The 72,089-nt window shown below is 40.5% G+C and overlaps 2 protein-coding genes across 2 annotated transcripts; one reads left to right on the top strand and one right to left on the bottom strand.

The window, feature by feature from the left end:
• Positions 1 to 7,405: 7,405 nt before the first annotated feature.
• On the top strand, positions 7,406 to 24,773 carry LOC119734425 (phosphatidylinositol 4,5-bisphosphate 5-phosphatase A-like). Its single transcript, XM_038207925.1, has 13 exons — positions 7,406 to 7,563; positions 8,187 to 9,959; positions 10,255 to 10,378; positions 13,557 to 13,654; positions 17,929 to 18,053; positions 18,576 to 18,628; positions 19,007 to 19,073; positions 19,973 to 20,080; positions 20,269 to 20,439; positions 21,058 to 21,173; positions 22,264 to 22,400; positions 22,906 to 22,952; positions 23,686 to 24,773. The coding sequence occupies exons 1-13, from the start codon at positions 7,406 to 7,408 to the stop codon at positions 23,766 to 23,768; spliced, it is 3,060 nt and encodes a 1,019-aa protein (XP_038063853.1). The 3' UTR covers positions 23,769 to 24,773.
• Positions 24,774 to 33,803: 9,030 nt separating this feature from the next.
• Positions 33,804 to 69,807, bottom strand: LOC119734524 (von Willebrand factor A domain-containing protein 7-like). Its single transcript, XM_038208058.1, is given in 20 exon segments — positions 33,804 to 34,071; positions 34,593 to 34,719; positions 35,908 to 36,161; positions 37,629 to 37,725; positions 38,373 to 38,616; positions 39,861 to 39,981; positions 40,388 to 40,560; positions 41,362 to 41,613; positions 42,875 to 43,013; positions 43,959 to 44,092; positions 45,589 to 45,746; positions 48,108 to 48,237; positions 49,098 to 49,310; positions 49,701 to 49,811; positions 49,814 to 49,888; positions 55,358 to 55,449; positions 56,759 to 56,837; positions 60,599 to 60,817; positions 61,650 to 61,772; positions 69,430 to 69,807. Coding segments are annotated over 20 exon segments (3,246 nt in total). The 5' UTR covers positions 69,698 to 69,807; the 3' UTR covers positions 33,804 to 33,834.
• Between the last annotated feature and the right edge of the window lie 2,282 nt (positions 69,808 to 72,089).

Below are 72,089 nucleotides of genomic sequence, written 5' to 3'. Positions count from 1 at the left end.
CGTGTACACTGCACATAACGTGCATAGGCCTACTTGGACAAAAAAAACCTAGGTGGGTAAAACGCGGAACTCTCATTTTAAAAGATCTTCCCGGGTGAATTTCCGAAAGAAAAAAATCACAGGAGTTGTTGAGAATATAATACATTCATCCAGATTAAAATTAACAGATTGTGACGATTTTTAATGTTGGTTCTGCAGCGCTAAAGATGCCCCCTCCTACGGCATCGGAGCCAGTACGCGTATACTGCACATACCATGCATAGGCCTATTTGCACAAAAAAACCTAGGTGGGTAAAACGCGGAACTCTCATTTTAAAATGTCTTCCCGGGTGAATTTCCGAAAGATAAAAATCACAGGAGTTGTTGAGAATATAATACATTTATCCAGATTAAAATTAAAACATTGTGACGATTTTTAATGTTGGTTCTGCAGCGATAAAGATGCCCCCTCCTACGGCATCGGAGCCAGTACGCGTATACTGCACATACCGTGCAACAGGCCTATTTGCACAAAAATCCTAGGTGGGTAAAACGCGGAACTCTCATTTTAAAAGGTCTTCCCGGGTGAATTTCGGAAAGAAAAAAATCACAGGAGTTGTTGAGAATATAATACATTCATCCAGATTAAAATTAAAAGATTGTGACGATTTTTAATGTTGGTTCTGCAGCGCTAAAGATGCCCCCTCCCACAGCATCGGAGCCAGTACGTGTACACTGCACATAACGTGCATAGGCCTACTTGGACAAAAAAACCTAGGTGGGTAAAACGCGGAACTCTCATTTTAAAAGATCTTCCCGGGTGAATTTCCGAAAGATAAAAATCAGAGGAGTTGTTGAGAATATAATACATTTATCCAGATTAAAATTAAAAGATTGTGACGATTTTTAATGTTGGTTCTGCAGCGCTAAAGATGCCCCCTCCTACGGCATCGGAGCCGGTACGCGTATACTGCACATACCGTGCATAGGCCTATTTGGACAAAAAAACCTAGGTGGGTAAAACGCGGAACTCTCATTTTAAAATGTCTTCCCGGGTGAATTTCCGAAAGATAAAAATCACAGGAGTTGTTGAGAATATAATACATTTATCCAGATTAAAATTAAAACATTGTGACGATTTTTAATGTTGGTTCTGCAGCGATAAAGATGCCCCCTCCTACGGCATCGGAGCCAGTACGCGTATACTGCACATACCGTGCATAGGCCTATTTGCACAAAAAAACCTAGGTGGGTAAAACGCGGAACTCTCATTTTAAAAGGTCTTCCCAGGTGAATTTCGGGAAGAAAAAAATCACAGGAGTTGTTGAGAATATAATACACTTATACAGATTAAAATTAAAACATTGTGACGATTTTTATTGTTGGTTCTGCAGCGATAAAGATGCCCCCTCCTACGGCATCGGAGCCAGTACGCTTATGCTGCACATACCGTGCATAGGCCTATTTGCACAAAAAAACCTAGGTGGGTAAAACGCGGAACTCTCATTTTAAAAGGTCTTCCCGGGTGAATTTCGGAAAGAAAAAAATCACAGGAGTTGTTGAGAATATAATACATTCATCCAGATGAAAATTAAAACATTGTGACGATTTTTAATGTTGCTTCTGCAGCGCTAAAGATGCCCCCTCCTACGGCATCGGAGCCAGTATCGCGTATACTGCATATACCGTGCAATTGGGCCTATTTGCACAAAAATCCTAGGTGGGTAAAACGCGGAACTCTCATTTTAAAAGGTCTTCCCGGGTGATTTTGCGAAAGAAAAAAATCACAGGAGTTGTTGAGAATATAATACATTTATCCACATTAAAATTAAAACATTGTGACGATATTTAATGTTGGTTCTGCAGCGCTAAAGATGCCCCCTCCTACGGCATCGGAGCCAGTACGCGTATACTGCACATACCGTGCATAGGCCTATTTGCACAAAAAACCTAGGTGGGTAAAACGCGGAACTCTCATTTTAAACGGTCTTCCCGGGTGAATTTCCGAAAAAAAAAAATCACAGGAGTTGTTGAGAATATAATACACTTATCCAGATTAAAATTAAAACATTCTAATGATTTTTAATGTTGGTTCTGCAGCGCTAAAGATGCCCCCTCCTACGGCATCGGAGCCAGTATTGCGTATACTGCACATACCGTGCATAGGCCTATTTGCAGAAAAAAACCTAGGTGGGTAAAACGCGGAACTCTCATTTTAAAAGGTCTTCCCGGGTGATTTTGCGAAAGAAAAAAATCACAGGAGTTGTTGAGAATATAATACATTTATCCAGATTAAAATTAAAACATTGTGACGATTTTTAATGTTGGTTCTGCAGCGCTAAATATGCCCCCTCCTACGGCATCGGAGCAAGTACGCGTATACTGTACATACCGTGCATAGGCCTATTTGGACAAAAAAACCTAGGTGGGTAAAACGCGGAACTCTCATTTTAAAAGGTCTTCCCGGGTGAATTTCCGAAAGAAAAAAATCACAGGAGTTGTTGAGAATATAATACATTTATCCAGATTAAAATTAAAAGATTGTGACGATTTTTAATGTTGGTTCTGCAGCGATAAATATGCCCCCTCCCACAGCATCGGAGCCAGTACGCGTATACTGCACATACCGTGCATAGGCCTATTTGCACAAAAAAACCTAGGTGGGTAAAACGCGGAACTCTCATTTTAAAAGGTCTTCCCGGGTAAATTTCGGAAAGAAAAAAATCACAGGAGTTGTTGAGAATATAATACATTCATCCAGATGAAAATTAAAACATTGTGACGATTTTTAATGTTGCTTCTGCAGCGCTAAAGATGCCCCCTCCTACGGCATCGGAGCCAGTATCGCGTATACTGCATATACCGTGCAATTGGGCCTATTTGCACAAAAATCCTAGGTGGGTAAAACGCGGAACTCTCATTTTAAAAGGTCTTCCCGGGTGATTTTGCGAAAGAAAAAAATCACAGGAGTTGTTGAGAATATAATACATTTATCCACATTAAAATTAAAACATTGTGACGATATTTAATGTTGGTTCTGCAGCGCTAAAGATGCCCCCTCCTACGGCATCGGAGCCAGTACGCGTATACTGCACATACCGTGCATAGGCCTATTTGCACAAAAAACCTAGGTGGGTAAAACGCGGAACTCTCATTTTAAACGGTCTTCCCGGGTGAATTTCCGAAAAAAAAAAATCACAGGAGTTGTTGAGAATATAATACACTTATCCAGATTAAAATTAAAACATTCTAATGATTTTTAATGTTGGTTCTGCAGCGCTAAAGATGCCCCCTCCTACGGCATCGGAGCCAGTATTGCGTATGCTGCACATACCGTGCATAGGCCTATTTGCAGAAAAAAACCTAGGTGGGTAAAACGCGGAACTCTCATTTTAAAAGGTCTTCCCGGGTGATTTTGCGAAAGAAAAAAATCACAGGAGTTGTTGAGAATATAATATATTTATCCAGATTAAAATTAAAACATTGTGACGATTTTTAATGTTGGTTCTGCAGCGCTAAATATGCCCCCTCCTACGGCATCGGAGCAAGTACGCGTATACTGTACATACCGTGCATAGGCCTATTTGGACAAAAAAACCTAGGTGGGTAAAACGCGGAACTCTCATTTTAAAAGGTCTTCCCGGGTGAATTTCCGAAAGAAAAAAATCACAGGAGTTGTTGAGAATATAATACATTTATCCAGATTAAAATTAAAAGATTGTGACGATTTTTAATGTTGGTTCTGCAGCGATAAATATGCCCCCTCCCACAGCATCGGAGCCAGTACGCGTATACTGCACATACCGTGCAACAGGCCTATTTGCACAAAAAACCTAGGTGGGTAAAACGCGGAACTCTCATTTTAAAAGGTCTTCCCGGGTGAATTTCGGAAAGAAAAAAATAACAGGAGTTGTTGAGAATATAATACATTCATCCAGATTAAAATTAAAACATTGTGACGATTTTTAATGTTGGTTCTGCATCGATAAAGATGCCCCCTCCTACGGCGTCGGAGCCAGTACGCGTATACTGCACATACCGTGCAATAGGCCTATTTGCACAAAAAAACCTAGGTGGGTAAAACGCGGAACTCTCATTTTAAAAGGTCTTCTCGGGTGAATTTCGGAAAGAAAAAAATCAGAGGAGTTGTTGAGAATATAATACACTTATCCAGATTAAAATTAAAACATTGTGATGATTTTTAATTTTGATTCTGCCTGTGTAAAACGCGAAACTCTCGGAGGCCCATACCCATTGATTGCGTTGCCTGGGTAAAACATGGAACTATTGATACAGAAGGCCTTCCCATAAACATGTGGAGGATATAAGACAATTGTTGACATTGCAAATAAAACATTACGATTATTCCATAATGTTACTTCGGCAGAATTCGTTCTGCAGCGGTACATTATCCCCCTATTACGGTGGCCCACAACTGTCACGGCAAAAGCAAAAGCGCCACGGCAAGCGCAAAAGCGCCGCGGCAAGCGCAACAGCGCCGCGGCAAGCGCAACAGCGCCACGGCAAGCGCAAAAGCGCCACGGCAAAAGAAAAAGCGCCACGGCAAAACAAAAAGCGCCGCGGCAAAAGAAAAAGCGCCACGGCAAAACAAAAAGCGCCACGGCAAAAGAAAAAGCGCCACGGCAAAACAAAAAGCGCCGCGGCAAGCGCAAAAGCGCCACGGCAAGCGCAAAAGCGCCACGGCAAGCGCAAAAGCGCCACGGCGAAAGCAAAAGCGCCGCGGCGAAGGCAAAAGTGCCACGGGTTTATTGGGAAGGGGCGTAATCATACATGCCGCTACTACATCAAAAAATAAAATGGGAAGGAGAATGGCCGCCACCAGGAATTCTTATTAAGCACAGAATTTAATTCTTTGAGAAGTGATTTTATGGCTGAGAAAATAGCAAGGCCAAGGAAAACCGGTCAGGAAATAAATCGTCGATATTAATTTGTTGTAGGATAATTATTATTCCAAGAGAGTTGCTGCCGTGAATCAGAGTTTATCAAGGAGTGGGACTCGCTATCAGCACCATCAGGGCCGTTCCTCATTTCTTTACATTTCTTGGGATGCAAACAATTACGAGGACGGGAGGCTCTGTGAGCTGATGCATTTTTTTGAAGAGTTTTTTCCTTCCGACTAGCATGCAGAGAAGAGTTCCGTTAATTTGAGACTTAGTTCACCCATGGGCGTCGCGAGGGGGGCAAGGGGGCGCTCCCCCCCCCCCCCCTGGAATAGCACACAAAAAAGGAAGGGGAAAAAACTGAGAGAAAAAAAGAAAAGAAAAAGAGGCGCGAAGTCATAGTGGTGTAAATTGAATGAGTTGGGGGGGGGGGGCAAAATGTCCCTGCCCCCGTCTAAAACTGAGAAATCGAGAATTTGTTCAGAAATACAAGATTTTTTTGGGAAAAATATGTTTTGCCCCCTTTAGAAAAAATTCTGGCGACGCCCATGAGTTCACCGGTGTGTATACCAGTGTAGGCACACAATTGAGCTGCCCAGAGTTTGGATATAGAATAAGAAAGAAAGAAATTAACTCAGAACCTAGAACTCATTGGCCCACCCACCCCCGGCTCAAGAAACCAACAAGCCGAACAAGACCTCATGATGCTTAGCGATAGCGATGATGAGTTGCCCTGTGGACAGTCTTCCACATCATCGCAGCCCTGCAGGAGAGCCTTAATCGACTTCCTATAGATGTGTATGATCTACTGAAAAAGAAAAAAAAATAACTCATACACTCTGGGCAGCTCACTTTCGTGCCTACACTGGTATACACACCTGTGAAAAAAGGCTCAAATTAACGGAACTCTTCTCTGCATGCTAGTCGGAAGGGGAAAAAAATGTTTTCAAAAATGCATCAGCTCACAGAGCCTCCCGTCCTTGTAATTGTTTGCATCCCACGAAATGTAAAGAAATGAGGAACGGCCCTGATGGTGCTGATAGCGAGTCCCACTCCTTGATAAACTCTGATTCACGGCAGCAACTCTCTTGGAATAATAATTATCCTACAACAAATTAATATCGACGATTTATTTCCTGACCGGTTTTCCTTGGCCTTGCTATTTTCTCAGCCATAAAATCACTTCTCAAAGAATTAAATTCTGTGCTTAATAAGAATTCCTGGTGGCGGCCATTCTCCTTCCCATTTTATTTTTTGATGTAGTAGCGGCATGTATGATTACGCCCCTTCCCAATAAACCCGTGGCACTTTTGCCTTCGCCGTGGCGCTTTTGCTTTCGCCGTGGCGCTTTTGCGCTTGCCGTGGCGCTTTTGCGCTTGCCGCGGCGCTTTTGCGCTTGCCGCGGCGCTTTTTGTTTTGCCGTGGCGCTTTTTCTTTTGCCGTGGCGCTTTTTGTTTTGCCGTGGCGCTTTTTCTTTTGCCGCGGCGCTTTTTGTTTTGCCGTGGCGCTTTTTCTTTTGCCGTGGCGCTTTTGCGCTTGCCGTGGCGCTGTTGCGCTTGCCGCGGCGCTGTTACGCTTGCCGCGGCGCTTTTGCGCTTGCCGTGGCGCTTTTGCTTTTGCCGTGACAGTTGTGGGCCACCGTACCCTATCAACTGTTTAAAACACGTGCTTCACAGAGCACTGGGTCAAAGCTGCACCCTTGGTTTGTAAACGGCATGTATCCCTGTACAGCATGTGTTCTGCACTGTTCTGCAAATACTACACACAATTATTATACGACGGCACAAACAGGTGGGAAATCTTTTATTTTCAATTTATTTAAGGGTAGAATGTGACGATTTTGGGACTTAATAATGAGATTTGTCGCTTGTTGTACTTTTAAAGCCAGTATTTCATCTTAATTTAGTGTTTTATTAACAATTTTGCAGAGTTCCGCAGAGTTCTGCACGTTCTGCAAGTTCCGCAAAATACCCACACCCAAAGAAAAGATGTTTGGCATCATGGACATGGTGGCAGCGCAATCAAACGACACTATAGCGTCACGATTGACCAATAGCGTCATGGTCGACCGATTGTGTACATCAACCGATCGCACACAACATTTCAATTCAATTCAATTTGCTAGACATTTATTCAACGTTGTTCATTAATACACAAAATTAATGTTATAATTCCATTATTATAACTAGATATAAATTGAATTCAAACCAACATTTATCATAAATCAACAACATACATACATTTATTTATCATAAATCAACAACATACATACATTACCATTCACCAGCACCTTGTCTCCAGTTGTTTTCATCCGTTTATTGTTTGTAAATATTGTAAATAGGACTAGTAGTAGTATTGATATGTTACCATTCAGCACTCCAGGCTCAAGAACCAGTGAGTTTCAAGAACATAGGTCTGGGAGCTAGATAAGCCAATGTTAAAAAAATTCCCGATGTTCGCGCTAACCTATATTATTTATTATTACTATTAAGTATTTGTTCTTATCCACCATTTTGCTTTCAGAAATGGCCATGGACAGTTTGGTTGGTTTAGACTCCATCTCCAGTCTGGATCCAGATAACATGCTGTCTGCAAGGTCCACCAGCTCGTTAAGTTCTACGGATGATGTCTTATCCGGCAATCCATCACGCAAGAAGAAAGCCAACACACTCTCTCGCTTGAGGTATGCGGATGTTGGGCGCAATCAGTGTATTTGCGTTACTACTGGATCGCGCAGAAACGCGATGGCGTGATTGGTCAATCCTGTACGAAATTTTAGACTTTGTTTCCTTTTTTAAAACAATCCTCTGGTGTCGTTTATAAGAAAGAAAAGGGGATCGACTGACGGCAGCACGATTGACCAATGGCGACACTCTCGACCAGTATCGTAACGGAATCGACCAATCACGTTAACGCATTTCTGCATGATCGAGCACTAAGTGCAGATCCACTTATTGTGTAATTTGATCATTCTGTGTACAATTGGACCTCTTTAAGTTCAAAAAGGACCAAAAAGTTGTCAACAGTTCACTTGGTTTAATGAAATTTTACTCTAAAATCACATCTGCCATGCTGTCATTTCAGAGAAAAACACTTCCTTATAATTGGGGAATTATTAAAATATTTGTAGGAGATCGTATTTGAATACTGCACCCAACCTACATGTAGTATGGAACTACTATTTTCAACATTTTCAGTGGTCTTAAGAAAGAAAATGGTTTTAACAGTTTTTACACTGTATAGGAGTCAATCTTTTCTTGAATGTTTTTGTAATTTTTTATTTGTATTTTCTGAATTACAATGTAGGAAACTTAAAAAGCCAGGATCTGCCATTCTTCAAGGGAAGGTAGATGGACTGGCGTCCTCCTCACCCATCAGTGACATCAAGGATTTAGCAGGGAACCAGCTGGATAAACACATCAATGGAAATATTACAGACGTGTCGGAAAGCGTGCATGAAACCAAAGAGAGTGCCGACAGCAGAATTCAAGACGGAAGGGAAGAAATCTCATCATTTTCGTCTAGAGCGAGGGACTCGCTTAAGTTGAAACCGTCACCTTCTCCCCGCATCAAGCCTCGCCGCATCAGGCCACTAGATGGCACTCTCGATAGCTCAGAGGACAAACTGGACAGTGGTAGTGCAAGACGTAACACTAGTGAGCTAGACAGTTTGATCGGTCCACTGCCGCTTGCAAGACCGACAAGGGTCACCCCGCTTGACGGAGAGGTGGAACCCATCACCGTGAAAAATGGCACAAGTACAGACTTCACAGATATGAAAAAAGACACAAACAGCAATAGTTTATTGAGTATCGAACCTAAACCCTCTCCCCGAGTCAAGCCCCGCCGATTTGCAAATCTGGGAACGGACTCGAGTGATATTGCAGCAAAACCTAAGGAACGGACGGAAAAACGTTCTGTGTTTTCAGAAGAATGGTCTACTGTTCAAGACGAGCAGAAGACGAAAGAGGCCCAGCTCAGTAATGGCATTTTCAAACCAGTTTCATCAAGTCTGGACCGTGTTTCGATGCTGCCCCCTCTTGAAATTACTAAGACAACACTCAATGAAAACACTGTTGAAGACTTGCCTGAATCACTGCAATCGGACAAGAAACCTGTTGAGGAAAATATTGTCCCAGTGGCAGTTGCGACAGAAGAAGCAATACTGCCCCAGTCGTCTGAAATAGTCCAAAGTGGCCCGGCACATTTGGAAAACTTGACAAAATCAAATGCGACATCCGAAGCAGTGTTGGAAGAAGCTTCCACACTCGATGATGCTGTGAACTTTGATGAGGATTCAGATGCTGAAGATTTAATAGTCGTTCCGGATAATAGCCCTACGAAAACCAGTCTGGTGACAACAGAAAACATCATGAACGAGTCAATAAGGCGAAGTTCAGGAGATGGGGAAAGTGACCCTGTAGACAACATCAAAGGTAGTCGGACTTCTCTCCGAAGTAGTTCCGATTTCCTGCTTCCTGTAAAGACCTCCACACCTTCGAAAACTGAGTTGAAACAGGAAACCTCGTCGCAAAATACTGACGATGAAGAGGATCTTATTGTGAGTACTTTTGCAGACAAGGCCAACGGAGGAATTGAGGAAACGATCACCGCTACCCAAAATCAAGGGGAGGAGTCAGTAATGAAGCGTGTGACTCCTGAAGAATTGGCGGCAGAGCTGAACAATTTGAGCGAGGACGAAACATTGAGGGCGCCCTCTGAGTCCGTCCGAACTGACTCAACTCTCAGAGAAGGTGGTGATATCGACGATGAGAGTGGGGAACAGACTGTTATCCAACCAACTGTGAATCACACCAGTATAGAGTCCGGTGCCCATACTGAATATGCAGAGATCCCCAGGAGTGATCGCCCCTCCCCCCTTATTGGCGAGGCCCCGCCCTCGCTTCCTGTCTCCTCTGCAGACTTTGCCTCATTCAAACCCGACGACATTGACAATTCTGTAGCCATGTCGGAGCCGATCTTAGGAACTGCGAGCTGCTCGCATCTCTCAGACACTAGCCGTTCCTTCATGTCCACTGGAGCACTGTCCACGATTACCACAAGAACTGCCAGAAACAAGTAAGAACATGTGGAGATTTTGCTTTTTGCCATTCACAACTTCTCGTAAGATGTCCCTTGAAAAGTCCCGTTTTAATAATTTTAATAGTTGTCCCTTTACCTTTATACCCAACTGGACTAAATGACTGACTGACTTATGCGCCTATCAATTATTCCCCCCCCCCCCCCCATGAGACTGAAAATGATTGAGTATCGATCACCAAGTGATTCACATTGTGTCTTCATGCGTCATCCTCACTACTGATCAATTTCCTTCGATAAGTGATCAATTAATCGATTATGCTCTGTCGTACAGGACCTACCTAACTGGCGGGGCGAGTACGTCAGGATCATTACTCAGCAAAGAAGAGCTGGAGCGATTTTTCCCCGATCGGAAGGTCAAGATCTTCATCGCCACTTGGAACATGTGTGAAGGAAAGGTAACATTTGTAAAAATCGCAATACTGACAACCATTTATTTTGGTGTGGTAACTGCAAATGTCGCAGTGAAATTACAGTTGATCTCATAAAATGTTGGGACCTAATTAAGCATCTTAGGCCTAGAGGATAAAGCTAACAAAATAATGTTGTGTTTCTGGTTATTGCCCCCCAAAAAAGGATATTTACACAACACGTATGTATACGGAGGACAACTGGACAAATAGACATACATAATGTACTTGATTTCATGCTAACATCCCAGGCTTGTATTTGGGGTATTTTTCACAAAACACAGCATTTTTGTATTATGGTCCTAAGCAAGAAATAAGTGCATGAAACTGTCATTAATTACATTTTCCTTCAATTTAGCACGGAATAGTAGATAGTTTCCCCCAAAGTATCTGCCTTTTTCTTTTGTTCCCATACATTTTGCTTACATACCAGGATGTTTAGAACATTTTTGCCATGTGAACAGTAGCATAGTGCAAGAACCTTATAAGTACGAGGCTACCATTGTTTATAATGCGAACAATTTCTTGTAAACTCTGCGTTTTATAGGTCTTGGTTTGTTTTCTCAAATGTTAACAAGACATTGCCAAGGCAACAACGGTTCTGCGAACACTTTTCTCGCAATCAATCATTAATTTTCTAGATTGACATTCCACATTGACGAGATGTTTATCTTTCACAAAATCTAAGTTATAATTGACGTTCAAGAACATACACGAACTAACATATATCTGTATTTGCTGGGTTGAGTGGGAACATGTTTAAAGGTGAAGTCTGCACAAATGTTGCATATTATTTACATAACATTATTTTATTGTAAGCATTCAGTTATTACCAAAGTAGAACCTTCTTCCAAAATGTCATGAATTTCCTACCATGTTAATACACAGAAGAATTCTCTAAGGCCAGAAACAAATTATCAGAATTTGAAACGAAAGTCAGTTAATACATGTAGGCCTGTAATTTCTTTGGAATTCTCCAAACAACATTTTTTACCCAACCAAATATCTCAACAGTAGTATATGTCATAACAGCCTTCAAATGTTAAATTTTAAATTTTTCTAGAAAAAGTACACGTTGTAAAACTGAATCAATGCAAATTGAATTTGGAAAGATTTCTCGGAGAAACTTGCGAGATATGTAAGAAGTAATCATAATAACAGCGTGATCAAATTGGCAATTTCTCAATGTCTTCAGATGTACAAATGTACATGTGGTACTGTATAATGTACAGCTTGCTTATGTGACGGTCTGCATATAAGATCCATTGAGTGCAGACCAGTAAACTAGGCCCAAAATTGCCTGTGCCGGCCAAATCATCATTTAGTTTCTCTATAAAAGCTATAACTAGACACCATTTGTCATAATTTCATGAAATGGGCTGTTAATTTATAGCAGACATCGTTACACTAAGCTGTTCAATTTTTTTGTGTCCGTCGTTGCTGGAAAAACATGAGAAAACAATGTTCGTTTTCAACCGTCAAATTGCAGCTCATGGAATTGGTCATGCATAGAACCCATAGGTCACAGGGAGTGACTGAGTGCCGGATCGGTTGTGGGAAACTAATTAGCGGTACATGTACATACATACCTACTGTACCCGAGCATATGTACGAAGTCAACAGCTGCCTCGCGGCCGTTAACAGATGAAGTATTTGAGAAAAACCTTTGTTCTCAGTGATGATTAGGTCCTAACCAAGTACCGATACAAAACTCTTCTTGTGAGAATGACAGCATGCTAGGCTCAACGATTTCACAGGATGCTTCATTCTATTATTTACTTTAGCGAAGTAGGCTATTAACGAAGTAATATTTTGGCAGTTTAATTAGTGAGGGTTTGCAGATGCAATGTCCATTACCCTAGAAATGAAGGGTCCCAGCTTTGAGCCGGTCTTTGGATTTGTATTTCTGAGAAATTTGGGAGAAACCTGGATCTGACAGCTCCCTTTTACAATGGAGTGGAGACATCATTTTTCAAAATGGCGATGGGTTTCAGCTCTACATTTAAGGATGATCATCTTTGGAGGGAAAAATCACCCAAAATTCATCCATTAACCTCCCAAAAATTGAACAAAAACTAAAAAAAGGATGAATGGAGCTTTAATTTGATGTATGTCTTCATCAACTGTGAGACTTCAGAGTATTTTTCCTGAATTTTTGAAGTGGGTATTTTTCATCGATGTCTGTGGGAATTTATTTACTGGTCTGCACCAGTAGTTAAATGTACATCATATGGAAAGCAATAGTCATTATAATGCATTATTAGATAGAGAGGGATCTTTTCATGCAGTGATTGCTGATGAACGATCCTCATTACTGCTGCTGAGGGGTTTTCTCCCGATGCTTGTTCATGCTTTGTCCTCTGATGCGTTGACAGGAAATGACTTACAGAAAGCGTCTCTCCGATGTAAAGTCATTCAAGCTGAAATTGCATTTTTATATAATACCCTTGTTTTTTATGTAGTCCCAAGAATATCCAATGAGCAGCATCACGCACAGGGCATTCTGAGGTTTACATATATTCTCCACGTGCTATTTTAAGTTTCAGCCTGAAAAAAATAAAGATTTTGTTTTAAATTTTTGTTTTGTTAGTAATACCAAATTATTAACTTTTGAATGAGACATCGAGCAAAATAGTCCGCCCACATTTGGTGATGGAATGTTAGTTTACCAATTTCTAATTATTTGCGATGTATCTTTTTGTGCCTTATTGGTGCAAAAGCATCCGTAATAAAAGCCTATTATCAGAGGGTTGAAAATGTTTAAAACAGAAAAGAATAGGTTTTTTTAAAAATGCATTAGGAGAAAAAAATTGAATATGTCGAAGAACACAAATAGAGTATCTTCAAATTTTTATTTATATTTTGGCAAAGATCTGCAAACTTGATGTATGTTGAATAATCTGCCTGTTTTAAAGTATTGAAAATATCGACTCAAAAAAATGCATTTATTCAAAATTGAAGTAAATTTAAATTTCCGCATGGATGACACAAATGATTGTTGCATGTCAAAAAATAACCAATATGAAATTATAAAATTAAATTGACTTAAAATATTAATTAAAAATTCACTATTTTAATTTGATAAAAATAACTTAGTTATTTCCAAATGTTAGTTAAAACAGTTTATAAAAATTCATTCCATGTGTACTTTTTGGGTCTTGGTCAGGTATTACCGGATAATCTTGAGGAGTTATTGCTTCCAGAAGATTGCGTCTTGGTTCAGGATCTCTATGTCATCGGAACACAAGAATCAACATCAGATGGGTAAGATGCGAACTCAGTAGAATAAACCTTCTTTTTTGTTTACTTTCAAATTCTTTCTTCTTTTTTTTTGAAAGCTTGATTTGCCTTCGCAATGCAAAATGAATAGTCGGTGCTGTCTAGGAACTTGTGAGAATTGCAGTCGACTCTCGTTAATACAAACACTGTTAATACAAATTCTGGTTATAACAAACAAAAAGCTTTGGTCCCGACTGAATTTATGTGCTCAATTAATGTGACCATCGGTCCTCTTAATACAAAATTCTGATATAACAAACATTCTGGCTAGGTCCAGTTGAGTTTGTATTAATGGGAGTCGACTGTATCCGCTCCGTTCACAAGTACTCCCTCAACAGCAATGAAAGTACAGTTGGGGGTGACCGACCGACGCCATCTTGCCTGACTCCAATTTTGCCGTGACTCGCAGCGGTACCACTGCCTGTACATAGAACAAATCCCCTGGTGTACGTGCGTCACACACAAGGAATGGTGCGCGTCAACCAGCTAAATGTCCCACCCATGGGACGTTGTTGCTAGATAAAAGGGCGCCCTCTTTCGTTGGCGCACGGAGCCCATACACCTAGGTCCTTAGGGATATTTTTTCAATCCTCACCACATTGGGAAGTACCGGGGCGTTCGGCTGTTCGCGTATTTGAAAGTTGTCTATCAGTGTCATGAAGAAACTATACATGTCATTTAGAAGGCACTATGAACGCTCTAGTTTACATCAAAGTTGAGCACTTGGTGCTTATGTAACACTTTATACCAAAGTCCCCCAAAAAATTCAGAATTATTACCCCCGTTCGTCAGGCCTTGAGACCAGTTTGTGCAGTGCAGCTTGAGATCAGCGCAATGGTGGAGAAAAGCAATTTTAGTAAAGTGTCTTGCCCAAGAACACAAGCACTGTTTTTTTTTCCCGTCGGGTTTTGAACCCATGTACCATCACACATGAGTGGAATACCATAACGATTGGACCACGGCACCTTTTGCTTATGTTTCGCAATTTCAAATGGCTCATTTTCAACTGAATAAGAGGGTTGAAAATGTCCAAAAATAGAGAAGAGTAGGTTTTCTGTTTAAAAAAACATACAAATTGAAAACTCATTATGAGAAACTTGTTTTGTTATAAATATAAATTGTCTATGGGTCATTATCATCAAAATGATTTATTGAAAAATATTTAATTGAAATGCAGTCTTGAAGTACCATTTTTGAACGGCGTTCTTCATTCGATGAAAAATGTTTTAAATAAATAAACCAACCAGCCATATATTTTTAACACTCACAATGGCAAAGTGTGTTGCCAAGCAACTGTTGCCTAGCAATGTTGGTGTGGGCAGCTGTTGTGATCTCTAATATTTATCGTTTGAATGCTTAATAGGGGAGAATGGAATAATTAAGATAAAGAGGTTTTTGTATGTGCTTGTGGATATGACGTGCGTGTCATTTAAAAGTCCTTGAAATTCTATTTGTGAATGAAGTGGTTTGTCTATACACAATTCAGAGGCTGCATTAGATCGAGTCACTCGAGTAAACATGAGTATGGTCCTGAGCACACGAACCGCAAGAGTATGACCCGTGGGCATTGGCGTCAATTGGGGGGGGGGGGACATATCCCACCTACTTTTAAAGATGGGAGGACATCATATCTTTGGCTCCCCCCCCCCCCCCCATGTTTGTAGCCAAAATGTGATTCTAAGGCCAAAAAAAAAAGTCTCCGGTATGCGCGCGCGTCGCCGTAGCCATGCGCGTTGGCAAAATGAAAAAGGTTTTTTTTTCAATGAAAGATGATGTCTCAAAACCGCCAAACTCACTGGTTTGACTGGAATCCTGCTGCTGCACAATTTTAACATGTTTTTAGATTGGGTTATGGTCGAGAATAAGCTTTATGTGGCCTCTCTGGACTCCCATATATTTGCACTAAGTTTAGTCGGGCACCATTTGCAGTCATCAGCCGACATTTGAAGCAAAAAAATCAGGTAAATAAAAAAAGCCGCGTCGCCGCACCACTTTTTGGGCAAGCTCCATACCAGAAACCGGAGACTTTTTTTTTTTGGCCTAAAGCTCAGACTGGCTGATTCAATGACTCCAAACTAGAAAATGATGTTTAAATGTTGATCTTTTGCTAAAAAATTTTTTTTTAAAGTGGTCAGAAATTGCCTCAGATCGCACCACAGAGCGTCTCGAATCCAACATTTTCTGGGGCCTTTACGCTGTTAGGGGTTTGCACTTCGTGCTTGCATTAGTTCTGATCAAGGTACCCGATATGTCTTCCCCCCCCCCCCCCCCTCCCCCTTTACTTTTGAGAAGTGTATGGTGCCCTTGCCCATGGGTTACAGGACAGTACAGTCCTGTGGGAGTATCTGCTCCGTTCACAAGTACCCCCACACCGGCAAAGAGAGTACAGTTGGGAGTGACCAACCGACGCCATCTTGCCTGACTGCAATTCATTTGTTGCGAAGCGCGGCCACTGCGTGTACATTTTCAAATCCCCTGGTGTACGTGCGTCACACACAAGGAACAGTGTGCGTCAACCAGCGAAATGTCCCACCCATGAGACGTCGTTGCTAGGTAAAAGGGCGCCCTCTTTCGTCGGCGCACGGAGCCCGTAATCTTGCACCTGGTGATATCACGTGATTTCAGGACGGCAGTATACATTGCCAACTTTTTCCCATAGTTTACGGCCTTTTCTCATGAATTCTTGTTTCTATATGTACATGTTGTAATAATATTCCTATGGAGTACCATTCGAGAACAAATTATTGTGTTGAGTGTCATCAACAAATAACTTACAACACTACTTGTTGAATATTGTTCAAAATGCTTCAGTGAAATTTGTCTCTAAAAATAGGATTCTTTGTTTCTTTTGTTTCTAAAAATAGGATGCTTTGTCAGCTTACTGGTACAGATGGAAAGATAAGGAAATATTGACAGCTTTTAAATTCAATTTGAAAGAGAATCCATATTTTTTTTAAAGTTTATTGCTGGAATACAGTTTTCTATTATACAGAATGTCAGTCTTAAAGTAATGAAATTAAATTATTTTTGTACAGCTTTTTTGTGGTCATCTCAACATCTGCAATATTTTGTACATGGATACACATAATGGCCAAGAGCCCACATTTTAACCTAAATCTAGTATTTTTTTAATTTTTTTTTTTTTACAATTTCTTCATTTATCACATCCAAAGATGCTTAAATTGGCTTAATCTAATTTTGCCTGGAAGTCAAATTATAGCCAACAAAAATAAATAATGCAGGCCCTCTTTTTACAATCCGTTTTTTCGGGACACCCTATTCATGAAGTACACAACAGCAGATATCATCAGTAAACAACAATTTTAAAATGTCGTTCGCCAAATTTTCAGAGCTAAGCGAATCAACTGAAAAACATTTCATGAGCAGTATGATTAAGCATCATTTTTCTGTGCTTAGCAGTATTTTGTGCATAGTGATTATATTTAATTGATGTCTGCTAAGCAAAAATCTTCTGTTTTCACACTGTAAAAAAATTGAAAAAAGTTTCATTTTGAATCCTTAAATTTACTATGGAACATGGAAAAAATGTTGCATCCTGATGCTATTTTTTTTCATCTTATTATTATCTCAATGAGATCAATCATTGCAAAAATGTTGAAAAGACATGAATCTGGGACTGAGAAACATTTCCAGTTTTGTCAGAGAATACTTTGCAAATGCACCTGACTCTCCATCTGTACACAGCTAAAGAAGTGGCGTCTGGATACTACATTTTTTCCTGGAAAATAATACCACAATTTTGAGCGAATTATGGGGTGTAGCAGCCAGTGGAATTCCAGAAGATGCGAGGGTGTTGCCTCTCATCATATAGGTTACCTATACTGGTATGACTTCGCAGCCAGTACAGCGAAAACAATACGCACTTGGCATCATTCAATTAAGCTTTTTAAACAGGTGCAACTACAATTTTATTTTTCTTCAGATTTTTATTATTTGGTTCTCGTTTCCAACTAACCCCATTTTTAGCGATAAAAAAAACGAAGAAAAATAATTTCTGCTGACCCTGTCTGGAACCCCCCACTAATAAATAATAACAAATGAAAAAATAAAAATTAGAACTTCAGAATTTTTCTATTATCAATCCTCCACTGGTTTCATTGAGAGACTTCCAAGCTAGAGGCCCATTTGTGCTCTCAAGAACCTTGGTTTTAGTACCAAAAACCTGCAAAACAAAGTGAGTAAAAATAGGTCGTCTGTAAATTTCATGTTGTTCTGATTTCCTTCTTCTTATGGCACAGGCAAGAGTGGGAGATTCGTCTTCAGGAGACCCTGGGCCCATCTCATGTCCTCCTCCACTCAGCCACCCACGGTGTGCTCCGACTTACCATCTTCATCAGAAGAGATCTCATCTGGTTCTGCTCAGGTCCGAGTACAATCCTAATGCATCTTGTCATTGATTTAAAGGCACCTAGGATCATTTGCATTTATCTTTAAAGTGACCTGACAATTATCAAAGTGCTTACTTGGATTATAGATCGTACTGATACTAAACACCCTGTGAAATTAGTCCGTCTGGCTTGCTGTCGTGTAGAAGAAATCAAGAAATGTAGGTGTTTTCCAACAATCAGTCAATTGACTGGGTTTTTTTTTTTAAAAGAGTTACAATTATGAAATTGTGTTCGGTGATCAAAAGGTTGTGCCTGGCTTTTCCCTGTTTTCTCGAAAAGTGTAATAATCCACTGTGCTGAAACTTGAACAGGTAAGGTTATGAACATTCTTTAATGGATTTTGAGCGAAGCTAATATTGAAAACGAACAAAATGCATGAACAGCAAATGATCCTATAGGCTATGCCGTTCAAATTTGCATCAGCTTGATGCGGAATACCATCACACAAGACATATCCAGGTCTTGTATTAATACTGACTTGACACTTTCTTCCACAGCTGTTGAAGATGACACTGTGTCCACCAGGGCCTTCTCAATGATCAAAACAAAGGTAAAAATAATTCCACTTGCCAAGCTCAGCTTTGTTTCCAAAAAGTTTTCTCTTTTGGTCGTTCAAGTCATAATCATTGCCTGTAAGGACGCAGTGCACAAGTACCCTTCACTGGTTATAAAGTAAGACTTGGGAGACCACTTGGAGGGACATTCGAACGCATTGCCGACGGCGCCTGACACTCAGGCGAAGACTCTTTGGGTCTGTTCTCATTCAGTACAAAATTTAGTCAGGCAAACTCAGCACTATACATCCCAAACCAGTACATGCACGCGATGTGCTCCTCCTACCATGGCCCTGGAAAGTGGTCACAATGCCTCATCTACCGTTCATGCAGAGCGTCAATAATTGAGCTTGTCCGTGTTTCTTTCTTCGCAGGGTGCAGTAGCGGCTGGTTTTACATTCTTTGGGACATCCTTCCTCTTCATCAACTGTCACTTTACAGGTATAACCATGTTCAGTTCAGAGCGGAATTTGAACCTGTGACATCTAGATAACCGTTCCGGTGCGCTACCAACTGAGCTATCCAGCCCGCGATTTTTTTTCTCCCAAACAACATCCACAAATGGGTGTACGCTATGGTTTTTTGGACTTAACTTTTATAAAAACATGAGAAGAAAATATAAAATTAGAAAAAAAGGGAATTTCAATGTTACAAAATTTGGACTTTATTTCCCTTTTAAAAAAAATCCTCCAACGCCTCAGGTTAGAAAAGGAAAAAAATTCGGGAGTGCAAAACCGAGATTCGAACCCGCAACCCCGCGGTGCAAAATCCTACTTTCTATCGACAGAGCTGTCGCACTGCTCACCAAATTGTGGGGAAACAAACAATTGTATACCTGCGTGCGTATCAAAAAAGTATCGTAGAGGGCGCAAAAAATACGTTTGGGAAAAAAAAAATTCGCATCCAGCCCTATGTTGGCGGTTCCCCAATCTAGTCAATATCTTTGTTCAAGGGGTGTTAGTCAGAAGTCACAAGCCAGTCTGCCATGTAGCCAGGGATCACGCCCAAAGTCACGATGCAGACCTGGGAAATAGCATATTTTATGGTTAACAATTTATATCATGGATAACTATCGCATAAACAGTATATTAACAATCTCTCTAATTTGGACACAGTTTCACAAACTTTAAGGGGATGTTTGGTGTTTTGTTTCTTTAAAGTTGATTTTACCAAGATTCAAAACAAACTCCTTTATTTTTCTTAAAAGGTGTATCATCCAAAACTTCTATCTCAAATGTTTCAGCAGCTTATCGACTACCCACCCCACAAGCATTGTCATTTTCTTGACTCAATTGTATTGAGGTGAGAAAATTACATTTTATTTATTCATTCGCTTGAAGCTGGTGACGAGCAAATCAAGGAACGCATCGCCGACTATGAGAAGATCATCAAAGATTTGCAGCTACCTTTCAAAGTGCCTCCAACCAGAAAGTTCAATAACCTCAACAGTAAGTCAAGACATTCTTTATTGGCTTTTCCACAAAGTTTCGGAAAAGCCTTTGTTTTTGTTCTGATTTTTTTTCCATTCCTCTTCTTTTTGTTCTATCAGAGACAGCTATTAAACCAGGAGCTGTGAGTTTTGCTTGTAATCTGTGCTCACTAAAACTTAATCCTGTGAGTTTTTCTTCCTTTGCAGCTGACGTGACCAGTCGCTTTGACTGCATCTTCTGGTGTGGAGACTTCAACTTCCGTCTAACAGAGAACCGGGCCAAGGTGGAGAACTGGGCAGGGGAACTACGGGACGGGAAAAAGGCGGACTACAGCATCTTGCTGAAATACGACCAACTCAAGAAAAACATGAAAAAAAGTAAGAGAGGAAAAAAGGTAGTGCGCATTGACATGTTAGATTACAAGTTTTACTCAGGTAACCATGGTAGCTTGGTTGAACTCGGTTACAGTGAGAAATGTGCTCAAATCATAGGCCACATCGAAGGCCATTAAGAGCGTGCTGATGCAACAGGTACCTATTTATACTCCATAGTGGAGATGGTCAATGGTTGTAAAGCATCTTGCCCAAGGACACCATGGTCCTGAATTGTCATTGACTAGTGTGCATTTGATGAGAGATGGCCCATCTGTGGTTAGTCATTGCTCGGTATTGAACTTTCTCAGTGGTTGCCCAGTGACATGTCTGGCACATTTACAACCAAATTCAAACTAGTGGTCAGACATTACTGTTGTCCTGTTTCCCCAGTGTACATTATATCACTTACAGCTACCGATAACAAGCTACGCAGACACCCCTGGTATACCGGTTCCAAATAGAAATCAGGACTAGTCACTGAAAAGACAAGGTTCAATTTAAGTCAGGCCAACGCTGGTTTACTGTGGCCAACCATGGTTCTTGTGCAAACTTGCTCCACTCAGAATAAAACGTTTTCTTTGAAGACTTCAATAATTTCCTTGTGCATTTGTTTGATTGCAGAGAGTATTTTCATAGGTTTCCACGAGGAAGAGATTGAGTTCCTACCCACCTACAAATACGACATCGGCGGAGATGTGTACGACTCCTCATCCAAAGCCAGGGTTCCATCATACACGGTAAGTCACTGACGTCAGATTGCCTTCCCGTTTCATCAAGTCTGTCTGTGGTGTCATTCATACAACAGAAATGTACTTCATGAATGCGGACAGGTTTGCCCCAATATGGCACTTGTATGCAAACCTAGCATTGTTCTGAATATGCGCTGCTTGCGTAATTTTTATTCCTAGGAGGGTTAGGGGCAATGTCATGAATAATTCATGTTTATACATGAGAACGGACAATGACATCAACAGTATTGTTGTTAGTTACTCAACTAGTTATAATACATTAAAGCATTTTAAAGAACGGTTGTCATCGAGCTACCACACAGTAGCCTAGTGGATAGCGAGATGAGCTATGGATACAAAGATCCCTGGTTCGAATCCACGTCGTCGCTGCTCATTTTCATCAGCTATTTTTCTTCTCCAAATTTATCACTGAGATAATTTTAAATTAAGGGGAAAATAGAACGAGAACCTAAGTCTTGCAATGATTCAAAGGAAAAACTGAATTATTCATGACATTGCCCCTAACCCTCCTAGGAAAAAAAATTACGCGCACTGCTCCAAAGCTACCTCTATGTGAGTGTCAGCCGGCGTGGGTAATGCATTCAAGTGTTCTTCCCGGTGGTCTTTCTCAACTCTTCTTTAATACCATGGGGGGGGGGGATACATAGGTGGCTAGTGTTTAAAGCGCTCGCCTCACAACACTGTGGCCCTGGTTTGTTGTCGGCTAGGACCATACGTGAGTGGAGTTGTGCGTTGATTCTCTCCTGTGCCACAAGGGTTTTTCTCTGGGCTCTTTGGTTTTCCTCCCTCCGAAAAAAATCAAACACTTCTGATTTCTGACTGTGCTCCGTGGTCATACATGGGTCGTATGGCTGGCTGTCAAAGGCACCTTTAAATGCCAGCGGCTCGACCACGTTGTAGCCGTGTCCTTCACAAATCAGCTTCTCAGCTGCAAGTAAGGATGATTAGCTTCCCAAAATATTATTATAAGTTTATAGCTCTCCAAAAGAGGGCAGCCTCCCACACATAGCCCATTGGCTAAACAAAAAATTGCAATCTAAGAAGTCTTTGACCAATCCAGTTTGTGTTTCATACTCAGGATCGTGTGCTGTTCAAGAGTCGCCGGTCGGCCCAAATCCACAGTGTGCTTTACAATGCCTGCAATAGCATCAAAGTGTCCGACCACCGACCTGTCTATGCAATGTTTGAAGTCAAGATACGACCCGGAAAGGACGAGTAAGTAACATGAAACAGGCCTTTTCCCAAAGAAAATTGTTGAGGAGACCTTCAAACTATTAAGATTGATGTGAACAGTCAACCACTTTCAGTTAGTCTTTGAATTCTAAACACTAGTGCAGTGCCCTTCTAAAATGTGCAAATTGCTTTGCCGCTGGTATCATGAGGTTGCATACTTGCAGAGTTTTGGAGAACTGCTGCAAACAACGCACGCGATTCAATGGTGTTGTTTTCACAGGTTGAACGCACACTCACATCAAAGTTTGTGCCAAGTTTGAAGTTTGACAATGGTCGCTAAACATGTAAGCACCAAAACACTAAGACACACACAAAAATGGTTTGCTGATGAGTAGGAAGGTTTTAATGCATTGAACGATGGCAGTGGTCAAATTTTAGTTTTAATTCCAATGAGTGCATTTTACAGGGCTCCAATTTTTTTTATCCACTCTTTTTTCCCTGTATGTGCTTGTTATTTGTTTACTATTTGTGACATTTTTATTAACAGTTCCTTAACATCCGGAGGCGTGTTTTCACGAGAAGTGTTCAATGAAGGTAGGTCCTACTTGAGAAAAGGACTAGCTCAATATTAAGAAAACGTGCATCTTGAAGTTTGACAGCAAACAATATCTTGGAATATTGGTGACTGTCCTTTACTGTTGTAATTTCAAAAGCACCGTGGACTGAGAGCTGTCCAAGGGCTCATGGGAAACGTCTTTAAGATGAATGGAGTGGGGCTCATTCTACTTCCATCCTACCCCCCACCCCCAACAACAATTGGAAAATCCACTGGAAAATCAAAACAATTGTGAAAGTAGTGAAATCATCCAAAGCCCACTCACAAAATTTAAATCCAGAGGATTGCAGAATCTCAAAGAAATTTCCATATAGACTATCATCATGTTGCAGCCATTTGATTTTTTCCCATTCAAATCAATGTAACCAAAACGAGGCTGGAAGGAAAAATAGTCTGGTTCCTTTTTTTGCACAAAAACATTATCATTCAGTGCTGTTATTAGATACAGGGAACGTGACTGAAATGGCGGCAGCATGATAAAGGTCTATTCTGTATCAAACTGGGACAATGATTTATATACACTTCAAATATGCCCATTGAACCATTGAACTGTCAAAAAGTGAGTGTGCTTTGTGACAGCTTTCTCTCTGTTTCCTAAAATGTTTGGCAAATTTCGAAAGTTGTCTTTTCACATCTTAAGAAAAGATGATTTTTTTGGTGTCGTCCATTCATGATTAAGAGTGTATTTCACATTCCCGTTTGATGTTGCAGCCAACAAGAGACGTTCAGCCAAGGCAGCCATGTCAGACATGATGATGTCACAGAAATCCAGCGCAGTCTGCTCCGTCATGTAACAAAGTCTCCTCAACCACGGCAGTCATTCAATGTCTGGTACCTGCAAGGATTTCACTTGAGGAGCATGAAGCAATGTGCTTTATTGATGGTACCAGTCTATTTTGGTATGGGTCACACAATAAAAAAATGTACTTTTGCACAAAGACAATATTCACTTTGTCGACTGTTTAGTGTAGCAATGATCTTTAAAAGAACATTTTTAGTGTACTGGAATGATTTTGACCAATATTAAACTGTAAAACGCAGGTTTAGTAAAAGTAAAAGTAAGTCTATCACGAGCCAATGTGGCCCATCAGACCAGTGTTTATCTCCGGTTTCAGTAGCATGAAACGACTGAGAATATTTCTACTCCCCCTGGATGGGATGCCAGTCCATCACAGGTTACTCTCCAGCTAATGCCGGTACCCATTTATACTCCTGGGTGGAGAGAGGCAAGTGGGGATGAAGTGGCTTGCCCAAGGACACAATAATAATAATAATAATAATATAGATTTATATAGCGCACTTATCCGGAAAACCCGATCAAGGCACCTACACACACAGAAATAGTCCAGCTCCAGTATGACATATGACCAGCAGCTGGATTCGAACCCATGACCCTGTTTAGAGATACAGCTTTAAGAAGGTTTTAAGGCAAAGCTCTGTGACTTGTAATCTGGTGGATGCTGGATGCTGTTTAAAGTTCGGCTGGATTCAACTTATGTTCACTTTCATTCAGGTTGTGACAGTGACATGAATGGTCTTTCAAATATGGGCATCCGTAACTGGATATTTATGAACGCAGTTTATACAGTGTGTCCCAAAAAAGTGTCCGTCTAAATATTTTGAAATAAACAAAGTAAATTTAGAAACTTTTCAATTGTGCAGATACTCCTAACCCTTGGCCTAAACCCCTGCGAGTGTCGTTAAATTTTCCTCACGCCTCGCTGAACAGTGGTCAATTGATCACAACAAGTTCCTTGCCCTAAAGCCCGAGTCCATCATTTGCAGCTATTCAAAAAGTAAATGGCGTAATTATTGTTGAAAAACATACTTGGTTGAAAGATAGTAAGGGGACTAAACTCCCGTGAAATTATTCTTTCTATCAAGCTGTCTTTTTGAAGAAATCAACGAAAGAAGGCCTTTTCAACGGTGCGTCTTAAGAAGCACCGTTGGAAATTTTCGTTAGTAGTTCGTTTTTTTTATTCGGTGAAGCGCGCGCAAGCGTTGGCACGACGCACACGCGCGCAGTTCTATAATTCATCGGATCGGTGCGCGACATCACGTAGCTGCAATCGGCTAGTGCGAACGTGTCTCGGACGCTGAATTCAGGCCCAATTTAAAACATGATTCAGCAACTTTTGATTTGAAATCGAGATCCTAGAATGTTGTTTTTCTCGAAATATACAGCTGAAGCTGAGCTGAAACTTCATCAGGTTAGTTGTTCAGCACCCTGCTTTAGATTTTGAGCACTTTTGTTGCTTCAAACGAACAAAGTGCACAAATTACAAATGATGGACTATGCCTTTAATCAATTTCAGTGCTGTGTTATGTCAGCAGTATAATCCTTCATGTTGTGAAAAAGGACTGCGGTTGGGTTTGGAATCTTTTGCCTGGCTGTCAGTCATCATGGCAAGACCTCAGTTTAATGCTCTAGGGCATGATGCCAATCCCTAACCACATCGGCCCTTTTTTCCCACAACATGGAGCTTGCAAAACACAGCACTGAAAATTATTAAGGCAAGGAACTTGGTCACAGTGTCCAAAAATGTTGTTGTGATCAATTGACAATTGTGCAGTGAGGCGTGATGGAAATTACAGTCGAGTCTCGTAAATACAACTCGTTTGGACCTAGCCAAATTGTTTGTTATATCAGAATTTTGTATTAAGAGGAACATCAGTCCCACTCATTGTGCACATAAAGCACAGTTGGGACCAAGGCCTTATGTTTGTTATAACCAGAATTTTGTATTAACAGAGTTTGTACTAACGAGAGTCGACTGTACATGTAAATGAAACTCATAGGGGTTGAGGCCCAGGATTAGGGGTATCTGCCCCATTAAAAGTTTTCAAAATTTACTGCTTGCTTTTGTTTTGGTTTTTGTGACGGACACTTTTTTAGGGACCATAGATCAATGGTAGTTTGTAACTTTGATCGAAAGTATGTCTAATACAGGGTTGGTTTTCTGTAATATATAATATATATGTTCATACATGTCATACCAAATGCTGTGCATATTTTTAATCCAAGAAGATTTATATTGTGTGACGTAGTCATTTTTAAGTTTGAAATTAATTCTTTTTGTCATCACTATCAGAATCCATCCTCAGTGTGCTGTTTGTTAAGCGTGTCAGTTTCATTTACGTTTTAGCATGGAATGTTCAGATGATACTGAACTGTTAAACAGTTTTGTAATCGAGTCCGTCATAAGCCAATCACAAGTCAGCCACAAGTAGGATTAACAAATGAATGTCTTTGAAAAAGTGCATGTGACCTGTCACCACCAAATGAGCTTAAAATCAGATTTACAAGAATTAAGATATTTATTTATTTGGAACTGCAAAGCAAGAGCTATCCAATGGTATACAACGTTAAGGGGTACAGAGTTCAATAATGGAAATATAGACCACCAACTTATGTGAAGTTGTAAAACTTGAGACAGTGACATGTAATAATCCTGCAGTTGTGTTACAGTGAATAAACAGTCAACTTAAATAAACATGACAAGGTTTTAAAATGTTGGACTGAACAAAACATTGGAGAAAGGTAGCACAGGACTTACAAACTAAGGTTCACCTGAAAACAAAAAAATCGACCAGTCCTTCAAATTTTGACGTTGCCCTACTGTACTGCAAAATGGCAAGTTCCGACTTTCTGATCAGTTCGTGTTTGAAGGTCACATATGAATATTAATCTGTTACTTGACCTGATAAAGTAACTGACTTGAGCTTGACCCACGACGACTCTGCTAAATAAGGTTGTTTAAGTTCGTTTTATAGCCTGCTTTTCCTTGTAGAAGTCCAGGCCATATTTTGGGGTACGTACTCTTCACAATTCAGTACAGGTATTTTATCAATGAAGTTTTAGTGTGTGCACTCAGTGTCAATATTTTGTTAGTTAATGTATTTATTTGGGTTTTTATTTATTTTGGTTTTTGGGTCTTGCCGCATTGTGTCTAATGCTGTGTAAAGTTATGTCTGTATTCTGATATGTGCTAAACCATTCAACCTTGAGAGATTTTATTTTAGAGAGTGTTATTGTATTTTAAGTGGATGTTTGTCCTCACGTTTTCAGTCACTGTTTTTGTTTCCATATTTCTGTAAGCGAAACAAGAGTTCAAACATTGTATTCAAAATTTTATTTTCTGTGTTGTTTCTAAATGTACACAAGGTGACAATTATGAACAAAAGGGTATTTAAGACTTAAGGATTTGCATGGCGGGTATGATCAATAGGATGGGAGGTTTGTGGTAACACCATGTGAATGATATCTCTGTGAGTTGTGTGGTACTGACATTTGTATCCTTGTGGAGACGTATGTACAATAGGGAACAAAATATTGTATATGTCTCCACAGAGCTATTTCTATAGATGAATACGTCTCCACAAGGTTTTCACGAAACAGATACATGGATTTTACTCAAAAACTAGGAATTTCCAAGCTATGCTGATCTGTCGCAAATGGAAGAGTTTTAGAAAAGGGATATTAAGTCCAAGTTTCAGCCAAGGAAATTAATTCTAGTTAAAAGAAGAGCATTTTGAAACTATATTTTCAAATTCGAAAACTTTAGTACACAAGAACAAAGTGTTGTCTCCACAAGGATACAAATGTGAGTGTGTTATCGACGTTTTGAACAGTATGCTCTGTTCCAGAATCTTCTGTCCACTATAACTACTACACCAGCTAGAGTCAGGCAGTCCCCTGATGACAAACAGAGGAGCATACTGTTCGAAACTTCGAGTAAAAACAACTGGTTCTTCTCAGAACCACACAACTCACAGTGGTGTGAAATCTCAGCTTAAAAGCTGATTGCAGCTTTTTTGTTTTGGATTTCAGCTTTTTTCCCCTCACTTGCTGTGTACAAAAGTATAGGAGATTTCCAAAGTTCAGCTTTTTACACCTTTTTTCAGCTGTTTTCAGCTATTTTTATCAGTGGTCACTCACACCCCTGAACTCACTAAAAGCGATATCAGTCATATGGTGTTACCGCAAACCTCTCATCATATTAATTAAAAGGGTATTTTTTTCTGACAAAATAAATGTCACAAATACATAAGTGAATTTTATGAGTGTGATTTTGAAAAGAAGGTTCAGAAGTTAACTTGACCCAATTTCATGAAACCGGCCAGTGTTTTGCGTACAATCTGTGCTAGCTGCATTTGTTTTTAAGAAAACTTTTTAATGTTTTACGCAAATTGTGGGTTTGTGTTTGTCTTGTGTGCTTACAGCTCTCCATAAAAATGAACAATTGTATTTTCAAAATGATGTGTGTGCTTAGCAGTGCCATGACAATTGGCCTAAAAGACCAAATTAGAACCTGGAGAGATTGAAATCAATCGAACGTATCTTTTATAAAATAACATGTAAATTTAAAATTTTGGATACTATTTATGGAATTGGCCAGTGTACTCGTTGTGTACTACGATGCTATTTATTTACTTAGTTTTGGTGATGAACCATCTCTGTATTTTTTCCTCTATGATGATCAAATGTAATTTATTCCATGTAGTCTATACAACTTCTCTCGGTCGCTTTTACATCATGATTTCAAAGCAAACTTCAAATTGTATTTATAAATTGTGTGATGTGTGTGCAGTGGAAATAAGTTTTTATTGTAAATATACATGTAATATAAATTTGAAAACATAATATATTCTTAAGAATACCGTCGCCCCCCCCCCCCTCCTCAAAGGAAGGAACAGTCGACAGTAGATAGTCCGCTTCCTTGAATTCCTTTCCTTACTAATAAGGGGGAGGCGATTTTAAAAAGAATGTAAAAAAACGTACGGGTGTCGTATGTAATTTGGACTCCAGTGAAATCCAGTCTTAACGTTTTGGGACCCTAACGGAACCAGTGACGTGCCACTGTTCTTATTATGTTCACTTTGACTTGCATAATACAACCAATGAGTCCATATTTCATAGAGTCCACATTGCTAACGTTACACTGGATCAAGGGCGGATCCGGGGGGGGGGGGGGGGCAAAGGGGGCATTCCCCCCCCCCCCCCCAAAAAGAAACTTTTTTTTTTTTCTTTTTTTTTGGGGTGGCGTCGCAATAAAGGCAGTCAATGAGTACACCACCATCTTTTCCTCAAAAAACATGTTATTGTGGTCAGAAATTGCCTCAGATCACACCACACAGCATTTTTGAGGGACCAAAAAAATTTGTGGCCCCCCCCCCCCCCCAAAAAAATTGTGTCCTGGATCCGCCCTTGCACCGGATTTAAAAGCATGGGTGAGACAGGGGGGTGGTTTTAGCAATCACAAAGAAAATTGGAAATTAAACAGTGCCATTCTTCTTAGTTGCATTAGTCTCTCAAAGTTAAAGTGTCCAGAACCCACTCATCTGTGTACTTTTTGGACCACGTTAATTATGACATAGCTACGCAATTTGTCATTTTTCCTCCAACTTTGGAAGAAAAAAAAATGGGAGAAAAAAAGCCCATCATGGGATAACATAAGTTAGAAAAGTAATCAAACCGAAACTTTATTTAGGCAATGTGATTCAATTGTCAATAAATGTGTGGCACTGCAGGTGATCACACCGACAATAAAAAAGTTGTCCATTATTTTCTCAGAAATCATTCTAATTTCTTCTTCAAAAATGTCCCTGACCAAATCTAAATAATGAGCATACGAATATTAAAGGGAAAATACAACATTTGCAAACATCAAAAAATAAAACTACCAAATCATTTTGAAATACCTTGCTGGACTGTTAGTGAATGACAGTGTAAAGCATCCTGTAAAATCATGGTACCTGGTATACTGTCATTTTCAAGAAAAGTGGTATATTTGTATCAATTTCCAACGCTGGAAAAAACTGGCTTTTTTTCAAATACTGGCCCCAATTGACCATCGCACTTGTTTGCAATCAATTACACACCTATGAACGGGTACAAGCCAGCTAGACTGGTTCCCTGACCTTACAATTCCCCAATGTATGTAAACTGCTGTTTCTTCTTATATGGAGTCAGGGAACCAGACTACAGGAAAATGATTGTTTTCTTGGTTTTTATAGCATTTTCGAACCCAAAACCTCAAAAAAGTCAGTGTAACTATATTTGCTATATATTTCCAACTCCCCAATTCCATCCATTTCTGAAAATTACAGCAAAAGCAAATGATGTATATTCCCTTTAAACTGTGCATTTATTGCCTAAAGGGTTTTTTTTTTAAGAAAGGGGTTTACTTCTTGCAAATTTTGATTTTAAATTCTGGCTCCAAAATGGAATTGATGGAAACTTCCAGGAAAGATGCTAAATCGTCCTCGACACATTGTGTCAAGTTCCGTCAACACTGAGGCGAAGATGTTTTTTTTCTAATATATCATTTATTGTTTTCAGTCTTCTAAACTATGGGTGAATAGTTAAATTAAAAAAAATTATGCTTTAAAAGGTGTTTTCACGTCGTTCAATGAAATTTTATTGAAAATTGTGAACCCTTAGCAGGTTTCTATTTTTGCCGAAATTGCTTGAAACTTGCAGGGTAGATGCCCAAAGGTACCGAAAACATATTCCTACAATTTCCCTCAGAAATATGTGTCATTCAGGAGTTGTTTATTCATTCTTTAAAGTTGTTTGATGTAAAAATACCAATGAGTCATTCATACACGTTTCTTCAAAATTTGATACACTAATATGCCAAACAAAGGAAAATACAATTCGTGAAAATTAAGTCTTTTATTTTTTGCCCGCATCTACAAATCGGGCTTATCTAACATTTAGAGGCATTTCTAAGGCACTTGCTGACAAATACATTTTTTGTTACCACATTTAATTAAAAATGCAAGGTTAACCCCTTGTTTTTCATTTTGGCTGAATAATGTGATAATCAGTAGCTTAGACTAGGCAATTTCTTCAATAATGTGACAAGTGCATCTTATTTAAATGGACACCTAAGATGACCTATTATTTTTAACCAAAAAAAAGCAGATGTATAATTGATGAAATTGAAGACGTATTAATTAATCTTATGTTGACAAAATGCGTATTTCATAAATTCCAGATGAGCATTTGAAATAATTCCATTATAAGCTTTTCCTATTTTACACTGAACTCATTCAATAATTTGATATGTTTCATCTTTATAACATATTCACCTTAATCATAATAATTAGAACTGTAAAGAGTTACTCTGGATAAATACATAACAAACTAGCAATGTTTAAACAAAATTATAGCAGTTATTGAAAATGAAAACTTTAATCTGAAAGAAAATTTATAAACATTCAAAATTTGTACAGATATTTTCATTCAATAATTTGATATGTTTCTTCTTTATAACATATTCACCTTAATCATAATTAATAGAACTGTAAAGAGTTACTCTGGATAAATACATAACAAACTAGCGGTGTTTTAAACAAAATTATAGCAGTTATCGAAAATAAAAACTTTAATCTGAAAGAAAATTTATAAACATTCAAAATTTGTACAGATATTTACTTCATTTTATAAAATGAGCATACAATGTGACTAGAGGTTGATAAGACATCAAGTGTTCACATGGGCGTCGCCAGGATTTTTTCCGTGGGGGGGGGCAAAGCAAATTTTTCCCCAAAATTTCTAAACTTTTTCATTTTATTCTCAATTTATTTTTCTGAGCGTGAGCAGGGGAGCATTTGCCCTCCCCCCATCAAATAAACAGCAATATGGCTTTGCACCTCTTTTTTCCTTTTTCCTCTTTTTTTTTCATTTTCCAGGAGGAAGGCAAGCTTCCCACCCCCTGCCTTGCCCCCCCCCCCCCCCCTCGCGATGCCCATGAGTGTTCACAGTTGCATTTGAAACAAACGAGGCTGTGCAAAATTAATAATGCCAAATATATACCAGAAACAAATGGTATATGAAACTTTTAAAAAAGCAACTCGATTTGAATTGATGGTGTCAAGAAAAGTGGTTTTTGTCTTAACAGCAGCTATATATACTATGCACGCAAGAAATAAAAAGAAAATTATATTTATGAAAATAAAACAAGAGCCATTCGAAAAATACTGGCAAAAAGATAAGTGAAATTTTCACTTTCTTAATCCGTTTATTGAATTGTGCGAACTATTGCCTGAGCCGTGATTTAGGAAATAGTTCACATGATTTAACACATGGAACTTTTTCAAAAATGTTACTGACCAAATCTTTGGGGTTTTTTTACATCAAATTTTGAACTGGACACTCTTTAGCATATAGGATCATTTGCTTTTTCTTTATTTTGTTCGCTTCCCATAATACCACCACTCAAAATCCAAACAAGAATGTTTAAAACTTAGTGTAAGCCTAATCCAGTGTAGTTTCAGCTCATCACTTTTCCAGAAAACAGCGAAAACCATGAACAACCTCACGAAATATTATTTCGTCAACAACACTCTTTAGTCTATTCCAAAAATCAGTCAACTGACTGATCGTTGGAAATCACCTACATTTCTTGATATCTTCTAAATGACAGCAACCCAGACGGAATAATTTCATGGGTGTTTAGTGCCAGTACAATCTTTAATCCAAGTAAGCTTTTTATTAATAATTTGGTAGGTTACTTTTGGGACAAATGCAAATGATTCCTTGTGCCTTTAACGACACCATGTTCGAGTGAATGTTCGTGGGGTTCTTTTATAATATTTCTGTTGACAGCAAATTTGGACTGACCCTGTTTTAAAACTTCAGGTTAAAACCCTGCAACTATAAATAGTGAGTGCAAATAGTTAAAGAGAAAACTTCGCGAAAGTGTTGCGATTTTTGGTTGGTATTTTAGGGGCCGCTGAATTGATAAAGAGGTGAAAAGCAGCTTTACTATTTCTGGCCGAAAACGTAACGTCACGTATCTATAAACTTCATCTACTCTGTTGCAAACATTGGGAATTTAATATTCTTAGTATGTTTCAAGTTGTTTTCACCTAATTGATTAAAATTGGTATATCCATGGTTTTTAGGTGTGGAAGAATCGCTGTTATAAGCTTCATATGAGACCCGGCACATACAAATATCGACTCATGATCTGTTCCAGGCCTAAACTTTTAAGTTCCACATTTTGCATTGGGAGCATCTTACTTGTTCTAGCCCAACAGTATTGATGAACATCAATCTTAGGCCCCCCAAAAAAGGCTCCGGTTTCTGGTATGGAGCTTGCCCAAAAAGTGGTGCGGTGACACGGCTTTTTTTTTTACCTGTTTTTTTTTGGCTTCAAATGTCGGCTGATGACTGCAAATGGTGCCCGACTAAACTTAGTGCAAATATATGGGAGTCCAGAGAGGCCACATAAAGCTTATTCTCGATCATAAACCCATCTAAGAACACCTTAAAATTGTGCAGCAGCAGGATTCCAGTCAAACCAGTGAGTTTGGTGGTTTTTGATTTCATTTTTTGAAAAAAAAAAATTCATTTTGCCGACGCGCATGGCTACGGCGACGTGTACGCATACCAGAAACCAGAGACTTTTTTTTGGCCTTATGTACTGGAAACAGTTTTGGAGACAAGCATCCAAGTACTCTCTCCACTCACATCTTGTGTGGATTTGGAGTATACTTGAGGCGTAGCCAGCAGAGGGGTGGGGAGAGGGGAGGGGGAGGGGGTAGGGTGGTAGTTACCCAAGCCCAAATATATTGTGTCAAGACTACCCTTTTCCATCCAAGTGACCTTTCCCCCCCCCCCCCAGCGTTTTACCCCCCCCCCCCCCCCAATATTAGTAAAGAGTGTCCTTTTTATTTTAACAAGTTTTTTTGTAAACAAGTGCCCTTTTTAACCCCCCCCCCCCTTTTGATTTTACGGAGGCCAAGTGTCCAAAGAAAAAACCCTGTCTACATTTCAGCACGGATGTGCGAGTGCCCTTTTCACAAACTTTTTACCACCCCCCCCCCCCCTCAATAAAAATGACCTTGCTACTCTTTGGAATAACCTGCGTTCTCAAAATTGTTCGGCGCCGGGTTCTTGTAAGAAACTGGCTCGGGTTCAATCGACTCGACGATCAATGGCGTGACAGACCTGCCCGCTTTCCCGCCACTGGCGGACTTGCATGCGAAGAAGACTACGGCACCCACAACGACGATGACCAGCACAGTGGCACCAGCGGCTATACCGACGATCGCAATGGTGCTCAGGCCGGTATCGACGGGGATCTGTAGAGAGTCAAAGTATTGGTCAAAACAACAAAAAAGCAACAGTATTTGAACAGATCCGATACAATTATGTTTTCAACTCATTGCTCTTATCTAGAAAGAGGAATGTTGACAATCTAATTTGATTCAAAATTTTAAAGGATCAGTCTTTCTTTCTTGGGTTTGGTGACAATTCTGGCAAATGCATGTGGGGAAGTCTGGGGGATTTAATCTCTCCAAAATTATAAAGTCTTCGAAAATCACTAATTTTTACAACCTCCTCTTTGGGATCCAAGACAAGAAACAACATGTTCCTACCGATATCACCATGGAGGACATTATTGAGGTAAATTTCCCCAGTACCTTTGTATGCATATCTTTATGTACGTAAGAGGTTTCAGAAACCTCGGCAGCATTCAGATTTTGGATTTTTTTCGGACCCACTTCGTCGAGAAAAACAAATAATTTGTTTGGCTCCTTAAAAAATTGTCTTAAGGATCCACCCTTAGTTGTAGTTGCTTGCAGTAGAATGTTGGACTTACCGGTCCGTTACACACGGGTTTGTCTATTTTCCCAGAAAGGCTTGTGTAGTGGTCCATCCCGCATGACGCTTCGTTGCCGGCTCCGTCACGAACGGTGAAAGAGACCATTGGACAACAGCAACTAGCACTTCAAATGAATATGCAAATCAATGAATAAATTAGTACAGATTATTCTTGTATTGAAATGAACGGTGAAAGAGACCACTGGACAACAGCAACTAGCACTTCAAATGAATATGCAAATCAATGAATAAAATAGTACAGATTATTCTTGTATTGATACGAACGGTGAAAGAGACCATTGGACAACAGCAACTAGCACTTCAAATGAATATGCAAATCAATGAATAAAATAGTACAGATTATTCTTGTATTGATACGAACGTTGAAAGAGACCATTGGACAACAGCAACTGGCACTTCAAATGAATATGCAAACCAATGAATAAATTAGTACAGACTATTTTTGTATTGATATGAACGGTGAAAGAGACCATTGGACAACAGCAACTGGCACTTCAAATGAATATGCAAATCAATGAATAAATTAGTACAGATTATAACATCTACAAACCCATTCTTGTACTGATACGGGAGTCAGGTTCGATTCCCGCCCGGGCCGACATGTGGATTGGATTTACAGTCCCTACCTCATTCCGTGGGTTTTCCCAGAATATTCTTCCGGGTTTTCCTCCCACCTTTAAAAATGCTTGCGAGCTGCAGTGCATGCAGGTTTCTTCATGCTTGCGAGCTACAGTGCCTATAGAACTTTTCAGGAATCCTTGGTTTCAAATAAATGATAATAAAACTAGCTTTTTGTATAACTTATGAGCGACTGCGTGAAACGCATTGGTTGCCATAGAGAAAAGAACAGGCTAACTCGACTCAAGGTTTACTTGAAGGCGCACAGGCGAAAATAGTCTGAGTATCATCTGTTGTTCAACGGATCCCTCAATTCAGTTCCTCAACAAATTTGCAAGCGGCTATTCTATATATAGACAGGGGGAATTTGTTTTGTCCCTTAGTATAAGCCTAACCTATGAACTGCTCCAAGTAACATTTTGAGAAATGGTTTTAGAAACTTACAAAGTTCTCCAGAAATAAGTTACCCTTTGGTAATATTGGTGAAAAAAACGTGTCTGCTGTTAAAATATATAACACCAACACACGAGCTGGTCTTTTTTTCTTCTTTTTTTAAAGTAATTTTCATTTTGTGCAGAGAGCACGGCGCAATGGCGTTCAAGTGTCATATCTGCCTCTTTGTCGCCGTCGAGGGCGTACTTGTGCACGGAGCCCCAGTTCCCCTTGTAACTTACGTGTATTTGAAGGTCACGTCGTTCAAAGCAAACTTCTCGTAGTCGAGGGACTGTTTTCCATTGTTGTCGTCGCCAGTTGCGATCTCTGGGTCCAGCACTACCTCAGTCACGATGGCGTCATCGAAGGCACGGGCGCGCACCCACCAACTGTGCTCTTTGCAGGCGTCGTTGCTCATCTGGTCGGCTGTGCAGCCATCGGCAAAATTCAGGATGGTGCAGTTGGGAGCGGTGTGATCGTTCGCGTCCACATTATCCTAAAAGTTTGTTAAGATCAGTTTTGCTGATTGTTTTTCCAAATAATTATTCAATTAATGCATAACTCTGCTTCAGACCTATAAAGCTAATTACTGAATCGCTCCACAAAACTGATTTACTGGAGCTGATATACCTAATAGCACCTCCGTAGAATGAGTATCCAGAAACGTGCATAATGCGACCCCGCACGCCAACCGATTTGAGTCGACTTTACAAACTGTTGATTGGTCAATTTGGATGCCATGTTTTTTTGGTATAACCTGTTGTTGTGTTTTAGTAATACAACAATGGGTTATACGGAAGACCCGATATAGAAGGCGCCCACTGATTGGTCAGAATCTCGAGGTCAAAAAGACGCAAACTTGTTTTGCATCATTAATCGCCGAATCTGCTCACATATCATAGACCCTTGTTGTGCATACCATAGACCAGTGGCGTCGCCAAGGGGGGGGGGGGGGGGGGGGGGGGGGGCAGGGGGGCACGTGCCCCCCCTGGAAAACCTAGTGCCCCCCCGAGTGCCCCCCCATCAAATGCTGGTGCCCCCCTATCCTCTGCAAAATTCTGCGCGTTGTTAAAATCATTACCTCAAAAATAGCAATTTCTTGAGATATCTTCAGATCGAATTTAGCATCAAATGTGGCACCATTTTGCATCTAGCCCATCCTCCGTATGCGAAAAATTTTCCAAAGGGGAGGGGGGCACCCCCTCCCCTTAGACCCCTCCCCCAGGACGGCGATCCGTATCCACCTAAGTGCCCCCCCCCCATCAAATGCTGGTGCCCCCCCTGTGCCCCCCCAGACTGAAAAGTCTGGTGACGCCACTGCCATAGACTACATGTAACTGGCAATTAAAGTCAATTTCATGGCACTACAAAATACTGAACACACGCAATATAGTGTGTATCAAAAAAAATGCAAACAACATATAACTGAATGCCAGACGTAGAATGCGTAACCTACACAATTGATAATATATGTAAGATACGTCTTTCCACTTCAAAATGAGCCATCAAACACCTAAATCTGATAATTTTTGAGAGAGTTATGAGTAAGTTTTAAAATTGACCATGGGACCAAGTTTTCAATTTTAGGCATTGGGACAAAGGTAGCCTAATAGCCTCTGTGTGGATATTTGCCTGGCCTACAAAAAAAATGTGTTTAGCAAGTAAACACAATTCTAAACACTTTCTTGCTATCACCTTATGTTTAGCATATACATGTTTACAAATTGATAGCAAGAAAGTGTTTAGACTTGTGTTTTGTAGGCCAGGCAATTAGTGTTTTTTGTATTTGGTTTTCGGAAATAAGTTACCTGCCAAAAAGACTGGTTTTCAGTCGTCGTTACATTAAGCACCATAATTTGCTAAAGTAAAATTGTACACTATTAGCAACTTGAAATTTGAAATTGGGTTCTAGTGATAATTTACGTATGTAGGCCTATGCCGTTATCAGCAAGGCGATACTTACGTCTTCCGTGTCATTCTGCACTGCAAAGACCGTGGCGTAAACGGACAGGAAATTGAGCGAAGAAGACAAAGTACTCTCAACAGACAGCGTCACCTTACTGTAGGGAAACAAAACGCAGTTATACCAACAGTTCGAGTTCTTCATTTTGAGTATGCATATTTTCATGTAGCATTGTATATAACTTTTGGAACTTTCCTAGTTTTCTGGCACTAAGGTTAAGTGACGGAAGGCCATAAAAAGAATGAACCACAAGGGAGAAGTAGGTTCAGGTCCATTTTTAGAATAGATTTAGGCTGTGGACTCCATGCATAAACAGTAGAGGGTGCTCTCCTAGGCTCTTTTGGGGTTTTTTTTGTTGATTGAGCTGGATCACCATCAGGGTCCAACACGCCAAGGCTTGGCTATTTTCAAAACCTTGGATTTGTTTCTGTGCTTGGCAACATGAAAGGTAACAGAATCGTTCAGAAGCCTTTAATGTCGATCTCACGTTCTCTCTTGTTGTATCATATTATGAAATTGATGTTCATATTCCTGAAGCAAAATATGGATCTGCATAGAATCAAAGTCTTTAATCCTCAAATCTTATATGCCCTGAAGCCGAGCTAAAAATAAAGCAGAGCTTTGAAAAATATCTAAGTTTATTGGATATACAATGATCCAATAACCGAGCGCGTGAGCACCAGTGGTAGCGTACTGCTCAACGCCACGGGGACGAGGTTAACACCACTATAACAGAAAACCTACACTGATGTGCCAGAGGGTGCATCCTCCACAGCAGTCACTGTCAACTGCCCTTCCCCGGTCTCTCCTTTCACCAGCGCAAGGCTGGCCGGTTCTACCTTGGCGGTGACTAGCGGGTCCGGCGTGGCAGCTAGTGCCCGGGTAGACGTGCTGTCCAGCACCGACACGGTGATAGTGTAAGTGTCGTCAGGACCACTGTTGGTGACACGGAAGGTAAAGTTGCCAGTACCTCCAGGGACAAGATCCCCTGAAAAAGGGATTAAATCGTAAACCAAGACTTAACAAAAATATGCTGTTGTCTTTTACCTTATGAATTAGAGGCCTTTATAAAATGGCAGACATAGGCCGAGGAACATGGGAGGTACACGTCAGACATATACGCCTAGACTCCGAATATGTTTATCAAATTAGGTTTTGCCCTTCACCGACGTATACTCAGTGTGTTACTTCCCAAGTGAAAGTTGGAAAAAAATCACTCGGGTGGGACTCGAACCCACGACCTCCTGCTTTCTAGTGCAGTTGTCTTACTTACTCCGAATATGTTGCAGATTACATGACAACTTCTGTGTGTGGTTTAATATTTCACCAGGCCTGCAAACATCTATACATTTTATCAACTTTACAGTTGAGATGCACATTGCTGATATCTCCCGCTAACAGACACTCCAACGGAACAGCCAGCCAGTTCAGCGCGCTGGTAGAGAAGTACAGAGTGAGTCCAAAAAAGTGGAACCCAAACCCCCAAAAATATATTTCATATTTTAAAAAAAATATGTAGCACCAAAAATTATACTGACTGGAAAGTCGATTTCAAAAGCTACTTTTAGATGAAAATATGACTGAAATTGGGCTATCCGTTCAAAAAAAATCACCATTTAAACACAATGACCCTAAAACCCGTCCAAAAAAAAATTGATTTCAAGAATCGTCGACAATTGTCTTCAAACATCACCAGCCATAAAATCTGTTTAAACGTTAAAAATATTCACAATAGTCCTTTTGAAGGGCCGTCTTAAAAAAAAAATAGATTTTATAAATCATTGTTTGCCTAACCAGGGTTGTTAATAAAGATATTGTGTACTACAGTTGGTGACAGCTGTTGTTGAAACAAGTATTCTGTGTCATTTTCTTTGTTGTTCCAAACAGTCAACACACAATAAATTGTGTGTTTTTTTGACAAGGTTTTAAGGTCATTGTGTTTAAATGGTGGTATTGTTTTGACGGATTAAGCAATTTCAGTAATTTTTTCATCTAAAAGTAGCTTATGAAATTGGCGTTCCAGTCATTATTATTTTTGGCGCTACATATTTTGTTTAAATATGAAAATACATTTTTGGGGGGTTTGAGATCCGCTGTTTGTGACTCACCCTGTATGTACGAAGAAACCACACAAAGTGGTGACCAAATTGGCAATATTTTCCGAGCCCGATACGTCACCTGTTCCTGCACAATTACTGCTTCATTATTAGTTAACTGCGATAAGGTACTGACCTAGGGTGTTGGAGCCAGGGACCTGTTCCAGCTTAAATACCACGACTGTGATCTCCGAGGGTTGGGTGCGGAGAAAGGTCATGTCCTGCGTGTCCTGGCCGACAATGCTGACAAAAAAAGGCTGAAAACAAAAAACACCCCAACAAACAAATAAACAAACCAAAATTGAAATGCGTTGAAACACCAAAACTCAAAATGTTCAAGCTAATCAGAAACATAACTTCAATCAAAGAGAAATAGTTTTCTGATGAGGTAAAATAAATCAAATGATTCCGAAACAATATTATTAACAAGTCCATGGGGACTTATTATTATATTTTTTTCTTTAAATTACGTCCAGGTAAATACGTAAATGTTTACGAACTTTACGTTGACTTAAATACATTTTGTTTATAGGCTGCCCATTCTATTTGTTCATTTTGAGATCGTACTATAGAAAACTGCAACTTCAAAAGAAAAACTAACACTCTTCCATAATTATTGAGAATCTGTCGAGCAATGCGAATGTAAAAATACGGATGACCGACCTCATTAGGCAGGGTAAGACTGGCCATATACAGCCCTTCCGTTCTACCGGTGACTGGCTCAGCGGCTGCCGTCAGGAGTGTCGTTTCTCCCGTGGCGCTGTACAGTCGTATCTCGCTGACGGAGGACACGCTTTCCGGCGACGCGACTTGGACCATGAGAATGACCTCGGCTCCTTTTCAGACATGGAAAAAAAATTGTTGAGAATGGAACATCAAACTTTTGCCCAACCAGGGACATTGCTAATGTGTGCAGCCACAATTTACTTTGAAAATATTTGTGAAATAATGTTTTCGAAAACGGCTTGAAAAGCAGTGATGTGTCGGTAATACATGTATGTGCTTTGAATTTTTAGGGATGTGTGTGAATTGTGTTCGTTTTGTTGAAAGAGCACTTACCTTTTTATTGATTCGTGGACAGAACCTCAAAATGGTGGTTGTGTTTAAAATTCCGTAACTTGAAAAGTACATGAGTGATTTGAATGATTCTTGTACTGACAGAAAGCTTATGAATTGGGCTTTCATATCCTAAATTTTGAGAGTGCTTTGTGCAGAACTTCATTAAAAAAAAAGGTCTCGACATTTGGGCTTCATTTTGTTTTTACTCACCCTGTATATCCATATATCGTTCTCGCCAAATGCCAAATATCCGAACGAATGCAGGACACCAAAACTTTTAAATGTTTTCTTTCATTGAGTGTGTACAGGAAAAAGTGTGGAATTTTTAATTACAATACAGTACAAAGCATAATTGTTGAATTTAATTTAAAAAAATGTCAGGCATAAATGTCTTAATATGAATACAAATTCCAAAAAAACTTGTAGTTGGATAGCTGAGTTACTGGGAACAAGATCCATCCAAGCTACAAGTTTGGGGGGTGAGAAAAATGGCACCAAAAGGGTTGACATGTCAATTTATTATTATTATTACTGTTGTTATCATTTTTTAACTATTTAAAAATATCTTTTTAGGTTACCTGCGACTGGTTTCCCGTCTATGGGATACGCAGCGCCATCAGTTGGGTCCGTTTCTAGAAGCTCAAAGGTGAAATCCACGAAGCTGTTGGCAGACACTTTGACCTTGTACTCCGTCGTCAGGTCCAGCTCTCGCAGGTTCAGCACCCACGTGCCTCTGGTGTTTGGCTCCGTCACGTTGATGCTGAACACGATCTGCGCGTCCGAGCTGGTGAAGATGTCCGCACCTAGCTCGCTCGGGCTACCTTTCATACCTGAAAAGGGTAAGACCATAAGAATATAAACAAACACCGACTTTTCAACACTTCGGAAGTGATGGCATCACAAGTTATTACGAATGGCCCCTATATTCAAGCCAGTCAGACCAATGCCAGCTTGTTTGTCCACAAACGACAAATATTTTTTCATTTTGCGGTCAAAGTGCCAGCATGATTGACACTTTTTTCATCGAAAGGACTTTTCTCTATAGAAACACGTCTTTTCGATCCAGAAAAGTGTCAATTTTGACCGTGTAATTACTAGACTAAATAAGAATCCATATTCTGGGTCAATTGTCTGCAGTGTGGACTGGGAAACAGGAGGTCGTGGGTTTAAGTCCCCCTGTATAAAGGTGTCTTTTCGCTTGCTCTCGGACAGCAGTACAGGGTGCATTAGTCAAAAAGAAAAGTGACCGAATTAGAATAAATATGGGGCCGAATAAATATGGGGCTTGCTTTATTTCAGAATATGACATAGGGATGAAGTACATGTTATTGAAAATTAACTGTGAAAAGTTCAAGTAATTTTCATACTCTATTCCTAAGTTATGTCTACTTTAATACTAAAAAGATCACAAAATTCAGCTGTCCACAACCGAACATTTATCATTCTATAAAAATACCCATTAAATACAATGAAACATGGAGTGTTTTTTTTTTTCATGCGGGGCCTTCCCTGTGCATAATACCCACCTCCATGAATGAACAAAAACTTGCAAAGGAAAGCAGACAAAAATCGCCATCAATACTTCAGTTACAAAAGAGTTGACTTGTTTCTCATATTCAAAACAAAAAATCTGACAGTAGGCTATAGATACAATGTTTCAGTCTTGACTCAAAATAATAAAATAATCTCACTGTGTATCTGAATGCCTGTGTGCAATCTGTAATTCTCACTCAGCTCAATACCTTCTAATGGCATTCCATGGACAGCTATAAAAATGGGTTCTTTTAGTAAAACATGCGTAATTCTGATAGCATGGATCAATTTCAGTAATTCTGTTTTGTTCAGATGAGTTTAAGATACTTCTTTGGCGTATCAAATTTGATTGCTTTTTTAAGAAAAACAATTATTAATCCAGGTTACTTTCTTTTTTACTCACCCTGTATATGCAGAATTGAATGCAGGTAAAAATTACAGGTATTGGGGGCAGGTTTTTTTTGGGGGGGGGGATGCATTGGAAGTATAGTCCACCTCAAGTATATAATTATTTATCCAACATAGTTCAAGAAACAAAAGTGATCTTGTAACAGATACCATCTGGATTGGTGAGGCTGACCATGCCGGTCGTCAAGGATCCCACCACGGATACCAGGATTTCTTGCGTGGTAGAATCCACCGGTATCTCCACATCCAAGGCTTCATGGTTCGTGGAAGATCGCTGGATTATCGTCACCTGTTATGTGAAAAAAATTGTGGTTTTTTTTGTTTTTTTTACAAATTCAATTGGACAAATCGTCATCACATTATTTGTTGTCGATCAAATCATTAGGTCTAAAATCTCAAAAGGGCCGGGTTATTTTGACCATCTCTCAGCCGGGGGGGGGGGGGGGGGGGGCAAATTCCGCCCCCCCCCCCCCGATCTCGGCCATCGAGTGACGAACAATTTTGAAACTCAGTACGTGCATAGAGCAACTCATCATAAACATACCCAAGAAATTTCATGACTATAGGTCAAAGGATTTTTGAATTATGGCTAATTAATTATTCATATGTACGAATGGTAATTGTGCTCTGTGTATACACGACATTATTATTATGGGAAAGTTCCGTTTTCACGGCGCGTAGCGCTGGAAATTTTATTTATGTTTTTGGTATCAAAAGATGCGCAAGGCTCGAGGCTAATAAGTCATAACATTTCTGGTCATGAAAACAAACTTTCTAGGCTATCGCTGAAAAAGTTGAGGGGGGGGCGGATTCCCCCCCCCCCCCCCCCCCCCCCCCCCCCCCCCCCCCCCCCCCCCGGCCCTTTTAGGGTTAATGGCAACCATTGGAAAAATACCAAAAAAGAAAATTAGATGACGAGATGCAAATTTACTAATAAGTATTCAAGTTCAACGATGGGAGTGATGAAACTGGTTCCCTAGCTCCCTACATTCGAATGGACTGATCGGGAACCAGCGCGTAGCTGGTATCAAAAGATGCGCAAGGCTCCAGGCTAAAAATGGCTAATAACATATTATGGCTATATAATGTCAGCTTTGTCACAATTAGGCCTAAATGAGCGCAAACTGTACACACGTAGCACGAGAGAAATGAATGGGTGTGGCGGCAGCTAGGGCGCGCTCGAGTGTCCTTCAATTTCTCTTTGCCGACGTTGAGGGCAGTACTTAGCCGTTACCTGAGAGGCGCGAAGATCGCCCTCAATGATCTTGGTTAAGTCTCCGATGCCGTCCTTGTCTGTCCGGTAGATCTCCCCTCCTGATGAGTCAGCGATGGTCTGATACGACGGTGATATATTGGACCAATCGGACGCTGTGGAAACGATGGTTGGTAAAGATGAGATGTCATGTGACATATCACGTGACATGACTGCTATATAAACAAGCGTCAGGCAAATTTGGAGTGATATGTTTTCTTCAAGAAATTAAAATTGTTTTCTCCTCACAAAGTTTAAAGTTGCATAATTTCTTTTAACAGAAAAACTACTTTCTTTAGATTTTGCCAATTGAATTTAACTCTCTGAAAACTTGCTTTTAATTTCATTTCCTTGCACCCATAACTAACAAAAGATAGGCATGACTTCTTGTCTGGCCAAAAACAATTGTTGTTTTATTGGAAACATGTACTTGAAATTGTCACAGTGTCAGACAATACTCCTACGAAACAGTATGATGAGTGACATGCATATCGTATGTAGTAGATGCATGGGCGTCGCCAGGAATTTTTCTAGAGGGGGGTAAAAAAAAATTTGCCAAAAAATGCTTGTATTTCTCAACACATTCTCGATTTATCATTTTTAGAGGGGGGCAGGGACATTTTGCCCCCCCCCCCCAACTCATTAAATTTACACCACTTTGTCTTCGCGCCTCTTTTTCTTTCTTTCTTTTTCTTTCTTTTTTTTCTTCCTTTTTTTTTTTTTTTTTTTTGGTTTTCCAGGGGGGGGGCAAGTGCCCCCCTTGCCCCCCCCCCCCCTCGCGACGCCCATGAGTAGATGCACATCTGCAGAACTGCTTACAATTTTGTATTTTTAATCAGTTTCTTATGGTATAAGACTTAATTTCAAGTTTTTCTTTTCAAAGTTAACAAATCCTTTATTCATATAGTCTTGAAAATTATTATCTGTCCTATACATGTATTTCATGTCCATAATTTTTAAAAATCGATATAGGCATGACCTATTACCAAAGAGCAGGCTATTTGAATAGGATGTGAGAAAGAGTTGGGGCAATTTTGTCATCATACCGCACTAATCCTTCATGATGGTCACCTCCCACCGTGAGATTTAGGTCATTCATTAGGACTGAGAAACAAGTTGAATTTCGTTAAAAAAAATGCCAACTCATTTTCACCTTGAAAATGTTCGCCACTCCCAATAATGTCCGAATACCACTGTGTGTGAATTTAAAGTTAATACTGTTATTATAAGTTGTAGTTGATGATATGTTGTTGTTGTTTTGTTTCCACTGTGTAGTTGGTAACGCCTATAGGCCTATCTTTAATAAAAAATTATTACACCATCTACATGTTAAAAACAAAATCGTCTCAATCTCTATCCACATGATGAAAAATGGTCTTTTGGCTTTGTTTTTTAATGTGTAGATAATGATGTGATATTTAATTTCGAACATGTAGATGGTAATTTTTTGTGAATGTGTAATGCGCGTGTAAGGTATGCTCAGAAATCCAAGATTGGATTTCGGTGTGTCTCAGCATCGTTGGCATCGACTCTCTTTGTCATTTCCATAAAACAGAGAGTAGGCGTACTTGTACACACAGTGCACAGACTCTAAAAGTAGTCCTAACAATACCTCTTTTGCGTCGTCGTCTGGACCCGGAACCGCAGACGCCAGTCAGTAGGAACTTGACCTGGACCTTCTTCTCCTCAATCAAGGCCAAGACATCCGGCACCTTTTCCTTATCCCTATCGGAGGCATCGGTGAACATGTACACATTGGCTCCGTTGACACTGCGTTGATATACAGGACAAAATACCAATTAAGTTGCATACCCAGTGCTCTTCCCCCCAAAACAGAAGAAGATATACCATGATTTGTTGGTTATATTTTAAGGGAAATAAAAGACACTTTTTGAGATTTTGTGTATCTGCAACCATCTGCAACTTTCTGAAAGAGGGCCTTTCATGTTTCGTCACCGTATCATTAAATTCTGTACTGTTATAATTCAAAGGAAAAAACGTAATGTGAATTGTTTTCATTCGATGTTTTATTCAAAGGTGAATAACTTTTATCCTGCTAGTAAAACAGCTATTGATATAAAAAAAAAAATACAAATCTATTTCTCTATGACACTTTTGTGAAGATTTCCGAGTCAAAATCGAAGAGAAGTGTCATTTTGACCCTAAAGATTATCAGGTCAAAGTATCTTCTCCCAAGAATGTCCTTTTTTTAAACTGCGTTTTTGTAATCGTTTCGATTTTCTTTCTTTTTTTCTTGCTGGGTTGTTCTAATCAGTGTCGTAAATCTGTGCCGGGGACTGGGGGATGGGAATGACTTAAAAAAATTAAAAACAATTTGCTCGGCCGTGGAAATTCGACAAGTGCAGTGGGGGGGGGGGGGGGGGGGGGGGGGTGCTGGACACCACGTGACAATAGGAGACGCTGATCATGATAAAAATGTACAACTTTAGGCCCCCCAAAAAAGTCTCCGGTTTCTGGTATGCGCGCGCGTCGCCGTAGCCATGCGCGTCGGCAAAATGAAAAAGTTATTTATTCAATCAAAGATGATGTCTCAAAACCGCCAAACTCACTGGTTTGACTGGAATCCTGCTGCTGCACAATTTTAACACGTTTTTAGGTGGGGTTATGATCGAGAATAAGCTTTATGTGGCCTCTCTGGACTCTCATATATTTGCACTAAGTTTAGTCGGGCACCATTTGCAGTCATCAGCCGACATTTGAGGAAAAAAATCAGGTAAAAAAAAACAAAAGCCGCGTCGCCGCACCACTTTTTGGGCAAGCTCCATACCAGAAACCGGAGACTTATTTTGTTTGGCCTTATGTATACTTACGGCCCTCAACTTTACATCAAAACAGCGTGTTTAATAACAATGGCATTTTCCCCCTTTTCGGTACTCATGAATACTACATTTTGGTTCAGGTTGGGAAGTTAATACCGCAAAATTAGTACCTCAAATTCCCACGTTTGGTTTCTCAAAACAATACAATTGGGGAGGCGGACGCGGATGATCAAATGCCTTCACCGCAAGCCAAAAAAGTGGGGGATATATACACCCCCATCCCCTGAGATTTAGGCCCCTGGTTATTACTAGTCTGAGTAACTTGGACCCAACTTATCGCCTTTTTTAACATTTGGACATGGTCTGGCGATAGTGGGGTCCAAGCTAATACCGCGACCTGGACGACATCATCCTGTCACTGTCCCAAAAACCAACATTTTCCAACAAAAAACATCAGATTTCACCTTCAAAACGGCCTCCAAATTACTAGATATGCCACCTGAGGTACAAGTAGACATCGATAATTAAGATGGTTGTATTGAAGTTTACTTACGATCCGGAAAAAAAGTGAAATTTTCCGTTCATATCGGAGAGCTCCCCTCGCGATCTTGAACACGTTAAATTTCCGATCGTGTTTAATGTTTGAACGACGCGATTTCTTCTACATGCCCAGCGTACATTCGATGGTCCCCGTATCCCGAGTGCGATTCTGTTACCGAGCGCGCGCGATGCATCGATTATGATAATGAGTCACGTTTGTAAACACATACATGTGCATTTCGAACTGTAAAAGGGAATCGGGAACCAGCTTGAACTGGTACCCGCCATAAAAGCTGCGCTAGTTCCCGACTCCCTATTATCGTTTGAAATGCACATGTATTTACAAACGTGATCCAGTCTACTCATTATCATAATCGATGCATCGCGCGCGCTCGGTAACGGAATCGCACTCGGGATACGGGGACCATCGAATGTACGCTGGGCATGTAGAAGAAATCGCGTCGTTCAAACATTAAACACGATCGGAAATTTAACGTGTTCAAGATCGCGAGGGGAGCTCTCCGATATGAACGGAAAATTTCACTTTTTTTCCGGATCGTAAGTAAACTTCAATACAACCATCTTAATTATCGATGTCTACTTGTACCTCAGGTGGCATATCTAGTAATTTGGAGGCCGTTTTGAAGGTGAAATCTGATGTTTTTTGTTGGAAAATGTTGGTTTTTGGGACAGTGACAGGATGATGTCGTCCAGGTCGCGGTATTAGCTTGGACCCCACTATCGCCAGACCATGTCCAAATGTTAAAAAAGGCGATAAGTTGGGTCCAAGTTACTCGGACTAGGTTATTACCTGTTCTGGATACCGAGTTCCAAGCCGCTGTTGGCAAGCTCTGGGCAATCATAGCCTCCTCCAGCACTCAGCCCGCTCAGATACTCGATGCACTCACTGGCAACAGTGGTCACCATGGCAGGACCAAAACCTGGATTACAATTTGATTTTGGATTACATTTTGATTACGGTCTTGTCATTATTTTTATTGTAATTGCATACAGTTTTTACCTCTATTTTTTAAAAAATGTTTTCAATGTAAACCTGCCCACAATTGAGCCTTCGGGCTGCGACGGAAGAGTGAAATAAACCATTTAATAATAATAAATAATAATTTTAATAAATTTTATTTGCAATTTATAGTCGTCACTAGGGGAAATGCATACAGTAATTGCAAAAGAGATATTTATCTAATGAAGATAAAAAAGGGTAAATTACTCTGAGCCTGTACCTTAAATGGTGACATGTCAGCACTTTGGTGATTGTTTGCACGCCCCCCCCCCCCAAAGGAATTACTTCAAAATGTGATGGTTTAAATGTTTTGATCCCTCTTGAAAGCGATTGCACACAAAACAATTATCCCAAATATAAATAAAATGTCCCGGGTGTTGACTACAACCGGGATACTCCTCTGATAAGTTTCCAAAATTCCATGGGAAAAATTTTCAGTTTAAGGAGGTTGCTGGGAAGTCCAGTAATAATAAGCAACTCAGTAAAAAACAGTCACACTGCATAAACACTACAAAGCCACCACAGCTTGTTTTAATGCCAGTCAGTCGCTGGATACAACTGGGACACAGCATACGCTAACTGACTAACTGACGAAAACCTTTCTCTTAGTTTAATTGCTGTCAAATTACCAGAGTTTTCCCTGATAAAGTGATATTTGGTGTTTATCCCGAATTCTCTGATTTTTTCCTGACTGGAAAAATGGAACCAAATTTCCAAGGTTTCCCTGCTTTGCAGAGTGGCTGGGAAGTGGGAACCTATATCCCCGCCAACTCGACCGACCTGGATCGCTGAATGGTGCAACGACATAGTTGGATGCGGCCAAGCAGGTCTGGTTGTGCTTCTCCACGATGCGGATCGTCTCTTCTTTCACCGCTTTGATGTCGTCTGACATGCTGCCTGAGACGTCAATGACGAAGGTCAGCGATGTCCCCACGTCCAGGTTCAGCAACCTGCGGAACTTCCGCTCACCAATGAGTTTATACAGACCCCTGACTGGTGGGGAAAACAAAGTATGTCCAACTTAAAATCACACTGCAGTCACATATAAAACGTACCCAGCACCTCCTCACCAAAGGTAGGACAAACGACTTTCCTTAAACGTTTCTTATCATTTTTCTCAATCACTGTCAGGCTTACACATCCTTTTAGACCATGCCCCTTTAAGTTGACCACACCCTTTTGTTACACCAATCCCATTTTTCATTAGACCACACCTTCCAAATGCACAGCCTTTTTGTATTGGACCACGCCCTTTTCATTCTACCACGGCCCCATTTACTAGATAATACCTCCCTTTCCATTAAGCTACATCCGTATTCATATCTGGCCACGCCTTTTTTAAAATATTTTTGTTTAACTAAACCACACTCCTGTCTTTGATACCTGGGTGATAGAAGAAGTCCTCGGTGGCTTGTATTGCCGTCAGCGCGGCCTGTTCGTGGAGGGTGGAGTGCGGGGTCCTCGTTTCGTCCGTGGACTCCTTGTTGATTCCCCGGTTGCGACCTCGGTCCAGGACGCGTCGTAACGCCCTCCATGGGAACACTTTCCCCAGACGCCGTCAGCGGCGCCAGCTGGGAAACAAAGAATGAAGTTCAGGGGTGATATACACTCGTAAAAGTCCCGGGTAAAATTGGATCCGGAAGCCGGCTCAGATTTGACCTGATACTTTTCAGAGTCAAAATGACACTTTTCCGGATCAAAATGACACTTCTTTGAATCGTTTCCCAGGTCATTTGACACTGAAACTTTCATTACGCGACCTGGAATCCGGGTCAAATTAGACAAATCAGATTTGACCTGATACTTTTTAGAGTCAAAATGACACTTTTCCGGATCAAAATGACACTTCTTTGAATCGTTTCCCAGGTCATTTGACACTGAAACTTTCATTACGCGACCTGGAATCCGGGTCAAATTAGACCCGGATCTTTTAAGAGTGAACCAGTGCTTGGTGTCAAGTCCATGACAGGTACATTACAAATCCAGTTACAAGTGATTTACGCAGTGATTTCGTACATTCGGAAACAAATAACAGGTGGAGAACAATAGCAAAGAAATGTCTTTGTCTCAGCCATTTGAATAGCTTGCGAATTGGAGGATTTATGTCTGACTTGGAACTGACTTTTGATCGATTTGTGAAGGACTTGTGAGGACTGGTGATGGACTCGACTCGACTACAACACTCTTATACCAAATACAATATTCGGTTTTTGGGGTAAGGTTGGCGCAGTGGTACTTTTCCCCGCACCTCTGTTCCTGTCCATGCGGACATGCGGACTAGGTTCTACTCTTCACAGGCCTGAGTTCACGCAGCTACCCTTAAATACCATTTCGAGGCTTTTCTTCAATCTTTAAAACTTGGGGGGGGGGGGGAGGGGGGAATGTATTTTCAGCTCCCAAAGGAAATTGCCTGACACTTTCAAAATCCTTGCGTTTCCTTAATAGATAGAATACAACTATAGGCTTTAATTAGGATGAGGAAAAGACGTCAGTTATTGACACAGGCGTAGCCAGGAATTTGGATCAGGGGGGCCAAGTCCGACCGGCCTGTACAAACCCCAACCAGGGGCGGAACTAGGATTGTCCAAAAAGGGGGTGTGTGAAATGTAACAAGCAGCAAGTGGTGTAGGCAAGTTGTGTCGCCTACGCTGAAGGCCAAAGAGGGGGGTGATGAAAAGTAATGCGTGGCGTGGGGTCCGTGGCCCGCTTAAGGGCCCCGGAAAATATTGGATTCTAGATTCTACATGGTGTGATCTCAGGCAATATCTAACCACTTTAAACACTTTTTTTTTCGCAAAAGATCACCATTTAAACATCGAGTTTGGAGTCATTGAATCAGCTATCCTGAAAACTATAAAATCAAACTGTAGTACTAGTAGGCTACAAGGTTTATTCGGTGATGAAAAAAAGTGGGTGGGACAAACGATACGATACCCCAACTTTAAGCAGGGGCGTCATTATTGCTTCTCAAAAGTGGGGGGACATACCTTGATCAGAACTAATGCGAGCACGAAGCGCGAAGCCCTTACGGCGTTGGGTTCAGGGCCCGCTCAAGGGCCCCGAAAAAAATTGGATTCTAGATGCTCTGTGGTGTGATCTGAAGCCATTTCTGACCACTTTAACCAATATTTTTTTAGCAAAAGAAAATAATTTGAACATCGTTTTCGATGTTGGAGTCATTGAATCAGCTATTCTGAGCTAGGCTTTGGGTCGGGGCCCCCCAAAAATTTGATTCTATAGATGCTCTGTGCTGCGATCTGCGGCAATTTACTTTAACCAATATTTTCTTAGCGAAAGATAATAATATTTTTTAAACATCATTTTCGAGGTTGAAGTCATTGAATAAGCTAGGCCTATTATAATTCTCAGCTAAAGGCGTTGGGTTCGGGGCCCGCTGAAGGGCCCCCCAAAAAATTGATTCTTGATGCTCTGTGGTGTGATCTGAGGCAATTTCTGCCTACCTTATTTAACCAATATTTTCTTAGCAAAAGATAATAATTTTAACATTATTTTCGAGGTTGAAGTCATTGAATAACCTATTCTCAGCTAAAGGTGAGGAGTTCAGGGCCCGCTTATTAAGGGCCCCGAAAAAATTTGGATTCTAAATGCTCTGTGGTGCGATCTAAGGCAATTTCTGACCACTTTAACCATTATTTTCTTAGCAAAAGATACACTGCATATAATAATAGGGCCCTGTAAATGAGACACGAGTTCAAAAATCGGGGGGGGGGGGCATTTGATATTGTGTCCCCCATCCTTCAAAAAGTGGGGGGGGGGGGGCATGTCCCCCTGTCCCCCCCCCCCCCCCCCCCCCCACTTTTTGAAGGATGGGGGACACAATTTCAAACGCCCATGACTTTAAGACATGTGCAATGTTTAAGAACATGTTCCTCCCCCCCCCGATTGACACCCATTCCAAAGGCTTGTCCGCCGTGCGTCCTGCATGCAATAGAGAGGTATGGGTGCATTTTCCTGTGTAATGTACAACATACTAGCATAGGTTTCGTCGCCACGCGATGTCTTGTTGCAGTTCTTGATCCCGTCACTTTTTTATTTTCGAAAAGCTAAAGGTATGACAGACCCCCTATAATAATGTCGTCTTGTGTGCAACTAATCCTAGCAGGCTACGGTTTGACGTGAACTGCCGTATTAATTGTGTCTCTACCTTCCCTTTCTTCTCTGTTTGGGTCTCTCTCCCTCTCTACATCTTGCTTTTATTTTTTGAAGGAAAAAATGGTGGCCCACGCCCAACACCCCAGATCCGCCCCTACCAGCAAACATCTTGTTGCCTGCTTTGGAAATGTCTAGTTTTAATTGCGAAAATACATTTTTCTTTTGCCTTAGGCAAAGCAAAAAAAACCACATGTTTCTCGTCCCCACCCGCTTCCTTTTTTGGAGGCTTTTTTACTTTTGAAAAAATTCAGTAAAAAACACCGAACAAGTCCACCAATTCATCGGAAAATAAATACCAATACCAATACAACTCTAAATGACACTGTAAATATGTTCAGTTCTCTTGTCCAACTTGCCTTTTCTTTTGAAAGTGTCTTTGAACATTGGAAACACCAACGGTTGCAGGAAATTTTAAAATGGCGGTCATCTTGAAAAAAATAAAAAATAAAAAGCCGCTCTTCCTCCTTTTTTCAAAAACCCGGACGAGAAACATGTTTTTCTTCTTATTCGGCCTTATATGTTTTTGGTATTCCTTTGTTTTGCCTGATTTTACATCGAATACAGTATAAAGAGTTTTTCATTGTATTCAACTTGGTCAAGAACGTGTTTAAATACGGCATGAGGTCCGGGGCCCGCTTAAGGGCCCCGGGACATTTTTGATCCTACATGCTGTGTGGTGCAATCTGAGGCCATTTCTGGCCCCTTTCCCCTGAATTATTTGACAAAAGTTTTTAAGACGGTTTTTTTTATAGAAAAAGGCATTAGGGGGCCTACATGATTTTCGGACAATCAAATACACATACTCATATTTCGTACTCGTAATTAACGTCGGGTTTTGGTAAAATGTCATTTTTTTTACAGCAGGGGGGGCCATGGCCCCCCTATGCCCCCCTTGGCTACGCCTATGGTTATTGATGTCCATTACTACGCAAATGACGTCAAGAATCCTTTGCGGCGAAACTAGCTTCGCAGGAATTGAAATGAGTCGCACTTCGCGGTTTTCATTCGGCAGGAGGAACATTTGCCGCTTACGTCACAATTTCGCGACCTATTTGCACTTGCACGAATATCCTGCATGCATAATCTGTTTTGATAAAAATTGATTTAAAATCTATGTGAGAGAAAACAGCTTTGGGATCGGTTAATTAACAAGAGTTTAGTTCTTATTAAAAAGAAAAGAAAAAAGAAGCCTTTTTATAAACTGGGTGCATGTATCCGCAATATGATACCTACATCTAACTGCATTTATTTTTGTTTACTTTCTTGCGAAATTATGCATATTTGCGTCACATTTTCAAAGTAGTTGACTTCATAGTTTGATGCGCAGAAACGGCAGATGTGAAATGCTTTTAAACTTGTCGCATTTGCACAGGTTCGTATACTATATGCAGTCCAAAATATTGACGTCATTTTATCATGTTTAATCGATGCGAAACATAGCAACCATTTCGTCAACTTGGTAACAGTTGGAGACGGTGATATATTTCAAACACTTTCAAGGGTTTTTCTTTTTAGACAATGTTTGCTTGGGGCATTTTTTTCAACCTTGACTCTTCATCCCTCATCAATGCCAACCGGTGACCGAGTTGTGCAATTCCTATTTGCATCCAGTCTTTATTTGATCTTTGTCTAAATCTAGAAACTTCTCTACAATAATATCAGTAAAGGACTGGGGTTACAGACTTCGAACCCCAGCATTTAGACAAGTGGGATTCACATGTGCAAATATTTTGTGGCGGTAGCGTGATGCTAATCGATAAGCCACAACAAACGGTTATTCTTTTGAGTGACGCGGCGCCATTCAAACTAATCAAGAGGCAATCTTTTGTCGCTTTGGCACGGAATATCTGTTTGACATCCACTTCAACCTGCCTATATTCGTCCGATTGTGTTTGATGACGGTTGATTATTTATGAGCTTTTGACTTCTGACGGCGCATGGACAAACTATCGAAATACTCAATCCATCGAGGAGCAGACCAGAGGCCAGGGAATTGATTGGGTTTTTCCAAAAGATGGGAACAATAGGTTTATTTGTCACAGATTCTAGGGCTCTGTTTCATCTTGGGCATTTTTAATACGATTTATTGTACTTAGAGGCACTTGGTAATTACCTAGAAACAGACCCATCGATATTGCTCAAAGTGAAGATAAGGATATGGTTCAAAATACCCTGTGAAATTATTCCATCTAAAATGGTATCGTTCCGAAGAAAACAATAATTGAAGGTGATTTTACAAAGGTGTGCCAGTGGGATTTTTTTAGGTGCGTCAGCAGCAGAATCCGGATACGAGACCAAAACAATCGTGCATGTGTGTTTTCTCTGTTTTCTCAAAATGTATGGTATAGCCACTGGGCTAAAACTTCCACGGGTTACTTGTTATGCACCCTACTTCAGATTTTTGAGCAATTTTGCTGTTTCCAACGGGAAAAATGAAATGAAGGCAAATGATCCTATGTTACATTTAAGTATAAGGGCTAGATCCTCATATATTCGGGTAATACATGTAGTTTAAATTGAATTTAACCCCCCCCCCAAAAAAAAAAGCCTCACATGCAACTCTCTGGTGATTCAATTGAAAATTCATTGGATCAAAATCAGTAAATTCATTCATGAAAAAAATAAATTAATAATCGATGTGTCTGTTAACAAATTAATATGATTTTTTTGTGACGGTTGTATTTCAGAATCTCAAACTGATTAAAACCATTAAATTCGAAGTCAATATGAAATTGAAACGGTGAAGCTCAAAAAAATACACGCAATATAAAGTTTGTATCTAGCATTTAGATGAAAGTCATCTACTCATATATAAACCAATGGAATAAATGTTCCCTTCAAAATGGAGCTGTACTCATATACAATACCTGGTTTGACCTTGTCTTGCCCACTTCTGTAGCCGCTGGTCAGATAGTACACGTACGGACGAAGATTGTCGGAGCAATCTTGTAGCCCAGGGCTGTGAAGAATTACAAATAAGTCCGGAATTGAGAGAAAAAAAGAGGGTTTTTTTCAATTAAGGTCAATGCAAGCCACTGCTTTTCTGAGGAAATTGAGAAAACTAAAAGATTCTGTTGGAATCGAAAAGATAGACCCTCCAGTCAGTAAGCATGCAGTTTACATCGGCTGTTTATCTGAACTGTTATGAACACTATCTCACTGATCGCAAATATAAAACAAAATGCAATTTTACATTTCTTAAAGGCCCTCCTTTTCACAAAGTTTTCAGGCGTTCGCCAAACTTGTATATTCCAGGTCACTGTATTCAGTGAATACTTTAAAGTACAGGGTTAGGTGTTTTTTTTAAGGAACCCAAACCCCCAAAATTATATTTCATATTTTAAAAAAAATGTGTAGCACCAAATAATAATGACCGAAAAGCCAATTTTATAAAATACTTTTAGATGACAAAAATTACTGAAATTGCTCAATCAGTTTAAAGATTATCCCCGTTTAAACGCAATGAAACTAAAACGTATTTCGTCCAAAATGTGATTTCAAGAATCGTCGTCACAATTGTCTTCAAACATCACCTGTGATAAAACCCCAGTTTAAAGGTTAGAAATAATCAACAAAGTCCTTTTGAAAGCCCGTCTTTTCCAAAAAAGTGGATTTTATAAATCAAATCATTTGCCTAACCAGGGTTGTCATAAAGATATTGTGTACTACAGTTGTTGACAGCTGTTGTTGAAACAAGTATTCTGTGTCATTTTCTTTGTTGTTCAAAGTAGTAAGAATACACAATAAATTGCTTTTTATTGAACGAAACAGGTTTAGGGTCATTGCGTTTAAATGGTGATTGAGCAATTTCAGTAATTTTTCATCTAAAAGTAGCTTATGAAATTGGCTTTCCAGTCATTATTTTTTTAATATGAAATATAACTTTTGGGGTTTGGGTTCCACTTTAGTTTGACTCACCCTGTAGATTTTTTGTTTGTCATGAACTAAATCAATCAATGTGACCAGTAGAGCAACATCTGGTGAAATGTTCGAGGTACATATGTAATTAGATCACACAAGTTCTGGCACAAGTAAATCGCACATCAAATCACAAGTCAAGGAGTTGACAAATTACAAAGACATGCCTAATTCATCACAGTTCGTTTTAGCGTTTTGATTAGGAAGATCGACTTATGAATGAGTTGACTGTCTTGATGACACGTCTTGCGATATATTGTGATGGACTTGTGATTACTTGTGATCCATCGCAAGTATTGCGACTGTACGACACTGCATTTCCACGAATTCTTTCTTTTCCGATGACTTACAGCGAGTTGGATCCGGGGCAGTTTTGGCACATGTCTACACTTCCCGGGCTCTGACGCCAGCTCAGCGGAGCAATTATACCTGGTAAAGAACACAGAAGTTTGAAAGGGTTTGAAAAGAAATGATACTTAAAAGCGTTCCTACTTCAAAACGTTGTCTGTATTCAAAATGTAGTTCATTTCATTTAATTTGTTTATGTCGCCATTCGCCAAGAGAAATTAAAGCTAAATGTGACCCACGAAGTATTGAACGCAATTTGTGCATCTGAATTACTTCGTCAGCGATGTGTGCTCGCACACTTCAGTTACCGCGGTTTTCACGAAGTAACACTTCCTGGTGTCGATGACTTATTATTGTAGATCAAACGATTGCCATAAAAGGCTCGGCGTATGTAATGAAACTTTACACCTCCAAGAACTCCTTGTGACAAAAACACTTTTCAATAATCGTCTCATTCTACATGTTAAAAACCTCATTATTCATAAGTTTCATAAAGAATAATGTGTTTGCAGCATAATAATATAATGTGTTTGGATAATGCTGGCCAGTCATCGCAGGCGTATCCTTGGGAAATCAACAAAAAATACTGATGTTTGCATTTTTTTTCCAAACTAAAACAAATTCAATGTAGCGCCAAGCCAAATTGCTATTTTAGCAATAGTTCGGCAGTTACAATACAATACAATACAATTATCCCATTGCAGGAAATTCCATGGCCTTTTTACACGTTATTTGGTTTAAAACACATAAAAAGCACGAATGTAAAAACTACATAAATACAAAAATTAAAAAACAAAACAAAATTAACTTATAACATCTGTCCGTAGGCAAGTAAGATATGTCAATTTACTGTGTACCTGTACTGTGAGATTAGAACAAGGTTTGCATGGTGGAAAGATACTAAGACAAGTTAAGTCCGCGGTAGCACCACGTGAACAAATCTCCCCCGTGAGCACGTGTGGCTCCGAAAAAGAACCGGAGGGACCCAACGCCCCGAACAGCATGCTCCGCCCGTCTTCAGGAAAATGTTCATTCTCCCGCCGACAGGCAGAGCACACCGCTCGAAACGCTGAGCCCCGCCCCCCAGAACCACACACACTCACAAAAGAGACCCATCCACACGGTGCCACCGCAAACCCATCCCGTCCCAGTCCCTGTACTAAGTTTAACAATGTTTTGTTGGATGATGTTTTGTGCGTATTCTAACCAAGGAGTTCATATTGTATAATCTGCACAATGACACCTGATAAAGGTCGGGCAATTTGCGATATTAATTAGTTACATTTTTATTGATATTTATCAAAACATCTGATTTGGGCTACGCATTGTCCAAAGCTTATGCTCCAATTTTATGTTTTTGTACATATTCTATTAAGGAGGCCATAACTACTATTAGATTTGCATGATATACCTTCTCTTCTACATGGTTGGGCAATTTGTGATATCGATTATTCAGGTTTTAATTGATATTTACCAATACATAGGATTATTACCAATACATGCTTAGTCCAAAGCTTACAAATATAATGCTTCAAATGTGCATTTTCTAAGCAAGTTCTTTGATTATACCATTCTAAATTTTATATTAACGACAAGTACTGATCATTGCTGACAAATTGTAAATAAGCAGCAATACCAAGATGACATGAGTGATTGTGAAATACAGGATCACAAATAATACCTGTACTAGGTAATCACGCTAAGACCTCTCAAGTGATTCATGGAAACCCCCTCGATACAACTCAAGTATTTGGTAGATATCGTATTCAAGGTCAGTGCACTACCAAATAGCTAGGCCACCGATAACTTTGACCGTAGATAACACATTCTTCTGTTACTAAATGCTTCCGTCCAGGTATTCTGTGACTAGCATTCTACCTTATATCAGATGATAATTTTTAGTGACAATTTCCCCTTATGTCGCAACTTTTTGAAGTCTTAAGAGTGTTCTCTGTGTCTTCATGATTGGGCACCAAAATAGTTACATCGCAACTATCATTTTGCCGATCACAACTAGAAAATCGCTGCACAAGGAAAACTAACTTCATTTACTTAAAGGCCTTAGTTTGCAAACCCCCTTGCTGCCATTTTCAAGTTTTCACACCGAAAAACAAATTTTGTTTCAATTGATATTTTTCTAGCAATGCGAAAGTTTTAGAATGGAGTTTAAAAAAAACAGACAAAAGGAACCACTTTCCATTTAAATAAAACATAAATACTGAAATTCATTACGATAAAATAGTCGAATAAAGAGCATGGGTAGAAAACCGAATCTGATTCTATAAACTGATATCAAACGGTCAGGGGTTCCACATCCGAGAACTCGGGCTTGACACAAAAAGTGCATACATTGGGTACTGCTAACTTACTTAACTGACGTTTAGTGGAGCAATGTTTATTGCTGTTTTGTTTGTTTGTTTGTTTGTTGTTGTTTTTGGCTCTTTTCTTGCAATAGGTCTAATCCTTTTCATTCACTTTTGTACTGTATATTGAAGTATATTGAAGTATAAATGGTCACCAAATGGAAATCGTAGAAACTATCACTGGTGGACTGTTCCGAATGTTCGGTAGCATCTTTAAAAACATCTGACTATTATCTCGACCATCTCATGTTGTTTGGTTGGGAACTGCCTCACAATCACATCAATAATAGGCCATCAGCCTGGAGGATTGGTCAGTATCAAATCAGGGCATAAATGATTATAGTGCGCATGCGCAAGGTATACCGCCCCTAGAGTGGTAACAGGCATTTTGATGGACATTTTGGGAAAAAAGGTGATAACACCCAAAAAGCTGCCACCGCTGCAATGCCATCACATAATTTATTTTCCAACTCTGGAGGTGTATACCTTGCCAAAAATCGCTTTGACGATTATTCCCCTCATTTGATACCAATGGCCAAAATTGTGGACCGCAACTGATGGCCTATAATCATATCTTTGAAATAGGGCAATCTCTTCAAAAATGTTTTGTCTGTACTGTTTACTTAGAATGTTAACACAGTGGGAATATGTAAATCTTTAATGTATGGGTGCGGTAATTGCATCAAGGCATACTCCAGTATTGCTCGGCATTTCTACATACTGATCTACTTTGTAGCCACCCTCATTATGCATACAATCGAACAAATTTATTTCATTCTTTTTTCGAGGATGGAATGACGCCATTCAGACAGACATCAAACAAAACACACCTGCTGGCAGGGTGCTTATATTCAAGTGCATGCCGAGTGGGTGGTCATCGATAAAAGTATCTCCAAGTGCGCTATTGACCTTTTTTCCCACATTCATTTTGTTAGTTGAATTCCAGTAGAATGCGCACGAATGCTTGATATATCGATCACTAGATCATGTGATCACTTCAGCACCAGCGATTGGTCCACGATGAAGGATTACGTCATCATGACTTCTCAGAGCTCTGGCAGAATCTTTGACAGATACTTAGCGCTTCGTAGAACCAGATTTGCATTTTCTTTTAATGAGTTCATAAAAATGAGACACAAAAGAAAACAAGCCCAAAAGCGTATCCCGAAAAATCCAGACACCTTACACCAGTGTATACACACACAATTTATACTGGGTACTAAGACAGAGTTTGGGAGAGTTCAGCAATTCTTATCAAAGAAGAAACAATAAAGCAAAACAAAATCAGCCGAGTCCGCTTCCGAATTTTATACCAAGTTTTTATCCGAAATAAGCCTCGCAATACCCAATGTCTTTGCCCAGCAAGCAGGAAAACATGTAGGCATAGGTGAATCCCACCATGGCGTTATAGGCCAGGACACCTCCACGATGATCGCACCGAACTTTAGCACCTAAAGAAACAAACACTGACCAACTCACCCAGTTCACTGGAGGTTATGACTGTATTTTGGTCCACGCCAATGAGGGAGTTGAGCCATCGGTTCAGCTCGATCCAGTTGGTGTTGGAGTAGAAGCTGTGTGCCAAATGCAGGAACTGGCCGCAGTACTGGCGCGCCACGTCGTAGTCAGGCGCGTTCTCGTCTCCCGCCAAAAGGAGAGTCAGCAGAGTGTCCCGGATGCCCACCATCTTGCGGTTGGCTTGAAGCGAAATTTCAAAAAAAGAAAGAAAAGCCTTTTAACTTTGTTTACAAACATTGAGCTTCATTTTGTAGGGTCCCCAAAGTTTTCGTACCAACAAACGTGGAGTACTTACAATCTGAGTGAAGATATGTATTTTTTAATCTTTAATCGGGAACTTTTTATACAAAAATATTCAAATGCGCCACATGGGGAAACCTCCGCCCAACTTTGTGTCCAAATTCCGAAAGCGACTTAATTCTTTTTTACTTTCGACTAAACTTTGTGCAACTGAAATTGTTCATAAGGCTTGCATAGTACGAATATTTAACTGAATGAATTTGTATCACAAATTGAATTTGAATTTGCATTTGTTCACATCTGGCTTGGTGCTATATCAACGCAGAGAAATATCAGTGTCAACGGAGTGTGTATAAAAAAACGAGATATTAAGCACAAGAATTGACACTACTGTTATCATGCTTGTTTGACTTTAAAGCTTTTGACAGGGGTAATTTGTTTTAGGTCATCAAGATATCATTGTTACGAGAAAAGGGTTTTGCGGAAAGCACGAAAAGGCTGAGAAATCTGACCATCCTGCATGATTAGAATTTTGGAAATAGTGAACATCCGGAAACTTCAGAGAAATGTGCTCACAAAATCCTCTTTCATCTATTTTGACATCAAAAGCGCAATTCTCATTTTTGTCTTATTAAAGTTTGGTTTTTCAGCTAAGAACAGACAAGATATGACTGTCAAGGCTTGGGTTGGTGGGTGCAGTGGGATCAAGAAGCGTGCATTTCACGAGATACCAAGTATTTTTTAGAGTTGGCGTGATCATTTTGATACCAACCTTTGTTGATCTGGTTGCCGTTGAAGTGCCAGACTGCCTTGTGCGAGTAATCGCTAGAGATCTGAACGTTGGCATCCAGGATGGCTTTGATGGCTTTCTCGAATTTGGTGGAATAGACGCAATCTAACCCAAATAAAACAACAAAACTGTATTAAAATAAACCATATAGTTGCGATGAAACCATTCTTTTTGAGGACTTTACCCCATACCGACATATCAGTTCATTTCACTTACGAGACGCATCACACCCTTAACCATAATTAACACGTAGATAATAAGTATGGCACTGCAGAAGGAGGAAGACAGAGGAAAATCTGGCCCGACAACATAAAGGAGTGGACAGTCCTGGGCATACCGACTCTACTTCAGCAGGCCGAAAGATATAGAAAAAAATCAGCAAGGAGACGGCTGTCTGCAACAGCATCCAGAACGTCCCCAATGGATTCGGGACGAGTGGGTGAGTGAATAGTGAGTGAGTGTACAAGCATTACCTTCACTGTGTGGACTTCCGAACAAAAGATGTCCACATAAACCAGTTTTCAGATACGTTGTGTGGAATTGCCCACGTCCACACAGGGTTTCCCCCTCTCTGGAAAACAGGTTTAGAGGCATTTATCCATCGCAAAATGAAGACAAACACTCAAGGGAATCATAATACAAAAATTGGGTTGAAAGAGATTTCACGAGTAAAATGAGTTTTTTTTCACAGGTTTTTTTCTTAACTACACGAAAACAAAGGACTGCCCACACTAGGTATGTAACATAAACAGGTGTGATCGGTTTTTGGGCAACATCATTTCCGCATATTTAGGTCTATTCCGTTGACTGCATTCTGTTTTTCCCATTAACACTTTACATTCCATGTAAGGATAATTTAATTTCGTTGAGAACGCCGTTGGGCTCCATGCTTAATTCCAATTTCGATTTTAAACCTAAAGATTTCATATTTGTTCCAGTGCAATTCGCGAATATACAGCATTCTGATTTGCCCTAGTTTCGGGGATTCGTCTCGTGTAAAGATTGGCGTTGAATTGAAAAACCAAACCCGGTTTGTTTTATCATTCATTAAAACCTTCAGTCAGTCAATTTCGTTAGCGGCAAGCTGAAGCATCACGGTCAGATGTGTAGCTAATCCCTTCGATTTTTTTTTTAAATGTCCACTCTTGCTTTCTTGTATTCATTAAAAAAGTACTCTAACAGTATGCATATTCCTTCGTTGCGCCTCTAAATATATGTGCATGACTATGGAAAGCAGGCGGAACCTTGTAGACCTTATGCAAATCTTCTGAAGGAATGCAGGATCACCCCTGATGTTATTGCACACCTCCTCGATCGCTTGGTGCAACACAGGATCGAGGTGTGCAATGGCATCAGGGGTGATCCTGCATTCTTTCAGAAGCTTTCGGCCGCAGCACGCGTCCCCTTTCTCCCCCTTTCGCGACGCCCATGCATAATATACCTCTGAAATGCTCCCAGAGCGGTAACCGTTATAGAAAATGATAACTTTCTGAAACAACCTCTAAACCCATTGCCAATGCTTTATTCGTGTCTTGAATAGACCCGAGACGTAATGACGTAATGGCTTTGTTTACATATGCGCTTTGCTATGGGAGCGAAGTCGGGACGCCAGATAAAGTGGGGACCGTCTGCTACATATAGGAAAGCGCACGTGTAAACAAAGCGTGACGTCATTACGTCTCAGGCCCATTGGGTATCTCGTTTTTAGGTTGTTGAAAGGCTAAGCCAACAAAATATAAAACTTGTTGCACAATGTGACACTCAACCTAGGAGGCAATTTAAAAAAGGTCAACCTCCCTATAAGGTATAACTTTCCCTGCACTTCGACATGATAAAATCGTGTTGGCCAAGTCTGAGTGAACACAATAGTGTTTATTTGAGCACCTTATTAAACTGCTCTTGCCCGTAGCTGTTTCACGTATAGCACAAAGTGCTGTTACCGAGAATGTACTGCCATAGTTGTACAAAGGTAATAACAGCGTCTTTCAAGATTATTTCGCAAACCTACACATCAAAACAGTGTGTTTTCTTATAGTACAGGTTATCTACAAGCGCACGAAACGGAGAACAAACACACAGCCTGGTTACTGACCGGGAGCAATGTTAAGTACACTAGGTGGTCTTTTTCATCACAAAGCACTGTTGCCAAGGAAGTAAGGCAGCATTTTTCACTCTGTGAATGGTAACCAACAACACCATTAAAAAAACAATTAACCACGGTGGCAAAGTTAAGTTCAAAGATCAGATTTTTTTCTACAAAGGCCCGCAGGTAGTTGGAGAGAGTGCTAGGGTTTACGCGCGGTGGTTACTTTCCTCACCTGGTCCACATGTGGATTGGGTTTTCAGTCCCTGCCTGATTCCGTGGCTTTCCCCAAGGATATTCTTCAAGGGTTCTCCTCCCACCTCTTAAACTGTAGTTTCTTATCACTGTCTTCTCTCTACATGTTTCTTCAGGCTTTTAAGCTACAGTGCCTAGGATAGTTTTGAGGAATCGTTGGTTTCCTTACACATGCTGCTTTATGCACTCTGAAATGTCCGGGTCAGATTCTGCATGGTCCTATTTGAACTGATACTTTTCAGGATCGAAATAACACTATTCCTGGTCAAAATGATACTTTTCTGGATATTTTCCCATGTCATTTTGACCTGAAAACCTTGGCAAAGTGTCGTTTTGGCCCACAACTTGTGTCGTTTTGACTCAGGAAAGTTTCTGGTCATTTAGGACCCGCATTCCGAATCAACAATGACCCGGGAGTTTGCTACGCTAGAAATCAGCTGCGAGTCACAACTGAAAATACGCCAATCGGCAGCTTTGGTTGATAAGTCTTTCATCGGAGAAAAAACTCTGGTGTTAGGTGTTGACAGACCTACTATATACCAGCACCTATAACCGCAAAATGAGAAATGTCGGTGGCCCAGAAATCTGACAGACAAGACAAATGCATGTCCCTCCCTCACTTATCGATTTGTCATAGAGGTGTGTGTACTTTAAAAAAAAAACCAAGCATTTACACAATATGACGAGGTTGATACAGTTAATATGCACAGGTTATCTGCTAATCCTGAACCAGGATATGATAGTGAAAGACTGCAGGATAGTGTCACAAACTCAAATATCATAGTCAAGGACATAATGATAAAAGACAGACATGCTAGACAGACATACATTGATCGACTTGTAAAGCTTGGTTGAGAGTCTGAATGGTTATTAAGGAGAGGTTAGTTCCCCAAAGTGTAGTAGACAAACACAGGGTGTGCTTTTCTATGAAAATGATGGTTTGATTATGCGTAAGTGGGAAAGAAAGACTGGTAGGAGCAGGAGTCATTGTGGACACTGATGGAAAATGATATTGTGTATCAGATAGTGCTCCTTCAAAAGTGTAGAGGCTAGGGGTACTCAAGTTAGCACAAGTCACACTATGCTAGCAGGACACTTGGGTGTAATCCAAAACTAAAGACAGGGTGTGATGCTCTCTGGTCAAAATTATACTTGATACACGGCAAAAACTGCAGTGTTAAATTTACACCATTGGTATCTATATAGGACCATCTGGTGTTAAATTTTACTGGTGTTGTCCTATATAGATACCGAATGGTGTTAAATTAACACTACAGTTTTTGCAGTGTATCGTAGGTCCTTTCCCAAGGTCAGAGGGAAAAATAAATACTTGCTGCGTATTTGTGACTGTACGCCACAGGCCTCAGGTTATCGCCCTTGCCAAAATCAGAGCAGTGCACGTGGGTAATGCATCGATTGACGTATTCACCAGAGTAGGATTGCAAAAAGAAATTGTGCATGATGAGGAGGCAAATTTCATGTCCAATATTGTCATCGCTGTGTAAGACTCTCAGATTCATACAGCAAATCATCACCTCACCCTATCACCCACAAACAGTCAAATGGATTGACAGAGGCTTTTCATGGAACACTGAAAAACATGATAAAAACACTAGAATAAGGAAACAAACAACTGAAGAAGTATCATAGGATGAGTGTATATTCCCATTCCTCGACATAAAGCAAATCCCCACCCGGTAACTTCATTTTAGGAAAGGATTACATTTCGAAACAACCCCTAAACCCACTGTCGACGCGTTAAGAGTTTATTCGTGTCTTGAGTCATTGCGTTATTGAGTGTATTGAGTCGAATTTCTCGTTTTTAGGTTGTTGAAAGGCTAATCATAAAGAACAGAAAAGTTGTTCCATTATGTGACGCTCAACCTAGGAGGCAAAACAATAAATGCCACCGTGGCTCGAAGGTATACAACCTAATCGAATGGATTTTCAAATCATAAAAATAATGTTGGCCAAATCTGAGTGAACACAATATAGTGATTATTTGACCACCTTAAACGTGCTCATAACAATTGAACAACATTTGTAAGGCGCTTATGCCAAAGGATCCAAAACGCTGTAAACAAATCAACAGAATTGGGAACAAAATTAATAAAATCAAAACAACTAGGTTTTTAAGACTCCCTTAAACTGTTCAAGAGATGATGCATTCTGGATGGTGATGGGAAGAGTTCGGTGTTCGGGGGCCAGCAACTGCGAAAGCACGTCCCCTGCATTCCTGCACGTAGCTGTTTCAAAGCACAGCGTGAATGTACTGCACAAAAGTAACTAAGAACATCTTTTCAAGTTAATCTCGTGTGATCTACAAACGTTTGACACAGAACGCCAACAAAAAATATACCTTTGGGTTCCCGGGAACAATGTTGAATGTCAAAGGTGTATTTTTTTTATCACAAAGCACTAATGACAAGGATAAAAGGCAACATTAATAAGTCTTGTCATCTTGAAAAATGGTAACCAACAACACAACTAAACATGTCAAACGAATTGAAATTAACGATGGGTGGCATTTGTCAGTGTTGAAAAGTTCAGATTTTTTTTTTTACTGCTAAAAGTAAAAAGCATGACCCTTTTCAACTAACTTTTGAAAATTATAACACAAAAAGTGTCTTCTCGTTTGTTACAGTTCGTTTCTGACCCACAAGAGCAGGACACGGAACCAACAAACTATCTCTGGGCTCCCTGGAACTGGTTTGGCTTTTACTTTTATCACAACAGTGTTTCGCAATGAAAATGCTAACCAACAAACAACAAAAAAAAAACAACCAACGAAGGTGGCAAGCCCAGTTTACAATGGTTTTGTTCTTTCTGCTAAGCCCCCAGGTAGCACTCTTACATGTCCGGTTCAGAGGGGACCCGGAATTACACTTTTCTGGATCGTTTTGCGGGTCATTTTGACATTGAAACCTTTATTGGCAAAAGTGTCATTTAGGCCCAGAAAAGCGTCATTTGGCCCAGAAAAGTATCGGGTCAAAAATGACCCGGATTTCGGGTCGAATTTGACCCGGGAACAGCTGACAATCTGTGCAACTGAACATTGGCAGCTTTGGTAGGTAGGCTAACTGTCTTTGCTATGAGTGAAAAACGTCTTTTAGGCCTACTATATATACTGGCACCTATAATAAACCGCAAAATGCGAAATGTCAGTTGCACAGAAAGCGGGCAGACAAGACAAAGTGCATCTCTCTTCTGGCCCAAATTCGGCAAAATTTGATGGCCTAAATGAGAGCGTCCGCTAATTACTCAGAAAACTCACCCCTATCCAACAAGAAAAAATACATGTACCTACAATACCTTGCGAGTAGAAATAAAAGCAATGAACTAAGGTTCATTACAAATTAGTACGTCTGCTCTGATGAATAATTAAACATTTAAAAAAAAAATGAAAGTGAGGCATTCGGTGAACACGTGAATCTTCCTAGTGAATAAGGTCTATAGATCCCTTGCTTCTGACGTCACATCTGAGGGTTCGCTTTATTCTTATGTGATACGGATAGGTGGATACTTTGCAAATTTAGTGAGGAACTGCGCGCCCTCGGTGACGTGAGGAAAAACATGCAAGAGGCGAAGAGTATAATCCAAAACGTGATATATCCATCATGGAACAAAAGTGAAAGATTTCCACAAGCCAAGGATAAAACTTTAAAGGCCACAAACAGCACAACAGCTATGTCTAAGCTTCACTTTTCACTTTAAGTTATTACCTTATTCAGTTGTGTTTACGTACATAAAAGCGGTCTTGGGCAGCTTTGACTTTGGGCAACCAGGAGAGTGTGGGATTCTAAGGGGCCATTCAGAATTTTCAATGTTTTAAAATTTCGACTTTTTTTCCAAATTATTTTGACCCACCCACCCACCCCTAATTTCGATTAATAAAAAACTGAACATGTACATGTACATGCACTTGCATGTACATGAACTTGAACACCATGTACATGTGTGTCTAGTTCAGTGACGGCGTGAAGTTGTCGGCCTTCCTCTTTTATGTGATAAAATTATGTGATACCTCACCAACAAGTATCTTTTAACGAAATTCAATCAGAATATTTATCTTCTTTTTTTTTTTTAAATGTTTAGTTGTTGTGTTACTTGTTGGTGTCCCTGCCACACTGTACGATGGTGTAGCCGTGCGTTATGCACGTGGATTGATTACTTTAGTTTTGACGGGGACTTTACTGAATAGAGTCTGGTGACTGTACATAGACATTTCTTTGAATAAAAGTCGAATCGTTCATTCATGTGCACTTGTTATGCAAAGCAGGGGCAGTGGTTCAACGATATCTATGTCGACTTGCAAAAAGTGTGCAAGAACGCGACTTGAATGCTTTTATGTGTTCACAATACAAATGTACAACGACGCTGTTTAGATATTTCACTGTGTGACACAGTGAGAAACTTTGGAATCATAATGGCGTCAGCGATACTTGCTGGGGAGCTCTTGCGTACGACTTTCTGTACTTTGGTACTGTTGTTTCCAGGACAATTGTGTGTACGGTAACCCGACGTACCCAGATTTTTAAAGACGAAATTGCCGACCTCAAACTTGTTAGTGCCATATTTGGCAACTATATGTGCGTTATTAGTTTAATTAAACAAATGAACAGGTTAATTAAACATAGTACCATTGAAGGTACCTGAAAGTAAACATAACAGCATAGAAGACCGACAGACGGCGACAGCCCCCCCCCCCCCCCATGAAACCTTGTCGCCCCCAGTCGCCTCCCCCACTGAGATTTTGAGTTTCTAAAAAAATTATCATTGATCTACATGACGCCCCCCCCCCCCATACATGTTCCAGCCCCCCCCCCCCCCAGCGCCCCCCCCCCCCCCGAAAAATTCCTGGCTACGCCACTGACAGTACATACAGGGGACGAAGTTGAAAAAGAAACACGCATCGCGATATTGGAACGTTTGCGCGTAGTTCAGGCAAGTCAAAAGATCTATCTTTCTTTGTTTTTTATCTTTTTTCCATGGAAAGTGAATTTCGATTTTCAATTATTTAGCTTGACCCACCCACCCACAATTTGGAAAAAAGATCGAAATTTTAAAACATTGAAAATTCTGAATGGCCCCTAAATGGTAACAAAATGGCGTACACCGCGTTTTGGAAATAACTTCTTCAGGTATATCTATTGAAGTTATGTATCTTTTAATTTTCGTTATAGATACACAATGTAAAGGGCATCTGAGATGTCTGCGGAAACACTCATATACATTTAAAGTGCCGATTTTCAGTCAGTGTGCAAGCGACAAGTTTGGTTCTCTGGTTCTTCTCTGAGTTTGCAAAACAAATATTCTCATTTTAAGAGTAAATTCTCCCAAGTTGTGTACGGTACTGTCCACCACGCAATGTCGAATTACATTTTATCACCGATGAGAACTGGCTTAAGACCGTGTCTGCCTTACCTCCATAATGCTTCTGAAACAGTCGCGACGGAGTCAGAGGATCAAGATCTATGAGGTCGCCTGCGCTGTACCGATCCGGGTTGGTATCTTCGAAGTACCTGGCCACAGTGCGCACGATGCCTTGCACCGTGATCTCGGTCAGGGTGTAGTCGGTCACGGGCAGCGAAACGCCGGCGTTGTTCGGCAGGAACGCCCCGGTCCGGCGCGCCAGGAAAATGGCCACAAGGACCCATAAGATTCGGGTCGGCATCGCGGTGTGCTGTCTCATTGTTTGCGGTGTGGGTAGCAGTCACTTTGTGTGAGCCGAACCCAGTTGCGAAAGAGTTTTTTCCTCAAAGAGCTGAACTTCGATATTTAGAATAGAGATACTTGAGATTTTGTTTGCACTTTGCCGGACATGTGACCTGATCATAATTGTGTTGTCATAGATTCTGTAAACATAAACAAGGCAACTATAAGGTGGCAATAAGAATTGGCTTTAGGCCTAGGAAACTATTGGTTATCTTTTTTTATTTGCTTCCTAATCCAGGAGGGGGGGGGAGGAATAACCGGCCAGAGGTGAGCCCCCCTCCCCCCCCCCCCCAAAAAAAAGGTATACGCATACAGCTCGACGCGCATGCGCCAGTTGTCAACTCTGTTGGCGGCTACGCGGATACGGAGTGGGAGTGCAGTGGAGCATGACGCATAGTACATACAACTAGCGCTGAGAAGGTTTATTGAGGGCAATCAACCGTGACTCCGTAGCCGGCTACGAGGTGGATAGATTGAGTGGCGGGGTATTCTTTAATTGTGCCTGGCTAACTGGCTTTAAAGGGTGTGTTGGAGTAGCTCACCCGGCCAGGATCGACTCGGGGAAAGGCCGACAGTTTAGCCACGACAGCCGGGCTAATCGAACGCTCAACCGCGGGCAATCACGATACTTATGTGATGTCTGTAGCTATATGGCCGTAGCCATGGGCGTCGCCAGGATTTTTTTCCGGGGGGGGGAAGCACATTTCCCCAATAATGTTTCAACTTTTTCAACATAATTATTCTCAATTTATCGTTTTCCGAGCATGGGCAGGTGAACATGTGCCCTACCCCTCCCCCAATCAAATTAACAGCAATATGGCTTCGCACCTCTTTTTCCTTCCCCCCCCCCCTTTTTTTCCTTCCCTTTTTCCAGGGGGAGGGAGGCCGGGGGAGGGGGAAAGCGTCCCCTCGCCACCCCCCCCCCCCCCCTCGCGACGCCCATGGCAGTATAGCCACTACAAAACGCCCGTTTTGCACTTAGCATTCCTCCATGGTCTTAGCATGGAGGTACGGTAGTATTTCTACCTCCATGGTCATAGTGTGAGATTTCCGCTTTCCCGTCAATAGTTGAAGAAAAACATAACAAAGTTGGGCTGGAATTATAGCCTAAAGTCGCAACTAACGAAACAGGTGGCTATCGTTTTATCGCCACACTGCTCAAGCTCTGAAGTTTAGGGTGCGTTCGAGTAGCTCATCCGGATCGATTCGGGTTAGTCCCGTGCCGTTGCATTAGCTCTGACGTTCTCGGGGTTCAGCCGGGTCGGTCAGCCACTACAGACCCTCCTCGTGATGCAGAATCAGTGGCTTATATTCCCACGGTGATCTGCGTGGTTTCGCTGTAGCCTCCTGTGTAATCGCTGGTCTGAATGCTGCAGGTTGCAGGTTCGAATCGTGGAGGGAATTTTACATTTTCATTTCTATTCCCCAAAAGTGAATTTTCTTCCCCAAATTGTGTTCAATCAAGTCCTGATGATCGATTAAATAAATTGCACCATTTTCTTCTCACTCATGGCTCTACAGATTTTGTTTAAAAGGGAAGTTAAGTCCGAGGACCATTCTGTCACCAACTGACGCATGCGCAGCGCATTATGGTCACGATCTATCCATTTTTTGACATGGAGATCAATGCGTGCGTTCGAGTAGCTCACCCGCATCGACTCGAGTAAAGGCAGACGGGTCAGTTAGCCACGAGAGCGGCATCGAACGCTCAAACGCGGGCCACCATGTTGATACTCACGTGATGTCCGAAGCCATGACCGTAGCCACTGACAAAACGCCCTTTTTGGACTGAGCCTTACTAGTACGGCAGATAGCTGATGGGATTGTGCCTTTGATGTAGCCCGACTGCGTCTGGCCGTACAGTACTATCGCAAGCTCTGTAGTACGGCCAGACGCCCAATGCTTCCAAAATAGTTAATAGTTTATGACGTTTGTCGGACACTCGGCGCGGCTGGCCATACAAACACGAGGTCATGATCTAAATAATGCATATTCATTATCTTGCCCAAGCGCGCTCGCATAAATGCATACATTACAGCGCGGCCGCCATTTTGAAATCGCATAGGGGAGCATTTTCGGGACGATATTTGTGGAAGATGATGACTGAAAGTCGTCTTTTGGCCAGATGGATGAAAATATTGAGACCAAAGAACGTTTTTTCGAAAAGGTATGAGTTGCTCTACGACTAAGAAATTTAACTTTGGAAATGTTTGTCCTGGATGAAAAGATAATCTCGATCGAAATCTGTAGCAAAATCGCTACATCAGCGGCCGAAAAAATTCAGTCTTTTTGGAAGCATTGGGCGTCTGGCCGTACTACAGAGCTTGCGATAGTACTGTACGGCCAGACGCAGTCGGGCTACCTTTGAT

Source organism: Patiria miniata, unplaced genomic scaffold (assembly GCF_015706575.1).
Source record: "Patiria miniata isolate m_02_andy unplaced genomic scaffold, ASM1570657v1 HiC_scaffold_27, whole genome shotgun sequence".
Lineage (NCBI taxonomy): Eukaryota > Metazoa > Echinodermata > Asteroidea > Valvatida > Asterinidae > Patiria > Patiria miniata.
Note: the sequence above shows the minus strand (reverse complement) of the source record. Positions and strands in the feature narration are given on the sequence as shown.

What these genes read in the sequence shown, in the direction of transcription:
- LOC119734425 (XM_038207925.1), top strand. Translation starts at nt 7,406, where the DNA reads ATGGCCATGGACAGTTTGGTTGGTTTAGACTCCATCTCCAGTCTGGAT. An exon ending in CATCAACTGTCACTTTACAG is followed by an intron (nt 19,074 to 19,972) that starts GTATAACCATGT and finishes ATTCGCTTGAAG; the next exon opens with CTGGTGACGAGCAAATCAAG. An exon ending in AAAGTTCAATAACCTCAACA is followed by an intron (nt 20,081 to 20,268) that starts GTAAGTCAAGAC and finishes CTTCCTTTGCAG; the next exon opens with CTGACGTGACCAGTCGCTTT.